This window comes from Drosophila ficusphila, unplaced genomic scaffold, assembly GCF_018152265.1.
Source record: "Drosophila ficusphila isolate 14025-0441.05 unplaced genomic scaffold, ASM1815226v1 contig_636, whole genome shotgun sequence".
Classification (NCBI taxonomy): domain Eukaryota; kingdom Metazoa; phylum Arthropoda; class Insecta; order Diptera; family Drosophilidae; genus Drosophila; species Drosophila ficusphila.
In genome coordinates this window covers 588094-660182 of record NW_025064569.1, presented here as the reverse complement: position 1 = coordinate 660182, position 72089 = coordinate 588094, and the positions used below count along the sequence as shown (strand labels likewise).

The following is a 72089-nucleotide window of genomic DNA, read 5'->3' as shown; positions in this document are numbered from 1 at the left end:
TCCTGATAAAAGCGGAAATTGTCTTTTATTCCAAGATCCTCGGCACTTTGGACCAAATTGTCCTTTAATATTTGAAGGTATGCTTTTTTATCCATTGTCGATTCAATAAAAGTCAGTTTTCCAGGGCCAGCAGCTGAAATACAGGCCCAAACTATCACGCTGCCACCGCCGTGCTTTACCGTTGCCTTCAGGTTCTTTGGTTCAAGCTCTGTATTGGGCTTCCGCCATACATAAGCATTACCGTCTGATCCAAATATATTAAATTTGGATTCGTCTGCAAATATCACACTTTTCCAGAACGCTTATGTATGGCGGAAGCCCAATACAGAGCTTTAACCAAAGAACCTGAAGGCAACGGTAAAGCACGGCGGTGGCAGCGTGATAGTTTGGGCCTGTATTTCAGCTGCTGGCCCTGGAAAACTGACTTTTATTGAATCGACAATGGATAAAAAAGCATACCTTCAAATATTAAAGGACAATTTGGTCCAAAGTGCCGAGGATCTTGGAATAAAAGACAATTTCCGCTTTTATCAGGATAATGATCCAAAGCACAAGGCTGGAATTGTGCGGATGTGGTTGCTGTACAATTGCCCTCACGTTGTGGATACGCCGGCTCAGTCACCGGACCTCAACGTTATTGAAAATTTATGGGCCATTTTGGATAATAATATTAGAAATTACCATATTTCTAACAAAAAATGATTTAAAAGATGCCCTAATGAAGGAGTGGGGAAAGATCTCGTCAGAAGTCACCCAAAAATTGGTTGAATCAATGCCGAAAAGGCTGAAAGATGTCGTTGACAACAATGGTTACCATACCAAATATTAAAAACGTTATATTTTTGAGTTTTTTCCTTATTTTTTGAACATTTTTGAGACTGCATAAAATAAGCTGTGAGCTGAATATAAGCTGTATTTTTCATTTTTAAAGTTTTTTTTGTGTTTAAGCCGTTTTTAAAAATAAATGATTTTGTTACGTTATTCTAAATAAGTTAATCTTTCATTTGGCACCTTGTTTATTCCAATATTCCTTATAGTTTCACCGCTATGGGCGTTTAAAGTTAAAAGTATGCACTGCATACTTTAAGCTGTGAGCCACTGTATATAACCAGAAGTTTTTAAAATACAGTAGAATCCGCTTATAGCGACTTTCAAGGGACCGGCGATTTTTCGTCGTTATACCCGGAAGACGCACTAAGCAGAAGGATTTAAGTGTATAAGTCTGTCTGGGGAACAATCAAGCCATCGAGTTTTCGTCGCAATACCCGGACGGACACTATAAGCGGAGTCGTTATAACAGGATTCTACTGTATTTATCTTTTTATTTCCATCCAAATTAAGTTAAAGTACAATAGATAGTAAAATTAGCTATAGAAAATATATTTTAACAAAAATATAATATTTCCAATGATATTTACTTTTTCGTTAAATATTTGGGTTTTATTCGTTCCCTGAATAAAAAAAAGTAATAATAAACAAAAATCAAAATCAAATAAGTACTATTCATTAGAACCATATGGCGTTTTAAACAATAGTCTGAGGAGTGAATGTTTCAAATTTTAACTTACAATAAGAGAATAACTATTTATAACAATCACTTATTCATGATATTTCTGTGAAAATTTTACTTCTTTTAAAGTTCACGAACAAAAACACGTGAAAAACTTACTTTTGTTTGCTTAATAAAATCAAACTAAATTACGCACGCAATGCAACTCACTAAAAGATCACTGCTTCACTGCACTAAAACAAACGGTAATCGTTATTCTTTCGTTGATAACACTGTGCGACAAAATTTAACAAAGTCTTTGTTTAACTTACTTTTTTGATTGTTTTCGGTTAAGGTGCATAAGTTATGCACAAAAATATTTATGCCACCTTCTAAGTGATAGGATTTCTTTTTTTATGATAAATTTTATGAAATTATTATTATGAAAATATTTAACACAATATATTATTTTTTTTTTTACTTCCAATAAACTATTATTTTTTTTAAAAGTGAATTTTTTTTTGATTTTTTTGGCTTTTTCAGAGGTATCCTCGCGTAACAAGTTCCATACGTAGTCGCCCAGAGTATAGAGCTGGGAGAAAAAAATTTTAAAGCATTGTTATAAAAGCCTAACGGTATATTTGCTTAATACATTTTAATTAATAGATATTGAACTTGCATAAAACGCTTATAACGGTGAAAAAATATTTTCCCAATATGTGATTATAAGGCTGTGAAATATGCAAAAACACGCGTTTTTGGGACATTTGAGTGTGCGTAGAAGCTGATTGGCTATTGATATTAACAAATCCAAAAACTTATATTCTTATTTTGACTAGTAGAAGTGAAAAATAAGAAAAAATCAACTTAAACATTTTTTTGTCGCACAGTGTAATCGTACGTTTTCGTGAAACAGAAAATTAAAGGCAAATGAAAATAAGGAAAGAGCGAAGAGAAAGAGAGGAAGTCGCAGTCGCACGCGCCTCTCTCACTCCTGAGCGCTTCATCAGCCCGCACGTTCGAATTATCGTTAAAAAGCGGGACTGAACCTGTCCTGCGCGGGACATTTAATTTTAATTTAAAAATCGGGACGTCCCGCCAAAATCGGGACGTCTGGCAACGCTGGCAGTTACGCTCTCACCCTAATCGACGTATTTCTACAGTAGATGCCACCGGCCAACCGGCCACCTACCACATACGCCGCATAAGCTAGTATTACTAGCTGCAACTACGGTCTGCCGACCCCCCGCCACGGACGTGCAGCCAGCCGGCTTCATTCCCGCTGCAGACGGACAGCCAGCCGGCACCCGGATTACATAATTTATACTCATTGCATGCTGTTTTTATTTTTATTATTTTAGTTCCTAGAAAAAAAACGCATTGACAAGCTTGTATTAAATATGGTCGCGTCCGATTTCTTGGTTAATATGTAGGGTTAACAAGGCTTATTCATGAACTTGATCCACGTTACAAAATGCCTAGTAAGCCTTACTTGCGAAATGTACTTTTAAAAAATGAATACAACAATTTAAAAGATACTATAAAAGCAGATCTAGAGCATATAGAAAGCGTCGCATTGACAACAGATGGCTGGACATCAAGAGCAAATGAATCATACTTAACAATTACCTGTCATTATGTAACCACATCTTTTGCGCTTGCATAAAAAATTTGGCAACGAATCAACTAGCTTCCCCTACCATTCAGCTATTAACATTGCTGAAAATATCAGTTATGTTGTAGCTGAATGGGGCTTACTAGGGAAAGTCTTTTGCATAGTAACTGACAATGACGCAACAATGAAAAAAGCATGTGAGCATCTCAAAATCATGCATATTCCTTGTTTTGCGCATACCATAAATTTATTGGTACAAGATTTGTTAAAGCTACCATACGTATCTGGTATTCTTTTAAAGTGCAAGCGCAGTCTAATTTTTTAAATCGAGCAATATAGCTTATGCAAAATTTCAGGAGGAGCAAGGGGTTAGTAAGCCGTACAGTTTGGTCCAGGAGGTACCTATGCTTAAAGTAAAAAAAATCGAGCTTAGTCTTAAAAATCACCATTTTTTTGTATTATTTGGTTATTTAAATACATATTTAATGAGTTTTCAAGCTTGGTCATACTAATATAAAGAGATTCAGGGGAATTACCAAAATGGCACCACGCACGACCATTGAGCAGTGCGAACTTGTGCTTAAACACTTTAAAAGTGGAAAAAGTCAGCGGGTCATTGCAGAAATGGTATCCCTAAGCCCAAGTACAGTGCAGTACATCATCCAACGCTTTGTCCGAGAGAACCGCATTGAGGATAAAGGCCGAAAAGCTCCAAACAAAATTTTCAACGATCATGAAAAGCGCCGAATTGTCCGGAAAATTAAAGAAAACCCTAAGTTATCTTCAAAAATAGCAGCAGAGGTCGAGGACGAGATGGGCAAGAAGTGCAGTCCTGATGCGGTGCGTCGTGTGCTGCACGATAATAACTTTAATGGTCGAGTAGCACGGAAGAAGCCATTTATAAGCAAGAAAAATATAAAAAATAGCACATATGCACATACTTTTACCGAATTCGTTCTGGGATGATGTTATTTTTGCTGACGAGTCAAAATTTAATATTTTTGGCTCCGATGGACGACAATTTGTGTGGCGGCGACCAAACACAGAGTTGCAAAACAAACACCTCAAGCGTACAGTCAAACATGGCGGGGGACACGTCATGGTTTGGGCCTGTATGGCAGCCTCTGGCGTGGGCAACCTAATTTTTATTGATGGTATCATGGATGCCAAAATGCACCTAAGCATTTTAAAGGATAATCTTGTGCAAACTGCAGAAAAACTGGACATACGAGATCGTTTCCGATTTTACCAAGACAACGATCCCAAACATTCAGCAGGGATAGTAAAGTCTTGGCTGATCTGGAACTGCCCTCATGTGGTTATCACGCCAGCACAGTCTCCAGACTTGAACGTAATGGAAAATTTATGGGAAATTTTGGACATTGCCATAAGGAAGAGACAAATTTCTAATAAAAATGATCTCAAAACTGCTCTTCTGGAAGAATGGCAGAAAATTCCAGTAGAAACAACCAAAAAGTTAGTTTCATCCATGGGAAATCGTCTTAAAGCTGTCCTGAACCAAAAAGGAGGACACACAAAGTATTAGTTATTAAATTGTAAATAATAAGTTAGGAAAAATCAGCTGCACGAAAAAAGCTGCGGCATGGAAAAAGGCTGTATATTTTGTTTTTGTTAAATAATTTTTTTTTTTTTTTATGATTAAGAAAATCACTTTGCTTTAAAAAACATGTTAATATTCCCCATTAAAAAACTGCATTTAAATTTTTCTATTGTTAGAAGTATATTGGAAGCTGTATAGATCAAGTGGATATAAGATGTGTCTATTTAATAATTTAATAATAACTTTTATGTTCCAATAATGTAGAATAAGTAGTAAGGACTATGTGAAGATCAGAATAGGGTCACACTTGATAAAAAGACAGAAGATTGAAACTACACGTGAAACCGCTGAGCGGAAGAAAACTGAATTAAAATAAAACTTAAGCATAAAATAAAATACAAATAAACTGCGTCAACAACTTCAGAAGTGGAATAGTCCCATTTATACATTCGCCTACATAGCCATACCTGAGAGCACACATTTTTTTTCTCCTTTATAACTACGACGCCATTCTGAAATGGACAAGACACAAATTGGTGAGTGGCTACAAGCCAATGAAATCGAGTTCCCTGAAAGTGCAACTGTAAGGCAATTGCGCAAGCTTGCTTTGGATGCCGGTTACCAAGAGGTGGCTGAAATTCCAGAAAGCATATTGGAGGAGGAGAACTCCAAAATGGAAGTATTAAGCCAAGGGGCCGCTACCGAAGGCATCCAGACATTGGAAGGAGAAGAAGCACTGCTTGACGCCGCCATAAGGGTTGCTGAGAAGAAGAAAATATTGACCGGATAGATGAAAAACGACGACAAAACGACAGATGACCTCCAAATGGTGAAGCATCTCGTGAGCCCGTTTTCTGCCACTGAAAACGAGGAAGCCCTTAAGTGGATTTTGAATTTTGAGAGAGTCTGCAGAGATATCAACACATGTAAATTATAATTTAGGACGGGTCACCACTCTCTGTCCCTCGCCGCTGTCCGTGAGGGTAAGGGGCTGCTGTCCTACTGCAACCGTAGCTGATTCCGGGGGTGGGGGTGAAGGCGCACTTGTCCCCGTGGCTGGTTGTTTTCCTGGGTGAGCCGGGCGGTTGCCACTGGCTCTCTTTTCTCTTCTATTAGGAAGATTATGTTGGGAGTAACTGACTCCGTTGCTAACGGCCCTTAAGGCACGATAACCAATTTCAATCAATAAGATAAGTGTTAACGGCCAATGCCGGAGTTTTACATTCAAATGTTCAAAAAAAAAAAATTATTCAAAATCAAAACTAAAACTGAACTTATAAGCTGTACGTGGCCGGCGAGCCGACCGCTTTGTCATACCAAAATGCTGACACTAGCAGAAAATGCATAACTCACCACGCCGGGAACCAGGCACGGCCCCTAAAGGCGACTTATGCTTAGTCTGCACATAAAGGCAATAGGGTGATCCGAGAACCACCAAATATTTGTACCGACTTATAAGTTACTCCTTAACTGTGTTAACTACTCCCCCTTAGAAGTATGACCGTCCTCGGTCATCTGGAACTTATCGACGACCTGCTGTATTTCCTGCGCCGCTCGTTTCCTCCTCAACACTCGGAGGAGTAGGATAGAGCAGCTGATAAGGATGCTGATTCCCACGCCAACGGCGAACCAGATGTTAGTAGCTCCAGCCGATTTTACTTCCTCCTTAAGCCCTTGGATAACCTCCAAATTTTGGTTGTTCATTCTTTGGACGAGGGGCATGCTTAGCGCTGGATTGTGCCCAACGATGTTTAGCAACGGGGACGCTGCCATGCCAGGTGTTTTCTTGATAGCTTCTCGTTGATTCGATTACTTAGTGCCATTAATAACAGCTACTCGCTCAAACGTAATGAGGTGAGTGCCGTTGGTAGTTATTTCAGGGCCATAGTCAGTGCTGACCCGAGCTGGACACTCGTTGCTAATTAGTATTCCGTCGTCTACCAATGTGATGGGACTTAAATGGCTGGCCTGCGTTTCGCATTGTGCTATGTCCCCCGCATGTAGGCCTCGAGCGCAAGTATCGTGTGTTGCTAGCTTGCAGAAGGATGCGTAAGTTGTTAATGCGCATTCAGTGACTGCTAGGACATCATTGTTGCATTCGGCTACTACGTTGTCCTGTAGTTGCAGAACAATGTGTTGGTGTGATACGAGAAAGATTGTGACCTTTTTTACATGTAATTTTAATTTTAGGATATGCGATCAGCACATGGATGATATTATCGGACTGAAGGACTTTAATATTAGATGCCTCTAGTAGGCTTATGATAGGTACCTCTGTGGGGTGATCTACTAATACAGACTTCAAATCATCGTGGTTAAAAATTACAGGGTTTATAATATTGGCCTTAGCAAGTGTGATTGTTAGCATTAAATTTTGAATCTCGGTTATTAATATTCTATTCCTGGCCAAAAGAAGATCGTACAAGTGTGAAGTGTCAACTATATTGTTTTGTTTTGCCTTAATAATTTTATTAACAGTATCTGTGAGCTTATTGATTTTATCCTGCGTTTGTGTGTTGATGATTATCTGCCTGTTATTTGACTCTATCAGTCGGTACTCGGACATTTTAAGCATTTCAAGGTCAGATGCGTCAGGAGTGCCCGCTACCACCTTAAGTGCGGTACCTAAGAAGTCTAGACTCCTGGCCATTCTATGGTGTACTTTTAATACGGACAATAAGCTTCTAATATGGTCAGTGTCGACCTCTAGCAATTTTCGCATGTGCGACTGTGGAAATAAATCGGACAACTTGGCAGTTTCATCTATCATTGCTGAGAATTCCGTTAAATTGCTTGAGTGCCGCAAAATATGTCTCTGTTCCCACACCAGTGCGATCCCGTCCGTTATAGGTATGTATTGGGAGTGGGAGTAGTCTGTCACTCTAGCGTTGACTACAGCTAACGTTATTATTACAATCCCCGCGATCCTGTAAAGAAGCGAAAGGTTAAACTACTGTGCGTGTTAACCGATAGAAAAATTAAAAAGGGTTTTATTTGAGGTTGTCCTTATGGATCACCCTCCCTCTAATGAGAACAGACGTTCCCATGTCTGCTTGTACGCGCTCTTCTGTGTACAGTGGGGTTAGTTTATTCCCTAACCTTTTGTTATTTCTAAGATATACTTTTTCTCCTACTTCAAAAATACGATTTTGTCTGGTTGGGTTGCATCTGTCTAGATTAGATGGTTGCAAATTTATGACTGAGTGTAGCGTTTTGTTGTACTCTACCGTGGCTCTCATGACGAGCTCGACGGTGTCACTAATTTGTTTGTCAATTTTCATGCACCTTGCTATCTCCGTTAGGGTGCTGTGAAATCGTTCCACTTGCCCATTGGAGCTTTTGTGCAAAGGAGGAGCGTTAACGATGTCTAGCCATACTGATTTTTCAACAATGAATTTATGGTCTCCGAGTTAAATGATGCTTCGTTGTCGCAGTATATGGTTTTGGTTTTTGGAAAAAAGTTCACCAGTTGAATGATGGGTCCACGCACGTCTACTATGGCCCTAGAGGGCAATGGTTGCACTACGGCGAATTTAGAAAATTTGTCCACACAGGTTAAAAATGATTTTTTATCTGTGGAGTAAATGTCGATATGCAGCATTTCGCCCGCATAAGATGGGATTGGTGTGACCCCCAACTCCTGCTTCTTGGGGTGTCTGTTGTACTTCGCCTTGGTGCATCTTTTGCAGTTAATGACCACCTCATTAGCGAGCTTAGTCATTTTTGGAAAATAATAATCCTGAAGGACTTGTTTCACATTTTCTTGGGCAGCCCTGTGTGCGCGGTTGTGTTCACAAGTTATAATTTCTGTCTGCTCATTTGTATCTGTGATATCACTCACGAATTTCTTGCAATGCCAGAATTTAGTGGCCGGGAATTCCAGCACCAAGGCATGCTGGATGCAAGCTAATGTATGGAGGTCACAGTGAATGGCGTTCACAACATTTACGTTAACAACTTCTTTTACCAACTCGAGCAGTGAGTCTTTATCATTAAAATTTATTATGTGGCGAGTTTTGCTTCCAAAAATTATAAAATTTCGCCGTGAAGGCTGTCATGCTTCTTCAAGAATTATTTGATTCCTGAAGCAGTTCAAAGGTTTATCGGTGGATTCGACCGTGTAGGTCAAGGTAACATTTTGTCGGGACAAGGCATCAGCCACAAAATTTTCCTTTCCTGGCTTATAGAACACTTTTGCGTTGTGTTCCTCGATGAATGCCTTCCATCGCTTAATTTTAGCATTAGTGTTTCGCTCAGAGACGGCGAAAGTGAGCGGTTGATGGTCTGTGAAAATTCGAATTTCTTTGGAGCCATACAGGTAATTTTGTAATTTCCCTATAGCCCACACAATAGCCAACAATTCCCTTTCGTTTGTAGCGTAATTGAGCTCGCAGTCTTTTAACGTGCGAGATATCATCGTGATTGGCCGTCCATTTTGGGATAAGACGGCACCGATACCACTTGCTGAAGCGTCGGTAGTCAACTCGAAAGGCTGTTTAAAGTCTGGATACCTTATTCTCATTCTCTCCCTTGAGTATAGACGTAAGTGGTCTTGCTATAGAAGCGAAGTCATTGACAAAGCTTCTGTAATAACTGGCCAATCCTAAAAAGGATCTAAGGCTGAACAAGTTTTTCGGTTCAGTGTATTCCTGTATGATCTTTACCTTTTCAGGGTCCGTTTTGGCTCCGTCTGCTGTGACTATAAAGCCTAAAAATTCCAGACTTTCTTTAAAGAATTTGGTTTTTCTTGCGCCACTCTCATGTTGGCTTCATATAGGCATTTAAGAACTGTGTCGATGTATCTTACATGGTCGGCAGCGTTTTCGGAAAAAATTATCACGTCATCTACATAAACATAACAAATTTTCCCGATCTGCTTGCGTAACACATCGTCAATCGCTCTTTGGAAAATGCTTCCTGCATTTTTAAGCCCAAAGGGTAGACGGCAGAACTCGTATTTTCCTCCATTTATGGAGAAAGAGGTTTTTTCTCGGTCACATTCGGCCAAGTAAATCTGGTGGTATCCCGATTTTAGGTCGAGTGTAGTGAAAAATCTTGCCTTTCCTAAGTTCGCTAGAATCATAGGAATACTTGGCATCGGGTAACGATCAGCAATGGTCCGTTCATTCAGTTTCCTAAAATCAATAACCAATCTTTTTTTCTTGCTGCCGTCGGCATCAGAGCCTTTTTTGTCAACAACCCATGTTGGGCTGTTGAATGGCGACCTAGAAGGGCGAATGATACCGTCCTTTAGCAGCTGTTTGATTTCTTTATTAACAAACTCAGCCGCTCCCATGGGATATGGGTATAGTTTGGAGTAAACGGGTTCGTCACTTTCCGTACGAATCCTAGCAACGACCGAGGTGTTAAATGGAAGCGCCTCGTTAGAGCTCGAAAACACTTTACTCCTCTTAATGATCATTTTCCTAAATTCAGCTTTTACTGATTTCGGGACTACTATTTCATCGACATTTGTGAAATTCACATTAGGGCAGTCGAAGAATTTAAGCTGTTCGGTCACGTTTCCGTACCTAATTTCGCCGATACGTAAGTCTAATGCCGCTCCCGACTGCGTTAGCAAATCGAAACCTATAATAGCATCAAACGTACTTAGGCTATCTAGCAAAAAGAATGGGGCCTTTAGGCCAAATATGTGCATCAAGCATTTATTTTTTATTTTACTGGAGCCATGTATGGTACTCGCAGTGAATGGGGAGTCGACAGGCATTATGTGTTTTAGCTCCTTTACGGGCTTAACATAATTTTTAGTCGCCCCGGTGTCTATTAGAATTATTATAGTTCTCCCCGCCAACCTTCGCTCGATAAACGGTAAGCGGGACCTTCCTCTAAAAAATTGAGAAGATCGTTTGAGTCAAGTGAGTCGCTGTCCTGCTCTATTACATTCAGTGCGGCTGCAGCCGCGTCTTCGTAGTCCTGGTCTTTTTCAGCAGCTTGCTCAACGTTGTTTATCCGTTGGCGCCTCTGACCAGTCATTCTTTCAAAAGAGTTTGGTCTTTTTGGGTTTTGAGGAGTGGGGAACTGTGTATTATTATTATTATTATTATTCCCCTTAGATTGTTTAAAACTCGTTGGGTATCTAAGCTTAGAAAGTGATGGGTCTAAATCCATGGGCTCTGGAGCCTGATCTGGTCCAGTTGTCCTGTCTGCGCCAATAATCATTATTCTGGCTTTTATTTTGTTTTTTGAAATAATGGGGATTTCTATCCTGTTTCTCACGCTGTTGGCCTTTGTGGAAGTCAGTATTCTGATTTCTCTGCTCGACAGCTTTGGCATGGCCGCGAACATACTTCGTTCGATACTGGCCTCTGCCTCCCTAGCTAAAGCCAGTACTGCTGGCAAATCTTTGGGCTGTGCCGGAAATACGACCGCCCTTAAGGACTTCTTTAGGCCCGAAATAAATACATGCAGGGCGTCACCCTTTACTTCAGTATTGAGCAGTGTGGCTCTTTCTGAGTCGTGAGTCATGACTATTTTGTTTGTCACGAGGGTTAACTTTCGTTCAACCTCATCGTAGTACTCCATTAGAGTTTGGTCCCCTTGACGGACAGATTCAAGCCCTTGCCGTTAGAGGCGCAAGGACGTTTTATCTGCGTAAGAGCAGTCTAACCTAGCCAAAATAGCATCAAAATTAAGCACTGTATTGTGCGATACCAGCAGCGCTCGTGCTGGTCCCCTAATCTTATTCCTTATAATTGTTACGGCTTGGTAATGCGCGCTACTGCCACCGTATGGTTTAAATAACTCATAGGCGTCTGTGGCGGACTGTCTCCACGCCACGTATTCATCCTGTACCCCGGTAAAATCTGGAATCGGCTTTACTATGTGTAACGGTATGTCACACGGCACTGGTACTGAACTCACAGCAATTCTCTGGTATGTTTCGACTTCTGGCGCCTCTACGCGCAGATTTTGTAGTTGTTGATTAACTGCACTAATTTGGTTTTGGAACTCTGCTCTAAGTCTTTGTTTCTGTTGAGCCAATGCGGCCTGAATCAAAGCTTCTATGTTGGCCGCGTTCATAATGTCTATGTTTTCTTCCGGTATTTGTGGTGGTTGATACCCTTGGGGCTCTCGGTCCCACTCTTCTTCGCTTTCACTTTCAATTTCTCGTTTAATCTCCCTATATGGGCCCTGAAAGCTCATAAGGCTACTCTATTGTGAACATTAAACACTTATGTTATATGGCCGAATATTTGATTCGGCTGATATTAATTTTGGCTTGGGATTTTATATATTTATTATTTTTTGTATTATTAATGTATGTATTTATGGCCGAGTACTTGATTCGGCAGAAACTGGGCTTTGAATTTTTGAAATATATATAATAACCGGGCTTTTGGCGTTAGAACACTACAAAAAAAAAATTTTGTTGTTTGCCGTTTTGGCTCCGTCTGCTGTGACTATAAAGCCTAAAAATTCCACACTTTCTTTAAAGAATTTGGTTTTTTCTTGCGCCACTCTCATGTTGGCTTCATATAGGCATTTAAGAACTGTGTCGATGGCGATAGTTTTATGTAAAATTTCGTTTGGTGTTTAAAAGATAAAAAATTTTTTTTTTTGTTTTATATATGAAAAGGAAAAATTTTATTTCGATACCATTAAAACTTTGGCCATTGCTGAGTGTTTTGCAATATTACACGTTGGTGCTTCAATAATTTAAAGATTTAACGGTAATTTTAATGCTGAATGAGCCGTTTGGCATCCTTCTAACAATATGGCTGCTATTCCCGAAGAAGCAACTGCAACAGCTATGTTGGATCTCGCCCGAACAGTTGCTAAAGCTAATGACATGAGAAATGTCTTGCCAGTTCCACCAGGGGCATTTAGGAAATATAAACCACCATTTTCTTCATCGATTGCCTTCATTAAAATATCATAAACTTTCTTCTGTTGAACTAATAAATTTAATTCCTGGTGATTATATTCACGTTCCCGTTCTAATTCTCGATTAAATGCCTCATTCATTTCACGATTTGGCGCTGGCATTTTAACCTGATTAATAAATTACCGCACATGAGGTAACACATATCTTCGATCAAGAGTAAAACGCGATTATATACCTCATTCATCTCAATGTCGTGATTTCTGCCCAGTATCGCGACTTTTGAGCATAATATCTCGGTTTCCAAATTGTTCACAATCAGGATGGCGACTTCGTCTATTGTTGGAGCATTAACTGTCCTTTCATGTGTTCCAGATGGTCGTTTATCTGCTTTTATGACAACTTTATAGTCATCATTTGGCATGCGCTCTAAAGCACTCTTAAACAACCTGACCATCGCATGATGTTCATGAAGCAGACACTGCAAGTCTTGAAGAATTGCTCGCTTCATCCCTTCATTGATCGCTAGACGTCGATCAAGTTGTTCTTCCATGTTGCCCATGAAATATATTTGTAAAAAATTTTTTTGTGTATCTTCGAAAGGTAGTAATGATCCAATTCGATGGTGAATCTGCCCTTGCATTTAAGATAAAGTAAGTTATTCTTTAACTAAATTCTATGTAATACCAAAAAAAAAACCTTAAATGTCGGATTAAACCTCGTTCTTCGATAAAATCTGCCCCAAATAACGTCATTTGGAAACAACCATTGTATTTTCGAGTATTTGCAGGAAAGTGGCGTGATTCTTGTGTTTCACCACAAAGCAGTGAATACAATGGCTCAGGTGGCGGAGTCAACAATGGCAATTTCACTTTACCGTTAAAGCAGCATAATCCAGGCGTTTCTCCGTAAAACTTTAACGCACCGCAATACTTGCAAACAACGTCCTTTTGCCCAATGCAAACGCTGGGATGCAAGCTGTAATCAGTGATGCAATCGTATTGAAACACTGCTCGATTCAAATCAGCAATTGATAAATATCTTTTGCGTCGCAAATTATCTATTTCTTGACCTCTGTTGTAAGCTCGACGATTCTGCATTGTCAACCGAGCCGTGTTACGGGTTGCCTCACTTTGTTCTTCTTATTGAGAAGCACGAAGTCGACCCATACAAACGCGGCGCTGTTCACGTGCAATGTTTTGATCCCCTTCAGTCCTTTCATTTACAGTATTTTGTAGTCTTCTTGAATTACGGTTTTGTCGGGAAAGATTCGATCGTCTTGGTTGCGGCATTATTAATTAAACTTCACTTCACTTCAATTCACTAAAACCACGAAAAACTTCACTTCACTTCAATTCACCAAAATCACAAATAACTTCAATTCACTTCAAAAAAATTGAGTTAAAATGCTATGGTAGTGTGTGCTTGTCAGTGTGATGAGGTAATAACTCAGTTTATATGCGATTTTTGGTATGTCGAACGGAATAAAAAGTACCCTTAGTCCTATTTCGGGCTCTAAGCTACCTTCCTACCAATTTTCAGCCAAATCTGTTCAGCCGTTCTTAAGGTATAAGTGGTGTAACTAACACAACTTGCTTTTATATATGTATATAGATTATGTTGGGAGTAACTGACTCCGTTGCTAACGGCCCTTAAGGCACGATAACCAATTTCAATCAATAAGATAAGTGTTAACGGCCAATGCCGGAGTTTTACATTCAAATGTTCTTTATTCAAAATCTAAACTGAACTAAAACTAAAACTGAACTTATAAGCTGTACGTGGCCGGCGAGCCGACCGCTTTGTCATACCAAAATGCTGACACTAGCAGAAAATGCATATCTCACCACGCCGGGAACCAGGCACGGCCCCTAAAGGCGACTTATGCTTAGTCTGCACATAAAGGCAATAGGGTGATCCGAGAACCACCAAATATTTGTACCGACTTATAAGTTACTCCTTAACTGTGTTAACTTGTACAAATTTTCAACTGCGCTGCGTACGAATGTTGATGAAATCGGGTACAGATGCCGACTTGTTTGTGCGTGTTGATCGATCGAACACTTACGAAGAATTTAAGACAAATTTCATAAAAACATTCGGTCGTGGAAGCTCAACATCTTGCTTCCGTTGTGGATCCCTCCAACATATGCTAAAGGATTGTCAACAGAAGCCTGCAAGTCATCTGAGAGTGGTGGGAGCAGCCAACAACCAGCCGATACGAGATGATGAAGAGGAGCATAATATGTTTATTCCGATTTTTAACCAGGTAGGAGTATATTTTTACACTGATTGTCAACATAAGCCTAACGTAACTCTTTTGTCTGCCATGTTCGATACGGGAAGCGCCATTAATTTAATTCAACACTCTGCGATTCCTTATAGAAACTTTAGCGATATATTGGTCCCGACGAATTACTGTGGATTAAATGGATTTAAAATTAAAACATTCGGGAAAATATTTGTCAAACTCGTTTTTCAAAACATAGAAGAAGAAATCTCATTTTTTGTTGTACCCAATAATTATGTATCAACTAATGTTCTTTTAGCCCGTAAGTTTTTGGAGAAATTTGGAATAAAATTGATTTTTATGGATAAGGTAAAAGAAATTGTAGAGCTGAATTTATTTAAGGATAGTGAACCGTTGAAAATAGTCAATATTGAACCAATAAATATACTTCAGAATAGTAAAACATATCGAGACAGTGACCAGTTAGAAAGCAGTAGAGGCTTTGAAGAGTTGTGTATAGAAAATGAAATAGTAAGTGATGACAGCATTCCGTATACATATATATAGTATTGATGTATGTCAGGCTGATGAAAGTTTTGACATTGACCCGAAATTAAGTGATGAAGATCGAAGCAAACTCAGTGAAATAATAAGATTGAATCTATATATATAAAAATGGAGACAAAATATGTGCGCAATCGCATCACATGAAAACGGCTTGACCGATTTGGCTGAAAATTGGTAGGGAGATAGCTTAGAACCAGAAGAAGGTTTAAGCATAAGAAAATTTTGGGAAAACCTTCTGGAAAAGTCGCTAGCGGCTCAACAGATGTACACAATGTTGTATGTAAAAAAAAAGATCATAGCTGCGTTGATTTTGTGTATCGATGAAGTCGGTAAAAAAATATTTAAACAAAAAATAGAGCGAGCTTAAACAATTTGAAATAATGCCTGCTGTTAGACGAATAGGAATTGGACGTGCAACATTGACTATTATGTTGTTAAATTGTGTTGACCAGCGAAGCGGGCACAGGACCTCTAGTTACTTATGTTTATCTAACATTCCGGCGATCCAACATAGTTATGAAATGAGGCTAAGACTGAAATCTGAAGAACCGGTACGCACGGAACCAAGAAGACTTTCGTATCAGGAGAAGAAAGAAGTAGATTTAAAAATTGATGAGTTATTGAAAAAAGGATTCATTAGAGAAAGCAATTCACCCTATAGTTCCGCTATTGTTCTTGTTAAGAAAAATCTGGGGAAAAGCGCATGTGTGTGGATTATAGACAACTTAATAAGATAACCGTTCGAGACGGATACCCCCTTCCCCTCATAGATGACTGCTTAGAGAGATTAGAAGGAAATAAGTATTTTACATTGTTAGATTTGAAAAATGGATACCATCAAGTAAAAGTAGCAGAAAGTTCCGTGCAGTATACAGCATTTGTAACACCTTCCGGTCAATATGAATATACAAGAATGCCTTTCGGACTCATGAATGCACCCGCAGTATTCATGAGATTTATTAACTTCATTCTGCAACCTCTGGTTCGCGAAGGAAATGTAGTAGTTTATATAGACGATATTGCTATAGGTTCGAAAACATTGAACGAACATTTTAAGACTGTAGGAAGAGTTTTACGAATTTTAGCAGAGTACCGATTGGAAATCAAAATAAGTAAGTGCCAATTTTGTTACAAAAGCATTGAATTTTTAGGGTATACACTTAGTGAGAAAGGAATAAGTCCGAATTATGAGCACACATCAACTATTAAATCTCTTCCGATACCAAAAGATCGCCATGGAATGCAGAAATGTTTAGGACTATTTTCTTACTTTAGGAGGTTTATTCCGGCATACTCAAAAATAGCAAAGCCATTGCAAGAGCTCACAAAAGCAGGTGTTAAGTATGAACTTAGTGAGGATTGTAAAAAAACTTTTGAATATCTTCGTGACAAATTAATTTCATCTCGCATATTATCATTGTACAACCCAAATCGAGAAACTGAATTACATTGCGACGCAAGTAGCGAGGGATTTGGAGGAATTTTGTTGCAAAAGCAGGACGATAATAAATTTCACCCAATAGCCTATTTTTCACAAAGAGCAACAAAACTAGAAGCTAGATATGAAAGCTTTAAATTGGAAACATTAGCTGTAGTTTATTCATTACGAAAATTCAGATTATATTTAGAAGGAATTCCGTTTAACATAGTAACAGATTGTAATGCAGTAGTTTTGTGCCTAGGAAAAGGACGCCTTAACTCGAGCATTGCCAGATGGGCTTTAGAATTGGCTAATTACAATTATACCCTTAAGTATCGTAGTGGAAAATATATGACTCATGTTGATTCATTAAGTAGATACCCTTCAGCCTTAAATGAGAGTTTTGAATATGAACCAGTAGTGAATATCCAAAATAGTGACAACAAAGATCAAATAGTTTCAGTAATTGACAGTGACGACATCAACCTTCAGCTTCAGATAACGCAAAAAAGAGATAGTATTATAGTGAAATTGAAAGAACAATTAGAACAAGGAAGTATGAAGAACTTTATATTAAGCGATGGAATTGTTTATAGATTAGGTGAGAATGATATTGAATTGCTATATGTACCAGCTGAAATGGAATCCCATATAATTAGGAGAGTTTATGAAAATTTATCTCATTTAGGTTCCGAGAAGTGCTTGAAAGAAATAATGAGACACTATTGGTTTCCGAACATGAAAGCTAAAATAGATGCATTTATTGGAAATTGCTTAAAGTGTATCATGTTTACGGTACCCACACATGCGAATAATCGAACACTTCATAATATACCTAAGCGACCAATTCCGTTTGATACATTACACATAGACCATTTTGGACCTTTACCTTCAGTTATATCGAAAAAGAAACATTTGCTAGTAATTATTGATGGATTTACCAAATTTGTTAAGTTGTATCCAGTGAATTCAACGAGTACAAAAGAAGTCAACATGTGTTTTTCGAAATATTTTCAATACTATAGTCGACCACGTAGAGTTGTAAGTGATAGAGGTACATGTTTTACGTCATTAGAACTTGCCAAATTTTTATTAGAAAATAATATCGAACACGTTAAGGTAGCAACTGCGTCACCTCAAGCGAACGGTCAGGTGGAAAGAGTAAATAGGACAATAAAAGCGATGCTAGCCAAGATAACTGAACCAATTAAGCATGAAGACTGGAGCAAACTTTTAGATAGGGCCGAATATGCCACTAATAATTCAATGCATTCAACTACAAAGGAATTACCCTCAGTATTGTTATTTGGAGTTCAGCAGAGAGGTTGCAATATTGACGCATTAACAGAATACTTAGATGATAGAAATGATATACCACAGAGTGATTTAGAAAATGTTCGTAAGAATTCTTCAGATAAAATAGAACAGTGCCAGAAAAGGAGCAAAGAATATTTTCAGAAAAATCATAAAGACCATATAGAATTTGAGGAAGGCGATTTTGTTGTAATGCGAAACATTGACACCACAATTGGTACAAATAAAAAGTTTGTACCAAAGTACAAAGGACCATATATCGTTAAAAAGATATTGCCAAACGATAGATATGTCATAAGTGATATTGAAAATTGTCAAATTAGTCAAATTCCCTATGAAGGAATTGTAGAAGCATGTCGGATACGAAAATGGGCAGATTGGCGTAATCAGTGTGAAATTAACTCCTAATATATGCTAAATTAATTTAATTATATATCATAACCAGGGCTAACAGAGTTATGTTCTTAAAAACGTAAAAATATGTATGGATTTATGGACGAAAAAATAGAGAAATATGGACGAAAAAGTTGACAAATATGGAATAAAATGGATAAATATGGATAAATATAGGTAGTATAGACGAAAAAAGGGATAAATATAGGTAAAAAAAATGGATAAACGTAGACGATTATATCGATCATATTAACTTTTTATGACAATGAACAATTAGAAATCGCTACAAACAAACGTGCGCCGTTTGTCTCAAAGATCATTGCAGAACAATATGACATGTTGTGTCAGATTAGTAAAAACAAAACTACGGCGTTTGTCACTCAATATGTGTTTATATGATGAAAATGAAATGAGACATAAGAACTGAAAGCATGAAATATGGTATAAATACTGAATCTTGTTTTGTTTTGTTTCCATTATTTATTATCGCGTATAAGGCAAACGACAGAAATTTCATAATATTTGAGCCAAACATATCTTTCTATAGGTTTTCAGACACTTTAATGCTCAAAATATGGATTTATTTATTTATTTATTTATTAATAAAGATAGAGAAGTTTACAAAACTAGACTAACTTAGATGGTAAAGCGCTGGCAGCAAGGCCTTCGGCTCTTAAGGTTAATGTTATTAAGTCTATTAGTTTATTTACATTTTTATTGTACATTGTTTATTGTAGTTTTGCTACTTAGTTGGTAATATTAGTAATTTCTGTACATTTTTGTTTGTGTTTTATATTTTGTGGTATAGGTTTGAGGTTTTTAAGAAAGTTAAGATTTTTTCTAAATTGTTTGGGTTGAGGTCGTTAAGGAGGTTTATTGGGTTTGTGTTTTTGAAAATGGATAGTTTAGTGGGTAGGAGTGATGGGCATGAGTTAAGTAGGTGGGGTATGGTATTGTCGCCTTGGCAGAAGGGACAAGGTGAAGTTTGATTTTGATTGAAGTAGTGTTCATGTGTAAGTTTAGTGTGGCCTAACCTAAGGCGTATTATTTTTATTTGATCTAGTCTGTTCGATTTGGGATGGAAGGATCTAAAGTAATTGTCTATGTTTGAAAAGTCTTTGTTCATAGTTTTGTACCATTGATTGCAGTGTTCTATATTTTGTCTATTTCTTGTTCGGAATTCTTGCTTTAGATGTCTGTTGATGTCTGTTTGATTTATGTTTGGGGTGTAGATGAGGGGCATATTGCTAGTCGATTTTGCAGTATGGTCAGCTAACTCGTTGCCTGCTATGCCTACATGACCAGGGATCCAAAGTAATTTTATTTTTGGAGCTAGTTTTGTAAGAAATGATCTGATTTTGTTGGAATAAAAGTTGTTGTTGTTGGTGTTTGTTATGGTGTCAATTGCTGAGAGAGAGTCAGAGCAGATCATGAATTTTCCCCTTGTGTTTTTGATTTGGTCGATCGCTGTTAGGATGGCTATTATTTCAGCAGAAAGTACTGATGAGTATGGGGGTAGTATACCATATTTAATAACGTTAGTATCTGTTGTGACTGCGTAAGAAACAGTGGAGTTCATTTTTGATCCGTCCGTGAATATGAATTTGTGTGTTTTATGGTTGTTTTTGGTGTGTTCAAATAGTTTCCTGTATGTATCTGGTGTTGTGTTTTGTTTCTTATGTGCTCTAAATGTTGTATCTATGAGGTTGGGGAGATCCCATGGTGGATTGTATTTGTATAGCTTTATTGGTTCGTACGGTAGATTTAATGATTGGCAGAGATTTATTGTGCGGTCTATAGTTGATGGGTGTTTTTTGGGTTTTCTGAGTTTGATGAGTTTGTGTATTGGTGTATCTTTGGAAAGTATAAGGTTTTTTGTGAGTTTTGCTGTTTGGAAGTCTCGTTTTTGTTCTAGTGGGAGGATATTGGCTTCATATAGCAGGTTATTTATGGGTGTGGTTCTGTAGGCGCCAAGGGCTAGACGGATTGCAGTGTTAAACGGTGTTTTTAACTTGTTTAGTACGCTTTTCGGAGCCTGTCCGTATAGAAACAAGCCATACTCTATTTTTGCTATGACTGTTGCTTTCGCAATGTGAAGTAGTGTTTGTGTATTGCAGTTGTATTTAGTGCTAGAAAGACATTTAATGATATTTAATTTTTGGTGCAGTGATGGAAGTAGTGATTTTATGTGTGTGTCCCATTTGTATTTATTGTTTAAGGTTATCCCTAGGATTCTGAGTGAGGTGACTTGTTGTATTTGTATACTGCTGCAGCTTATTGTGCTATTGCAGCCGTGTTTTTGGCAGATATGTAGGTGTTGGCATTTGGCTAGGGATAGCGATGCCCCTGAGTAAGAACACCAGCTGTTTATGTTGTGTAGTAATTGGTCCAGGTTAAAGTTTAGGTTTTTGTTTTTGTTAAAATTTATTATGAGGAAAAAGTCATCGGCGTATGCATTAAATTTAATTTCTTTGTGTAAAGATATAATATTTGAGAGCTTATTGTATGCTATGAGGAACAGAATTACTGATATGGGTGATCCTTGGGGGATACCATTAGATAATGGAAGTGAGTTGGACGTGTGTGGTCCGACACGCACAATTATCTTCCTATTGAGCATAAAATTCTTTACGTAATTTATTATTTTCGGGCCTGTTTTCCATTCTTGGAGTTGATCGATTATAGTGTGCACACCTACTCGGTCAAAGGCTTTTGAGAAGTCAAGAGTGATGAGGGAAGTGTGTCTCTTTGACTTTGTTATAAGATGGTCTACGTAGAGTAGACAATCTGAAGTCGATTTGCCTTTTTTAAAGCCAAATTGGTTTACGTTAAGTAGTTTGTTGTGGGTCACAAACCACCACAGTCTTTTTGCTATGATTTTGTCTAGGGTCTTTGCTAGGCAGCAGTTAAGTGAGATCGGTCTGTATGAGGTGACATTTGTTTTGTCAGTTTTTGGTTTGAGGATCGGTATGACTAGGCTTATTTTGTAGGCTTGAGGTATGTGGCTGTCGAAGATTTGGTTAAATAGATTTTTTATTCTGTTTTTTGTGGTAAGGGAACTTTTGCGTATCATTTCGTAAGAGATTCTGTTTAATCCAGGAGTAGATCCTTTGAGTGTTTGTAGAGCTGAGGTCAATTCAAGGAAAGTAATGTTTTTTTCTATTTTATTGGCTGTTGGGGTGGGTGTGTAGTTGACTATGTTGATTTTGTATTTGTTAGTTCGAAATTCGTCTGAGAAGTTAAGGTCACTTGAGAGTTCTGAGAAGTGTTGGGAGAAGGAGTTAGCTATTTCTATAGTGTTTGTTGTAGTTGTGTTGGTTATGGGATTAAATAAGGTATGGATTTGTTTGACTGGGTTAAGTCCGCAGAAGCGTCTTATATTGTTCCATATTTTAGATGAGGGCGTTGTAGGTTCTATGGAGGAAGTAAGAATTTTGGAAGCTTCGCTTTTACTTCTTTTTATTTCAAACCTGAACTTGGCGTTTAGGCGTCTGAAGTTTAGTACATTTGTTAGGTTGATATTGCGGTTTAATGTTTTCCAAGCTAATTGTTTTTCTTTTTTAACCGAGCTAGTTCTTTGTTCCACCATGGGACTTTGTGGGGTTTTGTGTTGACTGAGGTTTGGGGGATGGAAATATTTGCGCTGTGTAATATAATTTTGTTGATTAGTGCTGCTTCTTTGTTGACATTAACTGAAGTGGGAAATGTTACGTTATTTTTGTCTGTGAGAGTCTCATATTGTTCCCAATTGGCTAATTTTAGTTTAAAAGAGGGTTTTCTAAATTTGTTTATTTTGTTTTGAGGGAATAGAGAAATAACTATTGGAAAGTGGTCACTGCCGTGGAGATCGTTAAGTATTTCCCACTTGGAGTGTGGTGCTAATGATGGTGAGCAAAGTGAAAGGTCGAGATGTGTAAATGTGTTGTGTGTTGAAAAGTGTGTGGGGGACTTGTCGTTTAGTAAGATTAGTTGTGTATTGTCGATGAATTTTTGAATTATATTCCCTCGAGAATTTGTTTTCGGGGAGCCCCAGGCTGGATGCCAGCCGTTAAAGTCTCCCACAATTAGTGAGGGTGTTTGGTTCATGTATAAGGTGTCTTCAAGTATTTGATTTGTGATGGTTCTGTTTGGGGCAATGTATGCTGATTTAATGTATATGTTTTGCTTGGATTTAATGTGGATTGCTAGGGCTTCGATGTCGTTTGGAATGATTACTATAGAATATTGAATTGATTTGTGTACTAATAGTGCTACGCCGCCAAATCTGTTGGTGGCTATGTTTGTTAGTAGTGTGTAATTTATTGGAGTTGGTATGTTGTTAGTGTATTGTATGTGAGTTTCTTGAAGTGCGACGATATGTGGAGAGAATTTTTTTATTAGGATTAGGAGTTGGTTATAGTTATTTGTATAACCTTGGATGTTCCATTGAATTAAAATTAATGACATTTTGTAAATGGAAAGGGTTTTAAGGGTATTCCTTAGAGTAAGGGAAATCTGTGGTTTTTTTTAAAATGATTCGTTGTCGCTGCTGTTGATAGGTTTGTTTTTGATGAAAGATTTGCTTTTTGGTTTAGTTGGTTTGAAGTTGATGCAGAGAGGGTTTGACTTATCTTTAGGAGACATTTTACGTTTAAGGTCCTTTGTGAGTTGTGATCCGTATGCTGATGTTATCTTGGTGTGGATGGCGTTGTCCGTTTCCATGGTTTCGATGTCGTCTTGATTGTGATGGTTGTGGTTTTGAAGAATTTCTTTTGGTGGCGGTGTTTTTTTGGTTGATGTGGATGGGGTTGTAGGCGTGATTGACTGATTGTGATTACAGGATGAGGTTGTTGTTTGTACATTTGAGGATGGAGATTGAGATTGAGATTGAGGTTGAGCTTGAGATTGAGTGTGAGATTGAGCTTGAGATTGAGATTGAGCTTGAGGTTGAGTTGTTGATTTTTCCTGTGTAGTGGTGTTTGTGAGTGTGTTTGCGTATGAGTTTCTTGTTTTGGATCCGTGTCGTTCAAAGTAAATACTTAGAGCTGTTTTATGGTCGACTTTTTCGGTGATTTTAATGGCAGTGAGTTCCTGTTGTTTGCTGAAAGTGGGGCATTTTCGGTCTAGAGGACTGTGTTGAGAGTCAATTTCGGGATTGTTTTCGCAGTTTAGGCATTTCTTAACGTTTTCGCAGCGTTCTCCTTCGTTGGTGTGTTTATCTTCTGAACAGTTTACACATTTCTCTGTGCTCTTGCATATGGGTGCAGGATGTCCGTAGCGAAGGCATTTTCTACAGCGTAGTGGTCGAGGAATGTAGTTTCGTACTCGAATAATTTCGTAGCCGACTCGTAGTTTTTCTGGGAGTTGAAGTGATTCGAAAGTAATTATTATGAGTCCAGTTTCTGTTAGAGAGTCGTTGTTGGTGTTTTGCCTCTTCATGATTTTCTTGACTTCAATTACTTTTTGTGGTTTTAGTTCTCTTAGGATTATTTCTTCGTCTATGTTTCTAAGGTCATTACAATAGATAACACCTTTTGAAAAATTCAGCGTTTTGTGTTCGGTGGCTGTTATTTCGATATCTGCGATTTTGGTAAGCTTGAGAAGTTTTGTGGCTTGTATGTTGTTTTTCGTTTTAATCAAAAGTGCGCCGTCTCTGGTTTTTTTCACTGAGTCAACTCTTCCTCCGCAGGCAAAGTCTACAGATTTTTCGATGATGAAGGGGGAGACAGTTCTAAGGGAAATTCCATTGTTGCTTTTATTACGATGAATTTGGGTTCTCCTGGTTGGCATAATCTCGTGTTAATTTTTGATATATCCGGTGGCTCGTGCATGGTTGCTTGTAAAGGGCTTGCGCCCGAGTTGCAAGAATTGGAGTGTTTTTGTTGTTGTTTTGTGGTTGATAATTTTTAGCCAAGATTTTGCCGAAAAGTTTATTGGGTTTTTCGCAAATGCGAGGTCCCTGTAGTTGTAGTCCTTCTGGACTCTTTGGGGGTTGAAGTGGTGTTAAGATGCACTGTTTTAAATCGGTATTTGCTTTGTTTTAAAATATGATTTAATGACTTGCAAATTTCACTTGTAAGCTCCAGTGTGACCAGAGCCGAACTGTCAAAATATGGATTTATTCAAGTAATTGTGTAAAATATGGATTTATAGGAAAAAAGGCGAAAATATGGAAATAAATATTTTTTCATTTAAAAACATAACTCTGTTAGCCCTGATCATAACTAGTCAAAATTGTTACTAACTTAAACATATAATATTAAGAATAACTTTTATAATATTAGAAACCCACGATCGAGGACGATCTAATTGTCAGGATGGCCGAGCTGTTAGAAGTAAATTGGAAGCTGTATAGATCAAGTGGATATAAGATGTGTCAATTAAAAGGGGTGCAGGAGATGAAATATCAGAATTCCCTCGCTGCTGTCTCCAATGGATGTTAGCTGGTTACTCCGTGTGCGGCCGGTTGGCCTGGTACCTTAAATGCTGAGATAGGAAGGTTAGGTTGGAAGGTTGACTTCCCTTCAACACTGCTGGCCTAGGGACTCAGTCAGTGTAATAATTAATAAGTGATTTAACGACTAAGTGTCGGAGATTCATTTGTATGAGCTTGTGCTCTTGCTTTATTGAATGTCAATCATGAACTGAACTTAAGAATGAAACTTAGAGCTAACAAAAGACTCACAGCGGCCACGCAAATATGCAGTGTTTGCCGTCTGTGCACGAGCGTCCGGCCCAAATGCAACATCAGCAATTTCGGCCGGAGTTGGATAAGGGACAGAAATCAATGCTTATGTCATTGACTTCTGTCAGCTTATGTTAACTTGTTAACTACTCCCCCCTCTGGATTAAGGCCGCCCTCGGTCGGCGCTATCTCGGCAATGACTTCCTTCAGTTGGGCTGCCGATCTTCTGGCCTTGAAGAAATGCAGATAGACCATACCGACACAGATCATCGCACAACAGAATACGCCCACGATCAGTGATATGCGGTACGTCTGGTTGGTGTCGATGTTTTTGTCGAACTCCTTAATAAGCTCCACGTTACGTTCGTTTAATCGTTGAAGGTAAGGGAGGCTGAGCACATCTTGATTGAATGTGATGTTGAGCAATGATGATCTTGCTACCCCTGGAGTTCTCGTGTGGGCCTTATCGTGGTTGACGTAGAGGGTTTCGTTGATGGAGACACGACTCTCGAAGGTAACGAGGTGCGTACCGTGTACCCAGACTTCAGTACCGTTGTCTACTCTGACCTTAGCTGTTTTGTCATTGATGATGAGGATTCCTTCATCAACTCGAGTGACGGGATGTAGGTCACTTGGCTGGGTTGCGCAGTGTGCCAGTACGCCTGCATGGAGTTCTCTAGCGCATGAACTGTCTGATGACGTTTGACAGAACGCGGCTCCCGGCGATATGGCACAGTTCCTAATCGTATGGACTTCTCCACCACACATGGCCACAACGTTGTCCATTATTCGCAGCATAACATTACGGTGAGTGACAGGGAATATAGTGACCTTTTTGCAAACGTTTTTAATCTTTGGAAATTTAATTATAAAGTGTAGGGCATTGGTAGATTGTAAAATCTTTACGGACGCTACGGACATAAGGTCCCTTATGGGGGTGTTAGTGGGTTCCTCAAGCCAAACTGACTTCAGGTCTGTGTAATCGAGTATATTGGGGCTGACAATATTAGCTTTAGCAAGTGTAATGGCAAGCATCAAGTTTTGTAATTCCATCATCAACATTCTATTTCTGGCCAGGAGTGTCTCATATAGATGGCCAGTGTCGACTTGTGAGTCTTTAGAAGTTTTAAGAATTAGATTTACTGTAGTGGTTAATTCATTAATTTTATCTTGAACTTTAGTGTTGATTGCTACCTGTCTATTATTTGCGTTAGTCAGCTGCATCTCTATGAATCTCGTCTTCTCCAAATCACAGGCGTCCGGTGTTCCTGCTACTACCTTAAGAATTGACCCCAGAAAGTCTAAACTTCTAGCAATCCTATGGTGCACGCCCAACGATTCCAGTAGGTCTCGTATGTGCGCGGTGTCTACTTCCAGCAATTTGTTCATATGCGACTGTGGGAACATGTCACTCATGCTTGCTGTTTCGTCAAGTATTCGCATGTATTCCGAAAGATTTGACGTGTGTGTTACATACGCAAATTCCTCCCATACCAGCACTTCGCCATCAATGATGGGAATGTATTTTGCTTGCGAATAGTCAGCAATGTGCGCCGACGCCAATGACAGGGCTAGTAAAATTGCAGTGGCTAGTAAAATCAATTCTATGGTATCGGTTATACCTTTGTCAATCTTAATGCATCTAGCGAGTTCTAGCAGGGTGCTGTGAAAGCGTTCAACCTGTCCGTTAGATACACTGTGTAAGGGTGGTGCATTTGCGATACCAACCCCAAAGTGGTTAGTCAGCATGGCCGAGATCGTATGCGAATTCAACGAAGGTTCGTTGTCGCAATAGATCGTTTTGGTTTTTGGAAAATAGTTCATTAGCTGCAACAGCGCTGGTTTCAGGTCCTCAATTGTTCTAGAGGGAATGGGCTGCACGACTGCGAACTTTGAAAATTTGTCGATGCACGTCAGGAAGTATTTCCTGTCCGTTGAGAAGATATCAATGTGTAACATCTCCCTGCATGGGATGGGATCGGTGACTCGCCGATTTCCTGTTTTCTGGGATGCCTATCATATTTGGCCCTCGCGCAGGTCTTGCAGTTTTGGACAACTTCGTTGGCTAATTTAGTCATTTTGGGAAAATAATATTCGGAGAGCACATGCTTGACATTCTCCTGTGCCGATCTGTGTGCCCTATTATGCTCGGCAGTAATGATTTCCCGTCTCTCCCCGATTGCAAAAATGTCCGTCAATCGGTTTTTGCAATACCAGAATTTGGTGGCCGGGAATTGCCGGACCAATTCGTCCTGTATCATTGCCAGCGTGTGCAGGTCACAATGGATGGCGTTTACGCCTTTAGGAACGATTATGTCTGCGAGCTCATCAAGTAATGACTCTTTGCAGGAGAAGTTAATCGCATGCCGCCTCTTGTTACCAAAGAGGACGAAGCTGCGTTTTAACGGAAAGCGTGCCTCCTCCAGAGTTATCTGGTTCTGGAAACAATTCAAGGGCTTATCCGTCGTTTCAATTGTGTGTGTCAAGGAGAGCTCGCTGTGAATGGTGGCTGCGCACGATTCAGCTTCTTGTCCCTCCATGACGTTAAGTTGTTGCCGTGACAGTGCATCGGCAACAAGATTTTCCTTGCCGGGTTTTTTAGAAAATCCGCGCTCCTGACTCATCAATGCGCGAGTTATCAATATTAATTAGTAGGTTCCTTGATATTGATCGTAGACCAATCTCCGAGCCAAATAAAAGAGCTGTGTTTCTTGATTAAAAGTCAAATCCAGAATGAATATCTTTATTTTATATCTCTTGGCTCGAACCTTCTTGCCTAAGTACAAACTGCTGATCAAGCGGAGTGGGACTGTAATTAGACCGGATGCATATCTGGGGCTTGGACTCAGCAGTAGCCGCTATGTTTGTTTGTTTGGCAACTTAGTTGCCAATTCAAGTGTACGGTCTTTAGTTGCTTAGCGACCGAAGGGGTTTAGGTGGGGGACCGCCGATGGAATGTGCTGAGGCGGTAACTCCTCCCCCCTCAGTCTGAACGACCGACCATAACGGAGCGATGGTTGGTGTGAAGGGAGACAGGTGAAGCAATAGTTGGTGTGAGGGTCGCAAGTGTTGTATCTGGTGTGAAGGTGGTCGTCCTTTTTGAACAGGCGGCCACGGCCAACACCACTATCAGCAACATGGTTAGCATTGTATACGTCGCTGTTGTGTGTATTGCTGTTCCAGTTTGTATTCTGCTGATTTGCAGTTTTGTTTCGATATCCTCCATCTCCAGCTCGTGTATTCCCAGCTCTTGGGTTGTTCTATTCTTCTTAATGGCTTCGATTTGGGGTATTTCCAATTTTAGTTTTGTTGTGTCAAGTCTTTCCACCGCCTCATACTGGACGTTGTTGACCATTGTTCTGCATCCCTTAAACGCAATTAATGCCGATCCATTCACCGTTCTCTCTTCTCCGCAGTCCGTTTGCAACTTCACATTCTCTCCATTGAAGATTGCGATATATCCCTCTTCCGGTTCAAAGATCCTGGTCCTGAGCCCAGCATCCCTGGTTTCACAGTTCGCTCTTTTTCCGCTGATCAGGTTTTTTAGACAACTCTCATTTATCTGATTTACAATTTTGTTGTTCTTACATGTATATAAACTTCTAATTTTTTGACATTTGTTTTTGTAGTAATACATATCTTCGTTATTCATCACCACGTATTCTGGCGTTATTATAAATTCTGTCTTATTCATCGGTAGAGATATAATCCTATGTAAAGAATACATTTCCTTTTTAAAAATAGGTAATTTTATCGCAAATATTAAATCTGTCTTATTCATAATCGCTTTGAATTCTAGAAATTCGTACATACAATGGTGGCCATAAGTATTTTGTCAAAATAAAAGTGAAATATACTCGAAACCTGAACTTGCTTCTTTTAACTTTTTGGTATCAATGGAAAGGTAATTCAAATGCCTTTTGAATGATACCATACTTTTCTCAACTCATTCGATATTTATTGAACAGGGCAATTTAAAAAAAGTCAAAAAAAACTTTTTCCCTCGGCTTCAAAACTAAAATTTTTGGATGCAAAAGTTTCTTTAATCAAAAATAATAGGAACTGCAAAAATAATTTTTCAAAAATAATTTTTCTTCTATTTTTTATGATTTTTTGAAAATGACTAGAAACACGCTTTTTAGCCATATTTTTCTCTTTTCCATACAAACTTTTTCGGACATTGTCACCTTCAAACTTTTTGCATCCAAAAATTTTAGTTTTGAAGCCGAGGGAAAAAGTTTTTTTTGACTTTTTTTTTTAAATTGCCCTGTTCAATAAATATCGAATGAGTTGAGAAAAGTATGGTATCATTCAAAAGGCATTTGAATTACCTTTCCATTGATACCAAAAGTTAAAAGAAGCAAGTTCAGGTTTCGAGTATATTTCACTTTTATTTTGACAAAATACTTATGGCCACCACTGTATGTTCTTCCGATATTATGTGTATGCCCTGCTCTTCTAGTTCTTGTACGCATTTAGCTGTTTCCTGTTTATCAAATATGAATTTTGAAATTAATCCGATTTTTGTTTTATATTTAGTCCGAGCATGTCTATTGTTACTGAAATTCTATCGATGTATTCTAACCTATAGATTCTCTTATCTTCTTCTAAAAATGTTTTGCTTATTCCATTTTTATAATTATTTATAAATGTCGTTACTCGACTTTGCTCCTCGTTAATATATTTCGTCAAATTATTAAACATTATTGTGAATTTAGCTCCTGTCCTCTCTTGTAAATTCAAACTCTCCTTCAATCTTCTTTCCTCTTCCTGCATCTTCCTTATCTCCTCTTCTAATCTTTCTGCGTCCTCAGCGTCTAAGTTTCCTGTTATGGATTTAACAACGGATCCTAATCCATTGATTAGTCCCCTTGCTTTCCTCTTCCTGGGGCATATTGCCTCTAATCTGTTCTTGATCATCTGTAATTTTTTCTGTAAAACTTTAACAAGGTCTCTGGTTTCCGAGTCTTCAACTACCTCAGTAAGTGTTCGTTCCAATTGTTCTATTGCCTCTTGATATTCTTGTAATTGTACTATGTGTACCAATGTTTTATGAGTTTGTATTATCTTTGCATCGCCTAGATTTATTTGTGCTAGTGGTTCTTCCCCTAGTAATGGTCGGATCTCGAGTTTCCTTTCTTCGGCCATGATTCTTGCCCACCTGTAATTATTGTTCATTTGGTTTGGTTAGTCTTCTGATTTTTTCTTTATGGATCTTCTGTGGTTTAGTAGAGGTTAGTGTAAGGCCGTTGTCTTCCATCACCTTGTGTTTTGAAAAACGAGGAGTTAATTTATCTCTCCTGTTTTCCTTCCTAAATATTATGTCTCCTGGTTGTACTGTGTCCGGGCTTTGCCTGCCGACATTCGCCGCCTCAATTCTTTTGTCCTTTTCCTGTTGAACCTTTTCCTTAATTTTTGGATAAAGCTCTGCTTGAAACGCATTAATCTTCTGTAAATAATCGTGTTCGTTGTTAAAGGACACGTTATTAAGGAAGTTATGCGTTCTCCCTGTGAACAACTCCTGCGGTGTTAGCTTCGTCGCTGAATGAATGGCATTATTATAAGTTATAAATGCCTCATCCAGGACTTCTTCATGTCTGCTCTCAAGTTTATTTTTCTTCCTAGTTTCATTTATTAATCTATATATTTCTGTAATCGTCGAGTGCAGTCTTTCGACCGTAGAATTGCTCGACGATTGCTGAAATGATGTAGTGTGTAGTTCTAATTCGTACTGCCTACAAAAATCCTTGAACAAGTTGGAAGTGAATTCCACTCCTTGATCGCAGACTATCTTCTTAGGCACTCCGAATAAGGCCATGAAACTCTTTACTGCTTTCACGATATTTACGCTTTCTTTTGCTGGGATTGTTAGCCCCCATGCGTATCTCGAGAACTTGTCGATTATGGTCAGTACACTTTTCTTGTTTGCAAAGTACAAGTCAATGTGCACTATTTCCATAGGCCTCTCCGGTGTCTCTGTAAAGCTGTATTTGATCTTGTTTGGTTTCCTGTCGTATTTTTGTATTTGGCAACTGTCGCAATTATTAATTGTTTGGGTAATTGCCTGTTTCATATGGACGAAAAACACCTTCCTTTTCAGGTGTGCCAAGGTTTCGTCTATTCCCCTGTGATTTGACCTTTCATGGTAATCTTTGATGACCTGTTCCTGTTCGCTCCTATCTGTTATATCTGGCAATAAAACAGTACATCTTATTGCCCTATACAAGTTAGTGTAGGCGAAATACTTGCTATATGTCTCCTGGATTGTTATCACCAAGTTATCTGGAATCAGGAGTGCTACAGTTCTTTTAGGTTTCAGGATTTCTTTTAACCTACGGGCAACTGTTTCCTCATCGAAGTTGTTGCCCGTCCAGATTATTCTCAACTTATTCCTGAACGGAATTTGTTTCTGTATTCTCCCTACTCTACCTTCTTGTATGACCACCTGGATGTTGTACTCGTTTAGTGGTTTTTCCGATATTGGGAATCCCAACTGGAGATCTTCTCCAGCAGAGTGGATTGTCTCTCCGTTGGTTGCCCTCTCTGAGGCATCTTCCAGCACATTGAGCTCTGGTTGAATTCTGCTCAGTGCGTCGGCCACTACATTCAGAGACCCTTTCTTGTACACAATCTCGTAATCGTACTCCAACATTTGGAGTCTCCATCTTACAAGTTTGGAATCGGGTTCTTTGACGCTCATTAGCCATGTTAATGGCCTATGGTCCGTGACTATCTTGAACTTCGTGCCAAATACATAATGCCTGAAATGCTTGATCGCCCAAATTATGGCGAGCATTTCCTTTTCTATTGTGGCATAGTTTACTTCTGCTCCTGACAGGGTTCTGCTAGCGTATGCTATAGGTCTATCCGTTCCCAAATTTCCTTGGGACAGGACGGCGCCAATAGCATAATTACTTGCGTCTGTGGTGAGTATAAAAGGTTTCTCAAAGTCAGGGAACTGCAAGATTGGATCATTGCACAGTAAGGTTTTGCACACCTCAAATGCATCTTTGTATTCCTGATCCATCTGCACGGCCTTTTTCCCTTTCAACTGTCTTGTCAATGGCTTTGTTATAGCCGCGAAATCCTTGATGAACTTTCTGTAGTACCCCAACAGGCCCAGAAACGATTTTATCTGTTTCCTAGTCTTAGGTATCTCGAATCTTTTTATCGCTTCGATCTTCCCTGGATTCGGTCTGATTCCTTGCTGGGTTACTACGTGTCCTAAATATTCGACCTCTGTCCTTAAAAATTCTGTTTTGTCTAGCTGCAACTTGAAATTTGCCTCCGCAAGCTGTTTGAAGACTTTTTCCAAGTCTGTTATGTGTTCTTGCAGTGATGTCGAGTACACCATAATGTCATCCATATATATAAGACAACACTTCCCTAGCAACTCTCCGAAGATATTGTTCATCAACCTTTGAAAGGTTGCTGGGGCGTTATTTAGACCGAACGGCATTCTGACATACTCGAAGTGACCTCCTTCTGCCGAGAAAGCAGTTTTCGGGATGTCTTCTTCCTTCACCTCGATCTGGTGGTATCCACTCGCCAGATCTAAGGTTGAGAAATATTTAGCCCTGCCCAGACTATCTAGCACGTCATTAATCAATGGCAGAGGGTATCTGTCTTTAATTACCTTCTCGTTAAGCTTCCTGTAATCTACTACCATTCGCCATTTCCTCTCCCCAGAGGCATCCTTCTTCTTGGGCACTAGCCAAACAGGCGCACTCCAAGGAGAATGGCTATGCCTAATAATCTTTTGATCCAGTAGCTTTCCTAGTTGTCTTCTCACCTCCTGTCTTTCCTTGAATGCATACCTATACGGCCTGGCGTACACTGGTATGTCATCATTCGTTCTGATTTGGTGCTTGACCGCATTCGTGAACGACAAATGATCCCCTTCTTTATGGAATACCTTCGGATATTTTTTACAAATGCGTTGAAGTTCTTTAAGCTCTTCGCTATTTAAGTGTTCTGTTCTGATCTTATCAAATGGTATCTTCGTGTTCCCATTATACATTTCTTCTATATTGTTGAGTTCGAAATGCTTGTCTATTTCGAATTCACAACTTTCTAACGGCTCCTCCAAAAATAGTTCCTGATCCTTTTCCGCGTAATTCGTTACCTCGACCAGGCTCTTTCCAGCCACTGCCCTATAGATTCCTTCTGATATAATTAAATCCTCCTTGACTATCGTTTTGTTTAATAGAAAATCCCCATCGGGTACTCGTACCGGTAAAGGAATAATTGTTCTTGTTCCTGCTTCTATTGAGTGGACCTCGCTGGGCCTATAGTTAGCGAAATGTATATGCAATTCTGTGTCCACCGTTCGGAACCGACCTTTCTCAATATCGATCACGGCTTTCACTTGTTGTAGTAAATCTATACCAATTAACCCTTCAAAAAATTGGTGGAATTTGAAGAGTAATAATCTCATTTCTCCTATTCCTCCGAATTCTTCGAACATTGGTATATATGCTTCTTTCGAAATCTTGTGGGATTGTGTAATTGTTTTAATGGCTATGGGGTCTTTCAACTCCTTTACATACTGTGGCTAATTCGGGACGAATAAAAGAGAAAGTGGATCCTGTATCAATTAGTACTTTTATTGTTTTTTTGTGGAGTGTTTTTTATCATTACAAATGGTAGGGTGGAGTGGCCCCTCCTAGTTCCTAAATATCCTGTTGGCTGTTCGAGGCTGATTGCGAAAAATTTGCCTAGTCCTCTTGAATATTATGTAACTGACCACTTGTCGACGGTCGATTTCCGCCCCTCTCCGAGTTGTTAGTCAAATGATATGACCGTTTTGAATTGGTCGAGTTATTTGACTGCCTCGAATTGTTGGAATTATATGACTGTCCAGAGAAGTTAGAATTCCTAGACATTCTGGTCTGGCCACTACCCTCTACGTCTCCAGCCGCTTGGATGGCTAGCTGGCCCTCTCTAGGCTTGCTGTTGTTATAGTTGTTGTTCCCATACCACTGTCTGCCCCGGTTATTCTGACCATAATTCCACTTATTATTCCTGTTCTGATAACTTCGGTATGGTCTCTGATAGTTGGAGTTTTCTCCTTGATTGTCATTGTCTGTCCTGAATGGGTTACCCATCATTGGATACGGAAATCCAAATCCTGGCCAACCATTCATATTCGGTACCGGAAATGGCATTGGGAACTGCGGTTGGGCATTCGCTGCCCATCGGTATTGAGACCACATGCCAGTCTGGGACTCCGGCACCGGATTGTCCTGTTTGTCAAGATCCTGTTTCGGGGCTTCTTTACCCTCTTTGGTCTGGGTTTCATTCAATGCCTGATCCTTCGTCTCTTCCTGAGTCTCCTGTAGGGTGCCCAAGTTCTTTTCTCTACAAGCAATCTCATATGCCTTAGCTATATTGGGCACCTCCATGTTCCTGATAGTAACCCCTATTGGCCCTTTCAATACTGAAACGAAGGCGTTTAAGGCCATTTCCTCGTACCACTTGATCTTCTCGCTCCTCAACAAAATACCTTGCTCGTTGGATTTAGTTAAACTCACTAGGGCTTTCCTGAGGGTCATCACCTTCGTGTAAAGGGCTTCTAAATCCAATTTCTTTTCTTTAATATGCGTTAACTCCATAATCAACTCCTGCTCTGATCTCTTATCTTTGAAATGGGTAATCAATATTTTCTTAATTTGATCCCAATTTAATTCGGACTCGTCCAAGTCAAGAACTTTATCTGCTGGTCCCAAAATCTTACTCCTTATCGCTCTAAGAGCGATTATTCCTATATTCGACCTTTCTTCTCCTTTTATGAGGCCCAGTACCTGTTCTACTGCTGCTATAAAACCATCTAACTTCCCTGGCTCTCCCTCATATTTGGGAATAATTCCTACCAGGTCTATTACCTTGCTAGCTTCTAACACGCTTGTTGTTGCCATCGCTGCAGGCCTTCTTTCTTCTGTCATTACTTGTGGGTTCGGTTTCTTGGGTTTTATCTCTATTTTTAGCTTGTTTCTGTGTGTATTTACGCTTATGTGTGTATTTCTTAATTAATAGTGTTTAAATGTTAACTATATTAATAGTGTTTAAATGTATGTATGTGTGCTTGTGTACTTAAGTTATTGTTTTAATTGTATTCTTTATCTTCTCTTGGTATTGTGTTGTGGTTCAGGGAGTTTCCGTGTGGTGTAATGGAGTTCTGGAATTAATTTAAAATGAGTACTTTTGCTAAATTGATTTCTTAAAATATCAACAATGGGTCAAAATTTTATTATTTATTTTGTTCTTGTTATCGTTCCCTGTCTTCTACCATCCAAACTCATTGCAACTTGCTGTATTTAATTTCGTTTATTTAGTTATTTCTTTATATGTTTCTTTATTCATTATTCTTTATTTATTTCGCGTATTCTGTTTTGTTACCCGGCATGCTGAAGCTAGCCGATCGGCTGTGCGATACAGCATCACGACCAAATGCGGACAGACATTGCCATCAGGGTATTTGTTGTTTTGGCCGCCCCCATGCTAAACGACTACCCTGTTTTCTACAGTGTATCGCTTAATACATGTGGATAGCCTCTTATGTTGCTTGTCTACCAATGTACCTCCTCATCCACATGCTAAGCGGCCGCCTTGTGCATTACAATGCGCCGCCCAATACATGTTAATGGGTGTACACAAAATTATTCTTACTGTCTATCGAATCAATACCTTCCATTTGCTAGGCGGCCACTCTGTTTCCACAGTTCGTCGCCTAATACAAATGAAAAACATCATCCGATATCACTTATTTTCACTGAAATCGTCATTTCTTCGCATTCCTTTACCCTTTTCTCATGCTAAACGGCCGCCCTGTGTAACACAGTGCGCCGCCTAATACATGTTAAAGGGGACAATTAGTTTCTTTGATTATTTCTTTAACTTTGGTTTATTTCTTTCTTTCTTCAACTTTATTTAATTATTTTATTTTATTTATTTTATTTAAATAATTTTATTCCATTATTTTTTTATTATTTCTTTATTTAAATTTATTTATTACTTGTTTAATCTACTCTTGCCCTCAATTCCTAGTCTGCCACTCTACATACCACTGTGCCTGCACCGATCGAACCGTTCGATCGTCATCTGTATTGTCTTGAACTTGCCGACAACCGTTGCCAACTCGACCCGAGCTGTCTGCAACCTCCCGGCTGCCGTCGTTTTAACACGAATACCCTCATACCGCAACACTAACTATCTGCAACCTGCTCCATCCGTCATTCGTCGACGATCGAACGTTTGCCCGAGTTGTTCGGTTCGCATCGAACCATCGACAACCACGACCACCTGCCGACGCTTGTCGACGGCCGCCCGTTCGATCGAACCGTTCGACGCAACCTCGAACCGTCGGTGCTCTCGACCGTTCGCCGACGTTTGACCACGAGTCATTGTTACAATCGAACTTTTCATTTAATTCGCGAATATGAACACTATTTAATTTAATAAAAATTTGTCTAGTTCTTGTTATTAAATTCTTCTACTATATTTGTTCATTATTTATTCATTTTCCTGCTGTCCTTGCCTTGGCCTACGCTCTTTTTACGTTTGTCTGCGGTTCGAATTACTGCTTTCATTATCACCGTTTATAACTTGTTGCTTGCATGTTTATTAATTAATTCCTTTCTATTTGTCTGGTCGTTGTATTTAGATTTATTTTATTAATTTCCACTTTATTTTCTTTACACTCCATTGCACCCACTTCACTCTACTCACTCTCTTACATAATAATGCTAAACGTAATCCAGAACATCTGTCCTTCTTTTCTGCTTCCTTTCGCCGTCTCAGATCCTTCCTGTCCTTGGTCGAATCCGTCCGTTGACGAAAGCTGCCGACTGCGCCAGTTATCAATATTAATTAGTAGGTTCCTTGATATTGATCGTAGACCAATCTCCGAGCCAAATAAAAGAGCTGTGTTTCTTGATTAAAAGTCAAATCCAGAATGAATATCTTTATTTTATATCTCTTGGCTCGAACCTTCTTGCCTAAGTACAAACTGCTGATCAAGCGGAGTGGGACTGTAATTAGACCGGATGCATATCTGGGGCTTGGACTCAGCAGCAGTGCCGGATTAGCCATGTAGCAGGAGTAGCAAATGCTACGGGCCCCGCGCATTGGGGGGCCCCGCGCGGCCGCGCTCCAACTCCTACCTATCTGATCGTAAAAAAAACAAAAATTTAGATAGGAACCTAAAAATAATTTGCATGACTTAAGCGTGAAGCGCTTAGGCTATGCTTTACTCCCATCTGAAAATATAAAACTCGATTTCGTCACGTTATATTTTATCTGAAATTAAACCACATTTCTACCCTTCAAGCGGCCAGATTTTCATTTTTTTATATAGGTATACATTTATTATTTTTTTTTTTTTTCGAGGGCATCCGCCAGTTAGATAGAGGCACCTTCCCAATTAAGGGTTCGGACATTCCAGGTGCATATCCTTAAATCATAGTCCATTTTCGTTTTGCGGTGGTCGTCAACATAAGGGGGTATCCTATCCGAGGCTTTCGCTTTGGTCTTCACTGGGCTTCTTTTTTTTGCGAGGCGGGTTCCAAACCCTGCGCTCAACCGTTTAACGTCCGGGTGACATCGCTGCACACATTAGCTCACTATCTAGCGGATGCTAAGATAGCTACCCAGGAGGTTTCCACGAGGAGGCTGTGTGTCAACTTGCAATCATTCGAAAACAGAGATCGCACTGGCGGCCACCAAGTTGACCGCGATCAGAAAACATTACTCTGTACGACTGAAAGTCATCCCATCCCATCATCTTGTGTTAGTCATGTTTAAATGTCCTACACCGTTTTTGATTAATTCAAAAAAAAAGGCTACCCAGCTAAAGAATAATTCTACATTTCTGAAGAAAGCTTGCAGCTTTAATACGTTTTCGAGAATATACACAAATTTTGCGATGACATTTCCTAAAAAGGTTTTAAGTTAGTTAAATATCATTTTATAAAATTCAATTTTGTGTACGATATATTGTACAGAGGAAGGGGGTTTTGTAATTACCTGCCTTTTCCCAATAGTTGCAATTTCCTTGGTCATTGCGTTGCACAATAGTTTCGCTCACAATAGTCTCTTCATCTTCATCATCGGAAACGTCGCTCAACTGAAAGGGAGGCAAAGGGAGATTATGAGGATAAGCATAGTCCTGACAACCGTTATGTTCGACCACGTACCAGTGCAGGTTCCGGATCCTGTAAAACAGGCCTCATGAAGGCCATATCCTCCAAGTACGGCCAGTGGGTGAAACTTTTCATAAGTTCACGGCGAAGGTCCTTCCACTTATGCTTGCACTTTGTCATCGGGAGTTGCATCGATGTGACTATTTCGGACCATGCCAGTTTGCGCAGATAATGCCGATCGGGAGTCTCGGGGTCCCATATCTCTGGGTAGGCGGCGACCATCCGTATAAGGCGCCGCGTGTTCTCTGGATTCCATGACCAATTCATTTTTCTTCTCTGGAAAAACAAAAAGGTTTGGGTTTGAGTGCTGCGCGAAAGTCCATACAGTTTTTTACATTTTTGAAGTGAAAACTTCTTTAGCGGCGCTGAGCACTTTTTGTATGGGTAAAAACTTTCAAACTCGCGTCAGAGTCCCGTTATGCTGATCGAAAAAGCGTAAGATCGTGGGAAAGGGAGAGGAACTAGTATCTCCCACTCTTTCTACCGCGCCTGAGTCATGGTACAATTATACAAGGCTCGTCGGCTCGTCAGTCCTTTATCGACACTACAATTAGAGCGAGAGAAAGAGTGTTTTCCTACGAAAACCCGAGCGTTCGGGTCGATAGGGGAGTAAACCCGAACAATTCTGTAACCGTCGAGACCACCTTGCAGGGGCGCTCAGAGGTAGTCTGGGGCCCGGGCTAAAAATTAAATTTTGGGAGATTGTCAACCCTTACATATCATCATATATATCATATATCATATCGCGCGGGGCCCCCATAAGCCTGGGCCCGGGGCAAATTGCCCCCGTTCCCCCCTCCGTGCGCCCCTGCTATCTTGTATAGTTGTACCATGACCGTGCCTGAGTCATGGTATAATAACTACAAGGTAGTCCCGACGCCGGCGTCAGTCCCCTATTGCGCACTACAATGAGTGCGAGTGAAAGAGTGTTTTTCTGTAAGTAAGAAACAGAACAAGAAAGGAAGCTAGCTTCGGCAAGCCGAAGCTTATATACCCTTGCAGTCATATTTGATGAATGCTCATCAAATGCATAAGGGCTAAACAACATCGAAACTATGACAATTTTTCTATTCATTTTCCATATTTTCGACTATTGTTCATATGGCAGCTATATGATATAGTTGTCCGATTTTGATGAAATTTAATACGTAATTCAAGAGTAGTTAGAAAACTCTATATTCCAAAAAATTATGCTTTTCTGATAAAAAACAACGATGTTATAATTTTATTTCCCGTATTTCGATATAGATTTTTCGATCTTTCCTGTTGATAACGTTGTCGGATTTTAATGAAATTTTTTTCTCGATTCAAGAATTATTAAAAAACTCCATGTTTTGAAAGTCATGCTCGTGGGATAAAAAACAACAACGCTATAATTTTTTTTTCATTATTTATATATTTTTTTTCGATCTTTTGTATGGCAGCTATATGATAGAGTTATCCGATTTTGATCAAATTTTATCCGAAATTCAATAGTGGTTAGGAAACGCCATCTTGAAGAAATCAAGTCGATCTGATCAAAAACAACTGCGTGAGAATTTTTCATTTCATTCCCTCGTATGGGAGCTATCCGATATAGTCGGCCGATCCGGCTCGTTCCGACTTATATACTGCGTGAGTTTAAGGAGGACTTTTATATGACAATAAGAATTAATTGTTTCGTAATTTTTGGTTTTCAATCAAAGCTGCCCTTTAGGACTCGCTCCCATATTGTCCGCCCTTTTATACATTTTTGTACAATAATCTATGTTACGCCTCGTATCTGCTTGCTGCAATTATTGCAAAAAGTATTTTGAAGTGAAAACTTCTTTAGCGGCGCTGAGCAGGGTAAAAACATTCAAACTCGCGTCAGGGTCCCGTTATGCTGATCGAAAAAGCGTAAGATCGAGGGGAAGGGAGAGGAACTAGTATCTCCCACTCTTTCTACCGTGCCTGAGTCATGGTCATGGTACAATTATACAAGGTAGTCTCGTCGGCTGCAAAATCGCTCGGGATTTCGAAGTGAGAGGTTGTCCGCGAACGATTTTTTCTCAAAACGTTATCCCTTGTGTGCTTGTGAAAAATACTTGTTGCAATTATTGCAGCAAGCACATACAAGGCGTAACATGTAATAAATATTTTGAAATGTGAACAATATGGGAGCGAGGCCTGAAGGGCAGCGCGGCCGCTCTCCAACTCCTACCTATCTGATCGTAAAAAAAAAAAAAATTTTGATAGGAACCTAAATATAATTTGCATGACTTAAGCGTGAAGCGATTAGGCTATGCTTTACTCCCATCTGAAAATATAAAACTCGATTTCGTCACGTTATATTTTATCTGAAATTAAACCACATTTCTACCCTTCAAGCGGCCAGATTTTCATTTTTTATATAGGTATACATTTATTTTGCGAGTTTACGTAGCCGAGATTGTACTTTTTTTTTATCGATTTTAATATTATATAGATTATCAGTATTTCGAGAAAAAGTAGGCAAACTATTTAAATTTTATTGACCCAGTCACGTGGTCAGTCACAATCCAATCTACTGTGGTTTGTTGATTTATTATAAAATATAGATTCATTTTATGAGTGAACATAGCTGACCTTTATTTGAATCGATTATCATATCGATCATGTTTCGAGAGTATTGAAAGCTAGTAACGGGCCAAGAACGTCTTAATAATCTCACTTTGTTGAATATAGAGCATGATTTGCTTAAAGAAGTCGTTATTGAAAGTGTTATCTCTAAATTTGCCCATATTAAATCCAGAAAAGTTTATTTGTAACAATTTTGTTTTATTTAATACCCTAAACTTGAGAACCTAAAGCAAAGCAAGGGCCCCTTGACAGAATTTGCTACAGGCCCCGCGCTAGCTTAATCCGGCACTGCTCAGCAGTAGCCGCTATGTTTGTTTGTTTGGCAACTTAGTTGCCAATTCAAGTGTACGGTCTTTAGTTGCTTGGCGACCGAAGGGGTTTAGGTGGGGGACCGCCGATGGAATGTGCTGAGGCGGTAACTCGCGCGAAACTATCGTATGTCCATACAATTTTTTTTTTCATTTGCATGGAAATACTGCAATCGCAGAAATGCGTTTGTGTGTTAGGGACATTTCTTGTGCTCTGTTTTACAATATTGTATATGCGTTGATTGTCTTTTTGTTAACTATTTCTTTAAAAAATGTCAAATTCAAATATTATCTTTCATTTAATGCAGTCACATACTAGCGAATATATATGTGGCTAACTGAAAGGTGTATGTGATGCATTTGGAATTGATCAGTCGAAGTGGCGCACATTAACAACCGATAACGCCAATAATATGAGGGCAGCTTCCAATTTGTTCTTAGGAAAAGGCAAACACGTGGGTTTTTTTGCTCATACTATACATTTGATAGTCGATGATGTGGTCAATGACATTGTTTCTTTTTGCAACGTGCTGGACAAAGGAAAAAAAAGCGTAACTCATTTTAAGCACAGCCCAGCAGCGATGGACATGTTGCGCAAGTTACAGGCAGATGAAGGCATAGCAGAAGGTCGAATTCGGACACTCGTACAAAGTGTTGACACGAGATGGAATTCCTGTCTTGATTTGCTTATTTCTTTTTTAAACCTTTCAAAGAAAGTGTCAGTAGTCCTTATAAACCGTTCAACTTCTGTGAAGGGATTGCCGGAGATGCTTACATCTGATGGAAATTACATTTACCAAGATTTTTGTGATCTTCTAACGCCGTTTAAGGATGCAACAGAAAAAATAAGCGGGGAAAATTACGTTACCGTAAGCATGGTAACTCCCCTTATATCACTCTTGCTTGATAAAATTCGCTACTTAAGAGTAGAATCGGCAGAAGGAATATTAACAAGAGCAGCTCTTGTGAAAGAATCAGAAAAGCGGTTTGAATCGTTGCAAAACAAAAAATCCTAGTCAAGGCTTCTTTGCTAGATCCAAGGTTCAAAAAACTATACCTTTCACCTCTCACAGCTCATCAAGCGGCTAAGGACATTGCCTTTGAAATTTCCGAAAACTGCACTGATGAAGAAGTACGTAACAATTACACGACTTTAAATAACTTTTAGTAACTGTTTCTTAATATAAAAAACAGTTACTAACTATACCATCTGGGGCCCGTGGCAAATTTTTTTGATGGGGCCCTGTCATTTTAATAAACCGCTTAAGGGGGGCTTCTCAAGTAATATGTCAAAAAGTTGTTGTTTTTTGGGAATTTTTTCACTTGGAAAATGAAAACTTACACGAATAATTTTTTGCATATATTTGAAGACATGTTTAAAGTATGAGAAAAACATTTTTTGAAAATTCTAAAAAACAAAATGGCGGACTTATTCAAGGTCGCGTGTGGCGCGACGCGGCTGACGGATTTATTGCGGTACAGTGTGGAGCCCAAAGTTTTCATCGGAAACATACAAAAAACATTTTTTATTATTCAGCAGGGTTCCCCCGAGTGCATGAATGTCTGCAACTTCAAACAATTCGATTTTAAAAATTTGAAATCACGTTTTGAAAAAAAATTGCAATTTTTTCGAATTTTTTTGTTGCTGAATTGGGCTGAAAAGTGTATAAAATAACTTTTTTTCCACAATTTCAGATATTCATACACTCGTTCAATGTATAATCTGCAAAACACTTTTTTAGAAATCAAAAATCGGTTCAGTAGTTTTTTCGTAATCGTGTACCGCGTTTTTAAAATCATAGTTTTGAGAAAAGATGATTTAAAGTTTTGAGTTAGTGGGTCTTGAACTTGTTTGCGCGCTCGTTCGATCACTCACATTTTCCATAATATTGAGAGTTGAGTCATATAACTTCGGGAATACACTCTCAAGACGTTATTCTATCGATCTATGAAAAAAAAAATCGATTTTTTTTACATTTTACATGAGAAGCCCCCTTAAGTAGTTAGTTGTCCGACACTGTAGGTATACATTTATATAGATCCAGAACTTAAAATATGTATATTTAACATATATTATCAATTTAAATAAAATACACAGGTTCTTATAACACATAGAACAAAAAAAAAACTGAGCTATCGGCCTCTGGAGCCGGGGCCCTCTTGGGTCGGGGGCCCGTGGCATTTGGCCACCTCTGCCACCCTATAGTTACGCCACTGCCCATAGCCCCAAAAGCTGTAGCAAATCTCTCCTTTCCTGTCTCTTAATTCATAACATAAGCAAACATTGTACAAAAAATGAAACATTAACATGAAAAATAAACTAATTCACTTTAATTATATATCTTTATTAAATTACCCTATAATTTATTTAATACAGGTTTCACGGTTCTTTGCAAATGAGAACCTATCCGATTTTGAAGATATCGATTTCAATAAGATGGGATTCCTTGACGCGCATAAAAGATTGGTGGCAGCGCGGACAATTGTGGAAGTGCAAGAAAACCAAGAATTAAAATTGTTTTTAGGCCTTCCATTTACATCGTGGGAGAGCAATGCGTTTCCTGATTATTCAAATACTTTTCACTTTATTAAATGGTCTTACCAGCACGATAACGCTCCCATCATACAGCTAGGGTGGTAAAAAAGTGGATTAAGGCTCAAAATGTGGACTTACTTGAATGGCCCCCCATATTCACCTGACCTTAATAGGTATAATCGAAAACGTATGGGGGTTGCTATCGCGCAAGATATATGAAGGAGGCAGGTAATTTTATTGCAAAACAACTTTAGTTAAGGCAATTAAAACAGCCTGGACAACAATTTCACTGCAAATACTGCACAATTTGTATAGCTCGCTTCCCGATCGTGTATTTGATGTTATATCGGACAACGGAGGGTTCACTTTTTATTAAAATTAGTAAAATGTACTTTAAAAATGTTCATAAGTATCAGCTAAGTACAAAAAATATGAAAATTATCCTTAGTTACTTAAATAATTTTAATTAATTTAGGTTGAACCTATTCAGATGACTCAAAAAAAAAAATCATGAATTTTGTTAACCTTTCAGAAGAAAAATTAAATAAGGAATAAATAATACGTTTTTGAAAAACCTTCTTCAGCATTTTATTATAAAATGATTCAAGAGTTAAAGAAAAAAAAAATTATGGAAATCGGTACACTGGTTTAGGAATTATAGACAAATTACTTCCTCTGAGATCATGAACCTATTCAGTTGAGCGGCAGTGTAAGTGTATAAGTCTGTCTGGGAACCAATCAAGCCATCGAGTTTTCGTCGCAATAACTGGACGGACACTATAAGCGGAGTCGTTATAACAGGATTCTACTGTATATTTTTTTAATTAGGGTTCTATCGAGAAAGCTTAGAATGACAGACCTTGATGAAATTCGATATTTTATAGGCGTAAAAGATTAAGTAGGCCAAGATAGAATATGCATAAGTCAGTCATTCTACATTAAATAAATTTTAAATATATATTTTTTTCAGTAAAAAAGTAAAAAGTGTATATTTATTAATAATTAACGGGTATACTGCTACCTATGTGGCAGCTTGAGCAGGTTGTAAATATAGGGGTTAACAAAGGGATGGTACAAGATTATACATTAATTCTATTCATGTGTAATTCAATTAGATCAGTCTTCGAGGGTATTAAATATATCTTAATGGAAGATCATGTGGGTGGTATCTTTTGAGTCTTCTTCTTGTTGGTCTCTTAGTTAGCCTCATCGCCAGGGAGTTAGGATGAGAGCCAAGGCGTCTGAAATAGTTTTCAGCATGCGTTCGACAAACATCGCCAATCTTTGGGATTTTGAGATCTCTTTCTATATTTCTGGTTCTCATGAACCAGGGGGCATTACAAATCTTAAAATCTTGCTTTGTGCTATTCTTATTTTGTTCAGGTTGAACTTAGACGCTATGCCATAGACTTGTAGTGCATATTTCCAGATTGGACTGAGAATGGATTTATAAATGCACACTCTTCATTTTCTTAGTGTTTGACAGCGATAGTCTCGTTTTTTTGGTTGAAGTTAATTGACAGGTCTCATTGTCATTAAGAGAGATTAAAAAATTGTGTTTGCGATGCCTAAAGCTTCTAAGTGCTCCGAAGGACAGAGGGAAGTCATCCAAACCCTGAAATCGTCTGGCAAAACGATTACAGAGATATCCAGAGTTTTGAAATGTTCCCGAAAAATGGTTTACAATGCTTTAAAATATGTAAAAGACAACGGAAGTGCTAAACCAATCAGGGCGAGACCCAAAGCCCGAAAAACTACAGAAAAGGAAGACAGACTTATCAGAAGAGTTTCTGTAAAAGACCCTTTTAAGAGCTTTAAAATTATTAAAGAGGAAATATCATCAAAATTTAATATAGATATATCCTCCAGGACTGTAAGAAGGTGTTTGAATGAACAAAATTTACGTGGGTGCAAAGCGGTGCACAAGCCGCACGTATCAAAAAAAAATTTACAAGCCAGATTAAAGTTTGCAAAGGAGCATTTAAAAAAACCTCTGATTTTTTGGAAAAATGTGCTGTGGAGTGACGAAACAAAGTTTTGTCGAATGGGATCTGACGGTAAGCGATATGTTTGGCGTCCACCAAATAAGCGGAATGACCCACGATACACTATTAAGACAATCAAACATGGTGGGGGAAATTTTATGGTGTGGGCAGCCTTTTCCTGGCATGGTGTGGGCCCTATTTATAAAATAGAAACACGAATGGACCAAAATGTGTACAAAACAATTATCAGCGATACAATGATCCCATTTGCAGATAATGACCCTAAGCACACTTCACGTCTAGTAAAAAGTTGCCTGCAGGACAATAAAATTGAAGTTTTATGGTGGCCTGCTCAATCTCCGGATCTCAATCCGATTGAGAACTTGTGGGGTGATGTTGAGAAACATGTTCTGTCCGAAAAGCCCAGGAATTTAAGTGAATTGTGGACTGCAATCCAAAGTGGGTGGAACAACATTTCCCAGAAGAGATGCGCAGCTTTAGTGGAGAGCATGGCCCGAAGATGCGATTTGATTTTGAATTTAGCTACAGGGGTCCGCCAGATCTAGCAAAGTTTTGAAAGTGGTCTATAAAAGAAAAGAGTTTGGGAACCACTGCTCTATACCAACAACAGATAACATACCGTTTCACACAAAATCTTACCGTTTTCCTTTAGTGCATATAAAGGCGAAGTTCGAAAACAAATTTCAAAAATGCTCGCACAAAACAATTAAAAACAGCCAATCCCCTTGGAGTGCACCCGTCTGGGTCGTACCAGTGGTGATTGGTAATCGATTTTCTCCGATAGATACCCTATCCCGAATACTGTAGATATACTAGACAGCATAGGAAAGACCATGTATTTCACAAGAATAGACTTAGCCAGTGGCTTTGATGAAATTCAAATAAAATTTTCAAAATGAAATTTGAAAATCCAACCGAGCAAGTGTAATTTTTTAAGAAAGGAAATCGACTTCCTTGGACAAATGGTCTTGGTCACCCAAGAAGCAGTCAAACCAAACCGACTTATGATTCAAGCCATCAAGGACTTTCCCTGCCCAAAGACACTAGGGAAATTAAATAATTTTTTGGGGTTTTAAGGTATTACAGGAAACTCATAAAGGACCTCGCGAAAATAACTAAACCCGTAACGAAACAGTAAAAAGGAAAAAAATATATAATAATAGACGATGAATTTAAACAAGCAGTCGAAACGTCATAAGATCTTTGCAATGACCCCATACTCATATACCCTGATTTTAACAAACCGTTCACGTTGACCACAGACGCAAGGAATTATGCGATAGGCTCTGTGCTGTCACAAGGCCCAGACACTTATGACAGACCCATATCTTTCGCTAGCAGGACATTATCGGACATGGAAATACGCTATTCTACGATAGAGAAAGAAATGCTAGCTGTCATTTGGTCTGTGGGACATTTCAGACCATACCTTTTCGGGCGTAGTTTCCAAATAGTCACGGACCATAAGTCATTAATATAAGAAAATATAATATAATTGTTCATAAAACATGCATAATTTCGACTCCGTTACAAACACCCTTCAAACATCCTGAAACCCAATAAAATATTTGCAATATTTGCACCAGAAGATATTTTTAAAATAATAGAAGACTCCTATAGAAACAATTTTTTCGAAAGTGACTTATACAAAATTTAACGCTGCAAAATATGGCTAACCGATATTACCAATCCCCATGACCAGGAAAACAAAAATTCATGCATTCATAGGGGGATTTATGAAACATATAACCATTAAAAAGATTAATGTGACTAGGGCAATAATAAATAAGCACTCGCTTGTAGCCCTGGGAAAATAATAAAATAAAATGAAAAAATAAAAAGAGACACCTCTTTTCCGCATTTCAAAGACATTATCATACAAATTATAAAAAATTTCGATACCTGCTTAACCCTCAAGTACGACAGATACCCCATAGAACATTGATGCAAACCGCCCCAGAGGGAAAGGTTCGCGAAAGCCAATCGAGTACTGAACGTCTACAAAGACTAACAACACAAAAAGAAACACAGCAAGTGTCAACAACTAGAGTGTGCATTCCATTTTTAGCTCATGGTAATAGGTCAGCTTTCAATTACGATCCACACATTGATTATGCTCATCAGACAACCGTCCAAGTTGGATCAATGAATAAAACATGCTCTAAGTGTTCCGCTGAAAAATGGGGCGATGAACCGATTAGAATTTGCTGTGCTTCTAGAAAAGCGGTTCTCCCTAATATACGAGATCCGCCACAACGAATAAAAAATTTTTGACCAATAATCATTCATTATCTGCTAATTTTTTACATAATTTACGTTGGTACAACAGCCTCTTTCAAATGACATCGTTTGGCACCAAAGAGATAAGAGAAGTCCTTTTTACCCACACTAGGAGTTGTGTCTTCCGGAATTGCTGCAACTCTATTAAATGATGGGAAAACTGCACACTCAACCTTTAAATTACCGTTGTCTGTATCTTTAGAACAAAAATCTGTATGTTCAATCCGCAAAAACGGACCACTGGGGCAACTGTTACAGGAATCGTCACTGATTATATGGGATGAGTGCACCATGAGCCATAGAGCACATGTAGAAGCTGTGGACCGCACATTAAAAGACATCAAAACTCTGGCAATTTGATGGGGGCCGTAACCTTTGTGTTGGCTGGAGATTTTCGCCAAACATTTCCGGTTATAACAAAAGGTACACGTGCCGACGTAATTAAAGCGTGCCTCAAATCATCTCCGTTGTGGCAATCGATTGAACCTCTGAATTTGCGCACAAATATGAGAGCACATTTTAGTAATACCTACAATGGAAATTTGTCGCAAAAAAAACTTCAACTTGGAGATGGTAAATTACCACCAACAGTGGCAAATAGCTCCCAAGTGTTGTTGACTAATGAATTGGCTCAAACTGTTAACAGTCTAGAAATTCTTATAGACACAATCTGTCCCGACATCGAATATCTCACAGAAAGAAATTTCAATTGGCTTTGCTCGAGAGCGATAGTGTCACCTAGAAACGACTCAGTAAATGAGATAAATAGAATGATTAGGGAAAAAGTTCCGGGTGATTTTAGGTGTTACAAATCTTTTGGCACCGTACAGATAAATACAGGCCATGGACAGATAAATAGCACAAATGGTTATAGAAAACTTTCCTTCAGGTTATTCCGTTATTAAGCAAGCTTTTTCTGGAATATTGGATTCCAATTGTTTCAGCATCTACACTAGTTAGCATAATTATTTTGACAAAATAAAAGTGAAATATACTCGAAACTTGAACTTGCTTCGTTTAACTTTTGGTATCAATGGAAAGGTAATTTAAATGCTGTTTGAATGTTACCATACTTTTCCTAACTCATTCGATATTTATTGAAAAGGCCGATTTTTTGTGAAAATCTACTTTTTAAACTTTTTTCCTCGTCTTGAAAACTAAAATTTTTGGATGCAAAAAGTTTCTTTAAACAAAAATAATAGTAACTGCAAACAGTCTATGAATGCAGGACAAAAAGAAATTTTTACATTAGTTACCCAGTCCATTCAAAGTGAAATGTCAGGTGATGAAGAACGTTTAAAAATATTCTTTACAGGAGGAGCTGGTGTGGGCAAGACTTTTCTACTAAAGTTTTTACGAGACCAAATTAATAGGTGGTACGCAAAGGATGCGGTTAAAGTCTGCTCACTAACAGGAGTTGCAGCTAGATTAATAAATGGAGCTACGATACACAGTACTTTAAAATTGCCTGTACAGAAAGACGGTCGCATAACAGGTATGTCACCACTGTCCTTAAACTATTTGCGAATAATGAGCCAACAATGGCATCAGACAGAATTTTTGATTGTCGACGAGATTTCTATGGTGTCTTATCAAATTTTATGCATGATGGACGCTCGATTAAGCCAAATTAAGAACTGTGAAAGTAAACGTGGTGCGAAAACGTTCCATGGTTAATCGAATTAACTGCTCTGATGGACGATTTTGTCGACGATAAAATAAACGTAGTGCGCGATACGTATTCCGCACTGAACCATTACTTTCGAAATAAAATTGCACTATTTGCATTTGCAGGCGTGAGTCTATTCATGATGAATTGCCAAACCAAACTGAGAATAAATCACTTGACAGCTGTTAAATCGGTCGCCATCTTGAACAGTGATGCCAACTTAAAGTTCTATACCTCTAAAAAAAAACACCCGATATATGTGCACTTTGTGCGGTAGAGTTTAATTTTTCGCGCGGCGCTGCTGACATCGAACTTTGCTTGGCATAGGTCGCTCAAATGATCGACTGGGGCAACTGCGCTGTGTTGAGCAACAAATAGGCAAAGCGCTGCCTCCTGCTCAACCGCAAACAAAATAAACTTTATTTTTTGGCCAAATCCCGCCATTGAACTGGTGTGCTTTTTGTAGCACTATGTGCACGCAAGTCACTTAGTTTTGCAGTTATGCTGCATTTACACTACGAACAAAACACCCTGGTTAAGTCTGTCGGACCCTTTTTAATAAACTCCTTAAATTCTGTACTCTGCAGCCAGACATCACGAACTTTTTGCTTATAGTTTTCTTTCGGCATGATCAATTTTTTTTTTACGATTCGCACACAAATTTCGGAAGTCGCCCTAAGTTAGGTGTGAACTTTTAAGCGATGTTAATCGATAATTATAATTATTCAACTAAAAATAAAAATACTGCAGTTTTCTATGTCACAGCTTATTTGACCCATTGCATTTAATGCTTAGCTTCTCTTCCAAGAAGTATAATTTAGCGGTTCTTTTTTTGGTTACTCTTTGCTCAATGTATTTGCAAATAGAATTTTCACTTTTGATTCGATTTTGTCAAGAAAGCACGTCTATTAACCATGGGAAAACGCACAACCATCGAACAACGTGAATTGGTCCTTAAACACCATAAAAACGGTGTTTCCCGGCGAGAAATCGCTAAAATTGTGAACATACCAGATGGTACTGTCAAAGCAATCATCCACAGATTTGTTTTTGAAAACCGCGTGGAAGACAAGGGCAGAAAAGCGCCAAATAAGATTTTCACCGAAACAGATGAACGCCAAATTATTAGGAAAATCAAAAAAGATCCAAGGATTTCGGCGCCAAAATTGGCCACTGAAATGCAGGACATAACCGGCAAAAAATTTAGCAACAGTCCGACGTGTTTTAAGAGAACATGACTTTAATGGCCGAGTTGCTCGCAAGAAGCCGTTCATAAATAAAAAAAATAGAGACTCCCGCTTAAAGTTCGCAAAGGAACACGTTAAAAAGGACATAGGATTCTGGAACGATGTAATTTTTGCTGATGAGTCCAAATTTAACATTTTTGGTTCCGATGGACAAACCTATGTGTGGAGAAAGCCCAATACAGAGCTTGAAGACAAACACCTGAAGGCGATGGTAAAGCATGGCGGTGGCCATGTAATGGTGTGGGCCTGTATGTCGGCTGCAGGTGTTGGGAGGTTACAGTTCATTGAATCAACAATGGACAAAATGGTTTACCTCAATATTCTGAAGGATATTTTGATCCAAAGCGCCGAGGATTTGGGTATAAAGGAATCATTTCGGTTTTACCAAGACAACGATCCGAAGCATACCTCGGGGATCGTTCAAACTTGGCTAATATACAATTGCCCCCACGTGATGAAACCACCGGCACAATCACCAGACTTAAACGTCATAGAATTATTAGATACGAATATCCGCAAAAGGCAGATATCGAACAAAAACGATCTCAAAGTTGCGTTGATGGAGGAGTGGGCCAAAATACCCCCAGAAACCACCAAAAAGCTAGTGGAGTCTATGCAAAAACGCCTTAAAATGGTATTAGACCAGAAGGGGGGCCATACAAAATATTAAAACATGTATAATCTTTCGTTATTTTTTTAATTTTTTATAATTTTAAGAAATGGGTCAAATAAGCTGTGACATAGAAAACTGCAGTATTTTTATTTTTAGTTGAATAATTATAAAACCTTTTGTTATTTTAATAAAATTTAAGTTCTTTGTTGTTCCTACAATACCCGCCGAAAAACCTGCGTTTTAATTTTTTAATATCTGCTTTAGTTAAAAAGTTATTCTCACTTAAATTTAAATATACAAGGTGGGTCAAATAAGCTGTGAGCCACTGTATGTATATTGTCATCTCTTTCAATCTCAGGACTTTAGGTAACCCGTCAACGGACTTCACTCAGCGCCAGCGTCTCTGCTGATATGCTTTACGCATAAATTCTTGTACTTCCCCGAATTTTAACCCGACAACTCGCCAGCAGAGACTGCCACCGTCTCTGCTGCTATGCCTTTCTCATGAATTTCCTCCCATTACTTACTAGCAGAGGCTGCAACCGACCCTGCTGCTATGCCTTTGCATTAATTCTGTGCTTCCTCGAATTTATTTCCGACATATATATAAATTTTTTTTATAAATATTAACTTAAAATTCCATAAAACTCAACCAGTTAAAAATAGGAGTAATAAGGAGACGTCAAAATAATTTTGGCAAATAGTGTAAGCAAATATATTCAAATAATAATGCATTTATAATTCAGGGACGAAGTATTAACTCACGCAATGGCTATTGAGAACAAGGACCTGAAAAAAAAACTTTGTGCTATGGAGAAGGAAATGCAGAACTTACGCCAGCAGCTAAAAGAATACGAGAAACTGGAAAAGTATTTAGGCAAGATCTTTACGGAAACACAAATAATATTAATTATATAGAATGAAGGACAAAGAGCTCATTTTAATACGGAAGACTTGTCGGCTGCTATATGCCTCCATACCGCCGGACCTCGAGCTTATAACCACTTACATATATAAGAAAGGCTTTCCTTATCCGAGTCGGACCACATTGTATAGATGGTTGGCCGATGTTAAAATCAATCCCGGCACCCTTGACGTGGTGATAGACTTGATGGAAGACGATCAGATTCCAGAAGTGGACAAGCTTTGCGCCTTGGCATTTGACGAAATGAAGGTGGCTGCTGCCTTTGAGTATGATAGCTCATCATATACGGTCTATGAGCCGAAAAACTATGTGCAATTGGCTATAGTCCGTGGCTTAAAAAAGTCGTGGAAGCAGCCAATCTTTTTTGACTTAACGCTCGAATGGACACAGACACAGACTATCCAGGTTGCAATTGTGTCTGATTTGGGAGCTGGAAACCAAAGGCTTTGGAGTGAGGTAGGCATTTCAGCGAGTAAGTTAAAAAAAATATAATACAAGCCGTCATATATTAATAATTTCTTATTTCAGCAAAGACCTGGTTTAGTCATCCAGCAGATGCAAATTTAAAAATTTTCGTGTTTTCGGATACCCCTCATTTGGTGAAGTTGATTAGAAATCACTACATTGATTCTGGTTTGTGTGTAAACGGAAATAAGACGACAGTCCAACAGGCCATTAATCACTGCTCTAGGTCTGATGTGTCCATACTGTTTAAAATTACACATGATCACAATAACGTTGGCTCACTTGCAAAGCAAAAAGTTAAACTAATCTAGCTCCATCCGAAGATGCTATTCGTTGGGATATGATGTAGATAACGCGTGCGAGACCGCCGATTTTTTCAAACTGGTCAATGATTGGTTCGACGTTTTTAACTCAAAGTTGTCTACCTCAAATTCCATAGAAACAACGCATCCCTGTGGCAAAAATCTCATGATCCAAAGAGACGTTTTGACCAAAATGTCTGATATTATGCGCAAAGAGATAGTTGGAAAACCATACAAGCTTCCCTTCCAAAAAGGCATTTTGGTTAATAACAAATCTCTTGATGAGTTATTTGCCTATTTGGCGGAGAGATACGAAATGGAGTATGTTTTAACTAGTCGTCTGAACCAAGACATAGTCGAAAACTGTTTTGGCGCCATGCGGTCTAGGGGTGGACTTAATGACCATCCGACTCCGCTACAATTTAGGTATAGATTAAGAAAATATATAACAGGTATGACATATCTAAAATAGTCAACTAATAGATGATGAATAATAATAACAGTACTAATTGTCAAATGTTTAGCTCTTTGTTTCAGAAAAGTGATCGTTAGTAAGCCGTGTCTGTCTACTGTATTATGTGTTTTTTGTTCATATTTTCCTTTAATTTTATTTGATTAATTATAGTTTTTATATTTAATTTAGCGAAAAACACTGAATTGTTGTCATACCATGGCAATGTGGACGAGGACAACTCCTGCAGTTGGTTAAACCTCGATTTTAAAACACAGCAAAAACAAGAGGACGAACTAAATAAAATGGACAACTTTGAAGCGGATAATGATAATGCAATAGGGGACTGACGCCGGCGACGCGACTACCTTGTAGTTATTATACCATGATTACCCTGCAAGCCTTTGGAAGATAAATTTATCCCCTATCGTCTAGAAGACACTTCTTAGTTACTTCTGGAAGATAGAAAGACGATAGAACACATTTTACAAAAACAAAATACATACACATCTATCGCCTAGAAGTCACTTCTTAGACACTTCTGGAAGATAGAAAAACGATAGAAATTTTTGGAAAAAAAAGAAAAAGTTTTTTATCGCCTAGAAGTCACTTATAAGTCACTTCTGGAAGATAGAAAGACGATAGCACACATTTTACAACCACAAATATACAAAAAAAAACTATCTCCCAATTCACTTCTGGAAGTTGATAGGAAGATAGTAAAGCAAAGGTCCCAAAAATTTACCGATATTCTGGTTTTACTGAACATTTTTTTGTATTTTCCTTTGACCCGCGTACTGATTTTGCTGCAAAGCGTCAGTTAGTTTCTACTGTGCCAGTTCAAGTCTGAAAATTGTTAAGTGTTTAAAGATATTATTGCGTCTAACAACGCGTACAATGCCGGAAAAAAGGCAGCACATGTTAAGATCTACTATTTTTTTATATAAAGGTAATGTACATCAGTTTCTAAATATGCTTTTCATTATACCCTTGCAGAGCAAAAGGGTATTATAATTTCAGTCAGATGTTTGCAACGCAGTGAAGGAGACACCTCAGACCCCATAAAGTATATATATTCTTGATCAGCATCACGAGTAGAATCAGAATACGTCTGTACGTCTGTCCGTCTGTCCGTCTGTCCGTCTGTCCGTCTGGCCGTCTGTCCGTCTGTCCGTCTGTCCGTCTGTCCGTCTGTCTGTTTCTCTTCAAACTAGTCTCTCAGTTTTAAAGCTATCTTGCTGAAACTTTCCCAAAAGGTGTGTAGTTATTGCACGCAGTATATAAGTTGGAACGGGCCGGATCGGCCGACTATATCGGATAGCTCCCATACGAGGGAATGAAATGAAAAATTCTCCCGCCGTTGTTTTTCATCAGATCGACTTGAATTCTTCAAGATGGCGTTTTCCAACTGTTATTGAATTTCAGATTAAATTTGATCAAAATCGGACAACTCAATCATATAGCTGCCATAGGAGAGATCGAAAAATATATATAGAATTAATGGAAATAAATTGATAGCATCGCTGTTTTTTATCCCACGAGCATGATTTTTTGAGTATCAAGTTTTTTAACTAGCCTTGATTTATAAAAAAAAATTCATAAAAATCGGACAACTATATCATATAGCTGCCATAAGAAAGATCGAAAAATCTATATAGAATTAACGGAAATAAAATGATAACATTGTTATTTCTTATCAGAAAATCATGATTTTTGGAATATAGAGTTTTCTAACGACTCTTGAATAGCAAATAAAATTTTCGAAATATTTGATGACTGCAAGGGTATATAAGCTTCGGCTTGCCGAAGCTAGCTTCCTTTCTTGTTTTAATAATGTTATTTGTTTGTTTTCTTTTAGAGTTCACGTTTGTTAAATTTCCAGATGATTCAGAGCTGAAAAATCAAAAAATCTTCCATCAGCAGTTCATCGGGTGTACAAGCGTCGAAAATATACAAAATTATATAAAAAAATATATATTAACATATAAGTTATTATATTTAAAAAAAATTAAATTTTTAATAAATATAGTAAAAATATTTTCTATTATTTTTTCTAATTGGGAATATTCTTCTGGGTAACTTCTGGAAGTGTCGCAGAAGTCTCTTCTGGGGGTGACGCAGAAGTCACTTCTGGAAGTGTCGCGGAAGTCTCTTCTGGGGGGTGACGCAGAAGTGTCACAGTTCTTCCCGACGGACGTCACTTCCGCGATCCGAAAGCGATAGTCGCGGAAGATAGTTTTATCTTCCAGAAGTCACTCAGAAGTGTCTTCCGCGATAGAAAAGGCTTTCATTAAGTTTGCGAAAGTCGATTACTAGTCGCATGTTCTTGTTACCTTTTTCATCAGTGCCTTTCTTGTCTACTATCCATATTGGATTGTTGTACGGAGACACTGATTTTTGAATTATGCCATTGTTTAAAAGATTTTGAATTTCTTTATTAACCAAATCAGCCGCCCCCATGGGGTACGGGTACAGTTTGGCATAAATGGGCTCTTCATTCTCTGTTCTTATGGTGGCTACAACTATATAACACGGCAGAGCCTGGTTAGGGTCCGCAAAAGCCTTTTTTCTGCTCTTTAACATTTTCATGAAGGCGTCTCTAATGAAAGGGGGTGCACTAAAGCAATCTACGTTAGTAAAGTTGACATCAGCGCAGGTGTGGAAGGAAAGTTTTTCGACTTCCGTACCCCATTTGGGAATCCCAGTTTCTAAGCAAAGCGATGCTCCGGCCTGTTTTAACAGGTCGAAACCGATTATCCCATCGAACGATGCTAAGTCCGGTAGAACAAAGAATGTGGCCGTAATGTTAAAAATTGAGACGAGGCATTTCTCCGCTATGTGAGATGTGCCATGGATTGATTGGATGCTGAAAGGGGATTCTACTGGACGGACGCCTTTTAGCCCCTTGAAAGGCTTAATAAAGCTTTTAGAGGCGCCCGTGTCTACGAGGAATTTTTTAACGTTCCCCGCTACTCTCCGTTTGAGGTAGGGTAGCAGGGAGTTTGATCTAAAAAATTTATTACATCTGAATCGTATTCCTCACTGGCATCTTCGATTTTCGATGCTGCACTGGAGGCTACGCTGGCATAATTTTTCCTGCCTGTTCTCCACCCTGTGAGATGTGGTTAACCCTTTGCTTCTTTTGTATGTTCGTTCGGTCAGACGTAGCTGGCCTCCTACTCTGGTAAGCTGGGGCTGGGGGATGCTGTAACATCTTAGAAAGGGATGGGTCAACATCCATAGGTTCCTGTTGGGGCCTATTATTGCGTGGTTCGGTATGAACCTGCGCCTTGTGTTGCTTACTAAAGTGCGGGTTTTTGTTGGTGCCAAATTGTTGGCCTGGCTGAGACGGGATCTTGTCCTGCTGACGTTCTGGCGTCTTGTGAGCTGGCCTACGATCCTTTTCCTCTTGGCTTCTTGCAAACGTTGTTGCGAAGATGTACCTCTCGTGATTGGATTCAACTTCTTGTGCCAAGGCGAGAGCCGTCGGCATGTCTTTGGGCTTCGCTGAGAAGAGCACATCTGTAAGGCTGCGTTTGAGCCCGGAGATGAACACTTGCAAAGCATCCTCGCGGAATTTGTCGCACAATACTTTGGCCATAGCTGCTTCGTAAGACATGTTGACCTTGTTTGTTAATAGGGTGAGCTTCTTCTCGACCTCATCATAATATTGTAACAAGGTTAGGCCACCCTGTCTTAGGGTGCCCAACTCTTGCTCGATGACATGCATCGGTCGCTTGTCACTGCACGTGAAGTCCAAGCGACTTATAATCGCGTCGAAGTTCAGCACAGTGCCAAACGAAGATAGCACGGCATCAGCGGGACCCCTAATCTTACTCCTAATGATTATGACCGCTTGGTAGTGTCGGGAGCTGCCATCAAAACGCCTGAAAATGTGATAGGCGGCTACAGCTGCTTGTCGCCAAGATACGTAAGACTCTTGCGTCCCCGCAAATTCTGGCAGACATTTAACGGCATCTAAAGGCTCGTTGCATTGTATTGTATCGTGTATCTCTATAGCTGCATATGTATGTTTTTATTTGAGTGGTCGGGGCTGGTTCTGACGCAGTGCTTACTGCCGCTACTCCCCCGGCCAACTCCTCAATTTTCTGCCTAAGTGCTTGCTCTGTGAGCTGAGTTTTGGACGGCCTGTTCTGCAAGGGCATTGCTGAAGGCGGCCTGAATAACGGTTCGGAGTTGTTCGGGATCCATGTTTGTAGGGGGGGGCTGGGGGGCTGCAACTTACGGGTGAAATTTGACCTTGTTCTTCACTCTCAGACCCCGAGTCACTTGAGTATTGCTTATTCTCCCTATATTGAAGGAACGGGGAGCTCATATGAAGCTATAAAGAATTTTACCAATAAAGAATCCCAAATCGCTGAAAGAAAGATTCATGTCTTTGCCTTATTTATTATGTCTTTTATATTGAAGGCATAGATCGCCCACGGGCAGCTGAATTTAACTGCACGGAATTTTGCGCGCGTATGCAAAAGCGCTGCACAAACAAAACAAAGTCGGAGGGCCCTGGGATCGTATTTCCTTCGAATAAGCGGAGCAATAAAAACAAAACAGTTTCTGCAGGGCGGCAAAGTATGCGCCACTGCATGAATTTTTACATTAACTACACAGTGAGAAAAAAGAGTCACTGAAGTATTATGCGAAATATCGATGCGCCGTTACACAGAAAAAAATTATAGGGCAAGAATAAATTTCACCACTCACCCTAACTAACGTGTTTATTATTTATTTCTTTGTCAATTAAATCTTGTTAATTAAAAAAAGATCTTGCAGGGAAAATTATGTGCAATATTGTTGTATTTTTAAGTTTTTAATATTGGGGATGTTGGGTAAATTTCCTCCACCGGACACAATAAAAAATAAACCAACTGTGGCCATCAATTTAAATAATGAGATTTTTCGAAAGCTCACTACACACTTTATTTATTTGTATCTTTTAATCTTGGTCCACTTTATTGTTAGAGGGACAGAATTTAATGCTTGTGTTTTTTTTTTGCACTAATCCGAATTAATAATATTTTTTTGAAGACCTAAAAGGTTTGGCCGAAGGGCCCACTTACATTTTTTGTAAATTGTGTGTGTTGATTTTTCTTTGGCTGCGTTTCTCCCACGCCGCCGTCACTTTTATTTAATATTTCCACGTCCGGTAGGGTAACTAAATACCACTAGTTGAGCGCCAATTAATGTATTTCTCCCGCGAAGTCCACCCGGCAGGTATTAAACTTCTTCGAGGTTCCCGCGCAGCCGTCACTGTGTGGGTAGCCGGCTGGCTGTTATCATCTATTGATGATATAGGATGATTATGATGGAAGGGTGACTGCCCTTCTTTACCTGCTGGCCTAGAGACTCAGTCAAGTTTGGAATAATAAAGTGTCTAACGGCGGTTGCCGGAGTTATTCAATGAATGAGCTTGTGCTCTTTATTCAGCTTTTAGAATGGAACTGAATAGAGGGAATATTCTTAAGGCTAACATAAGCTCACAGCGGCCACGCAAATATGCTGTGTTTGCCGTCTGTGCACGAGCGTCCGGCCCATTGCTTGGTCGGCAGTTTGGCCGGCGCGACAATGTTAACGTAACTATGGTCAACGACTCTGGTCTTGCTGACCACAGTTAACTTGTATACTGCGAAAAACACCTGTAAATTTTATGGCAAGCTATTATTTTTGGCCCGCAGATTTAGATGCATTACGATGTTTTTGCACTTGCTTGTATTGTTATGGCTGATTGGCGAAATCCAAATTTCGATTAAAGTCAGTGTATTTGTGTTAAATGCAAATTATTTGAAAATGCTTGCGCAAAATATACCTAAGGAAAGAAGCACAACTGCCTTCGTGGAATAACTGCAAGCTGTGTATTAGGGATGTGAAAAATATATCAAAATATCAATATATCGATATTTTTTGAGTAAAAATAAATATTTATATCTGATATTTTATTCTACAGAAATATGCAGTGACTGTACTAAATAAGTAAAATGAAACATGAAATTTATAATTGGTTTGTTTTTCATTGTTTAATTTAATAAAAAACTCTCTGCAATTGGCTTTGGGATGGTGCCTCCAGCTTTGTTTTTGGGCCCGACTGCTGCTGCTGTGGCAAGTAGTTATGATTGCCAATATCCTCCACTGCAATGCACTCCATTTCAGAATCGCTGCCGTTGAAGCTGATCACCGTTGTTGTTGTCGTGGAAGTCACAGTCATTATGCGTCGCTTTTCTTTAGGACTTTCTTGAAATCGTCTTCCATTTGACTGCAGCTGTGGCGAGAGCGGAGCAGGTGTGGTATTGGCGCTTATCTTTCGTGGCGGCAGCTCTGGCGGCTGTTTTTTTGGGTCCACCTCGCTGTTTTTGAGCATTTCCCCCAGGGGCGGACGCAGAAAAAAATGTTGGGTGGGTCCGATCAAAAATTTTTTTTGTTTGGGGGGGGGGGTCCGATCAAAAATTTTTTTAGTTTACATGGTTGAAAGACCGTGTGCTGTAAGGGAATTTGAAAAAGTCTGGGTTTTTGGAGGGGTCCGGACACCCCCCTGCGTCCGCCCCTGGCAAAAGGAAAAAAATAGTTGACTCCTTGGTCTATTGATGTTTATTTCACACCATCAGTAGATCAATCTAATTCGTATTTTCTTTTTAAATAATTCTTTTCTGACCCCATCTTGATTTCATAAATAAAATATTTGCCGTCGGCAACAACAACTTTTGTTTTGCTAAGGGGTCGATAAATCTATTGCCAAAAGTTATCGTCAATGCTGCCGTACTTGTAGTGGAACCAAACAACCACTTAAAAATACTGATAAAATGAAAACGAAGAAAAGAATATTTTTAAAGAAAAGTTAAATAAGCTTTTTAGAAATAAATATGATTAATTTCGTTTCTTAAATGGCTTCAAAACAGGCAATTGAAAATATAAAAGGCATTTTTTCGCGTTGTTTACTTTTGACCAAAAAACAAGTCAGCTGTTTGAACAGTGAGAAACGATGAAAAAATGAAACATTCCGATAACGAAACGATGACAAAAAGTTTGTGAAAACCGGAGCACCTAAAACGTACGTTTTTTTTACAGACTGCAGAGATAGCCACCGAATCTCAAACACTTTTTGTATACATATGTCGCTCTGGGGTTCCCAGTAATTTCTGGCACTCACCAAAAGCTATTTTTATTGCTGCTATGCTTTAAATAGGAATATGTGTCAGAAAGCAGCTTTTCGTACTCTGTTGGAATTTCCTGCAGAGCGTAGGATACAGCTCTGGCGAGGGAATGGCAGATGCAATTCGTCGTGAACAAGGTTGGGATGTCCAACAACACACTAGCTCCATCGCTCCCAAATTCGACCATATTCGATTTATAAGGGATGTCGTGCTCTTTCTAAAAGTCGACTATTAGTTGATAAAACGAATCGGAGTCCGATTTTAGGACCTGCCCAAAAATTTTAAAGAGAAAGTTCGAGAAGTACAAGTAGTTCTATAATTACAAACCTTTAAAAGATCCAAAAATTCATCTCTAATGCCTTCTTCTGTGTCCATCCTGATGCACATGACGATATGTTTGCAAGCCGAAATATCAGTTGACTCGTCAATAATTAAGGAGAATATCCTGGCCTTCATAAACCAAACAGTTGACTCGTATTCTCCAATCACATTTCGGATCAACATGGTTCATTTCGTTCGGTCACATGTGGCCTTTTGTCGGACCTCTTTGCCAAACTCCATGTTTTTGATCCATTCGATCAAATCGCCAGAAATACTTATGGGAAGATTTTTGCTTGCAATGAACATTGCAACTTTTAGCTCCAACTCTTTCACCTGCTGGCTCAAATTGACAGCCTCCTTACAAGAAGCAAATATGTTTCTGGTGCTCCTCACCGTTTTCGCCGACATCTTATGCTTTAATGTCCTTTCGTGTTTCTTGACAGCAGTTATCCCATCCTGAGTGCATGACTTGCAATCGAAAAAGTGTGTCCTTTGTTGATACAAATTAAAAAAAAATATTTTTTAACATGTAAATTTCAACACTTAGCTGCATTGCTCTCCTGAATCTACTTATACTTATTTTCCCATGTCTTCACATATTTTTGTTCAACTCTGAAAAAGAATAAATTTTGAGCAATATCAACAAGAGAATTTGTTTTCGTCTGCGAAATAAAATTAAAGTCAGTTGCAGGTTTTGTACTCGTGAGGCACATCAAAAAAATTTTGATTCGAAATATATGTATTTATGTATTTGGAAAAAAAATTATTGAAAATTGACTTTCGTGGATCTGTAGAAGTTTTGGGCGATTCTGAATCGGATTTTGATCGGTCGGAATCCATTGCTTATATATATATATAGATTTATAATAATTTTTTTTAATTTTTGGGGAAAATTTTATAACAATATAACAACTAAAAGTATTTATGGCCGCGGCTCCATACAAGCCGAACCTCTGTGCATTGTGAATACTTTGGCATTGCAATTTCCCCAGATCGAAGTTTGTAACAGTTTCGAAACTTATATTTGTCTAGTATGATCATTTCTTTGACTTTTTCACTGTACATATCACTTATCACGTCGAATTTTCTCGTAGTCTTCAGCAAAGTCAATGACCCCGACATGAGTCGATGTGTTTATCGATTCTTGATCGATGACGCTGACATTAATCGCTGTGCATATCGGTTCTTGATCGATGACGCTGACATGAGTCGCCGTGCACCTCGTTATGCAGTTTCGAGTGGACCATACCACACATTTTATGGCGGAGGCCAACCTCTCTGATGGTACGGAGCTACCTGGTGTGATAAGGTAGACCAATGCCAGCTTTGAAAGTCCTGGCAATGTTTCCGACTGTGAAGTCCAAAACGCGATCGGGTCGCTATCCCAAGAAGTAAATGGGAGACCCAAAAACAATTTGATTTCCTCGTTTCCCGTGGCTTCCAAGGGTTGGCGCGTTGCAATGGAACTCATATGCGCCTCCAGGAATCCTTCGTTTTTATAATCGGTTGCTTCTTCTACCGTGTTTGCAAGGAACCGTGAATCCTAAAAATACATGGAATTATAAGTTAGTTTCAATATTTTTAGTTGAAAATAAAGATATGGTTTAAGATATAAATATTAAAATATTAAACTATTTTATATTTCGTATTATTTTATAAAAGAATTAAAAATAGAAAGAGTTACTAAGAGGTATTTTATAATGGTGTTAATGCCGGTGACAACTTAATTTTACGTACTTTTTCAAAAGTTTTATTTTCAGTTATTTCAAATGTAATGTCCTTGACAGCTTCAAGGGCTGTAAGAGGTGCAAGGTAAACTTTCTTGAACCTTGGGTCCAAGAAAGTCGATTTTACAAGAATCTTCTTGTTTTGTAAAATGTTGAATCTTTTCTCTGCTTCCTTTAATAGCGCATCTTTTGTCAAAATTCCGTCGGCCGACGGAACTTTGTCCAGTAATAACGATATTAGTAGGATTACCAAGCTCACGGTGACGTAATTTTCGCCACTTATTTTCTCATATTTGCATCTTTTGCATCTTTGAATGGAGTTAACAGGTCACAAAAATCTTTACATATTTCTCTGGCAATCCTTTAACAGAAGTTGCCCTACTTATTAGGACCATCGCCACTTTATTTGAAACGCTTAGGAACGAAATCAGCATATCCAGACATGAATTCCATCTTGTGTCCACATTTTGCACCAGAGTTTTTATGCGACCTTTTGGTACTCCTTCGTCGGCTTGCAATTTGCGCAACATGTCCATCGCTGCTGAGCTGTGCTTAAAATGCATTACAATTTTTTTGACCTTCTTGTATTTTTTATGTTTTACGATGCCACACTTTAACAACTTGCAGTATTTTTGCATTGGAATGGTAAAGAAACATCGATATGTCAAAAGATCTTTACATTTTTATCGGTTTTTGACAAGCTTTATACCATCACCATCTGGGTATTTCACAGCTTTCGCATCGACCGCGTGTGAGCTTTAAAATGCCGAAAATTTATAAGCAAAAACCGCGTCACGCCTGGATGCAAGACCCTGCGTTTAAGGATTGGTTGACTTTAGATCCATCCGATGATCTCAAATGTTTTTGCAAATATTGAAAATCGAGCATTAATGCAAAGCTTTGCGATTTGCAGGCACATGCCAAGACTACAAAACACAAGTCTTCGGCATCTTCTTTTTCACAGACAAACAAAATAACAATTGTTTCATCTGTCTCTATGAAAACCTCCCAGAAAGAGGCGGCACTGTGTTTGTATATTGCCACGCACTCATCCGTCAGCCCCATTGACCATTTGGGATTGCTGTGCGGAAATAATTTTCAGGATGGCGGTGCTATGAAGCTGCATAGATCAAAGTGCACAAGTGTTATAAAAATATTTTGGCTCCAAGCTTTATAACCCTACTAAAGCCGGACATCGGTGATGCCAAGTACAGCTTGTTGCTTGATGAGAGTACAGATATTAGTGTATGCAAGACACTTGGTGAGTTAAAAAGCTAATCATCATAGAACCCAATTAAATATATTCTATATATGTACATAGGTGTTGTCATAAACTACTTTAGTTTAACACGGAGCACATTTTTATCCATAGTTCCGCTCGAGGAGGGCGACGCGAAAACAATTGCGAACAGCCTCTGCCAGGAACTAAGCAATTTCAAATTAAACCTGGAGAATTTGATTGGGATCGGCACGGACAACGCAAGTGTAAAGGTTGGTTGTAAGCAAAGTGTTTGCACGGAATTAAGAAAACAAGTTCCTTCCCTTATTTTAATTAAATGTTTAAATTAAAAGTATAGGGGGTGCAGGAGATGAACTATCAGAATTCCCTCGCTGCTGTCTCCAATGGATGTTAGCTGGTTACTCCGTGTGCGGCCGGTTGGCCTGGTACCTCCAATGCTGAGATAGGAAGGTTATGTTGGAAGGTTGACTTCCCTTCAACACTGCTGGCCTAGGGACTCAGTCAGTGTAATAATTAATAAGTGATTTAACGACTAAGTGTCGGAGATTCATTTGTATGAGCTTGTGCTCTTACTTTATTGAATGTCAATAATGAACTGAACTTAAGAATGAAACTTAGAGCTAACAAAAGACTCACAGCGGCCACGCAAATATGCAGTGTTTGCCGTCTGTGCACGAGCGTCCGGCCCAAATGCAACATCAGCAATTTCGGCCGGAGTTGGATAAGGGACAGAAACCAATGCTTATGTCATTGACTTCTGTCAGCTTGTGTTAACTTGTTAACTACTCCCCCCTTTGGATTAAGGCCGCCCTCGGCCGGCGCTATCTCGGCAATGACTTCCTTCAGTTGGGCTGCCGATCTTCTGGCCTTGAAGAAATGCAGATAGACCATACCGACACAGATCATCGCACAACAGAATACGCCCACGATCAGTGATATGCGGTACGTCTGGTTGGTGTCGATGTTTTTGTCGAACTCCTTAATAAGCTCCACGTTACGTTCGTTTAATCGTTGAAGGTAAGGGAGGCTGAGCACATCTTGATTGAATGTGATGTTGAGCAATGATGATCTTGCTACCCCTGGAGTTCTCGTGTGGGCCTTATCGTGGTTGACGTAGAGGGTTTCGTTGATGGAGACACGACTTTCGAAGGTAACGAGGTGCGTACCGGGTACCCAGACTTCAGTACCGTTGTCTACTCTGACCTTAGCTGTTTGGTCATTGATGATGAGGATTCCTTCATCAACTCGAGTGACGGGATGTAGGTCACTTGGCTGGGTTGCGCAGTGTGCCAGTACGCCTGCATGGAGTTCTCTAGCGCATGAACTGTCTGATGACGTTTGACAGAACGTGGCTCCCGGCGATACGGCACAGTTCTTAATCGTATGGACTTTTCCACCACACATGGCCACAACGTTGTCCATTATTCGCAGCATAACATTACGGTGACTGACAGGGAATATAGTGACCTTTTTGCAAACGTTTTTAATCTTTGGAAATTTAATTATAAAGTGAAGGGCATTGGTAGATTGTAAAATCTTTACGGACGCTACGGACATAAGGTCCCTTATGGGGGTGTTAGTGGGTTCCTCAAGCCAAACTGACTTCAGGTCTGTGTGATCGAGTATATTGGGGCTGACAATATTAGCTTTAGCAAGTGTAATGGCAAGCATCAAGTTTTGTAATTCCATCATCAACATTCTATTTCTGGCCAGGAGTGTTTCATATAGATGGCCAGTGTCGACTTGTGAGTCTTTAGAAGTTTTAAGAATTTGATTTTCTGTAGTTGGTTAATTCATTAATTTTATCTTGAACTTTAGTGTTGATTGCTACCTGTCTATTATTTGCGTTAGTCAGCTGCATCTCTATGAATCTCGTCTTCTCCAAATCACCGGCGTCCGGTGTTCCTGCTACTACCTTAAGAATTGACCCCAGAAAGTCTAAACTTCTAGCAATCCTATGGTGCACGCCCAACGATTCCAGTAGGTCTCGTATGTGCGCGGTGTCTACTTCCAGCAATTTTTTCATATGCGACTGTGGGAACATGTCACTCATGCTTGCTGTTTCGTCAAGTATTCGCATGTATTCCGAAAGATTTGACGTGTGTGTTACATACGCAAATTCCTCCCATACCAGCACTTCGCCATCAATGATGGGAATGTATTTTGCTTGCGAATAGTCAGCAATGTGCGCCGACGCCAATGACAGGGACAGTAGGATGATATAACCGCACCTGTGGAATGAACCTTGATTATGTATAGTTCCGAAGATGTTTAAATTTTCCTCCACCAAAATTAATCTAACTTAAACCAGGTATGGCACTAAGGCCTATGTAAGTAAATAACTTGCCAAGTGGCTAAGAGAAGAAAAAGTATAAAAATAATAAAAGGTAAATAAAAAACTTAAAGGACATCGTTGGTTGTATCATTTAAGATTGTCCTTGTGGACCACCCTCCCTTAATGAGGACCGTGGTCCCCAGGTCCGCTTCTACGGCTCTCTCCTCACATAAGGGTGTGAGTTTATTTCCTAGCCTTCTGTTGGATTTTACCAATACCTTTTCCCCAACCTCGAAGACCCTATTCTGCCGGGATGCGTTTTCTCGGCTTCTTAACGCGTCCTGGGCGTTTTTTATTTTCTCTCGGATTTTAATTTGTATAACATCAGCTGGCCTTTTGTTAATGACCGAGTGAATTGATTTGTTGTACTTTGCAGTGGCTAGTAAAATCAATTCTATGGTATCGGTTATACCTTTGACAATCTTAATGCATCTAGCGAGTTCTAGCAGGGTGCTGTGAAAGCGTTCAACCTGTCCGTTAGATACACTGTGTAAGGGTGGTGCATTTGCGATACCAACCCCAAAGTGGTTAGTCAGCATGGCCGAGATCGTATGCGAATTCAACGAAGGTTCGTTGTCGCAATAGATCGTTTTGGTTTTTGGAAAATAGTTCATTAGCTGCAACAGCGCTGGTTTCAGGTCCTCAATTGTTCTAGAGGGAATGGGCTGCACGACTGCGAACTTTGAAAATTTGTCGATGCACGTCAGGAAGTATTTCCTGTCCGTTGAGAAGATATCAATGTGTAACATCTCCCCTGCATGGGATGGGATCGGTGACTCGCCGATTTCCTGTTTTCTGGGATGCCTATCATATTTGGCCCTCGCGCAGGTCTTGCAGTTTTGGACAACTTCGTTGGCTAATTTAATCATTTTAGGAAAATAATATTCGAAGAGCACCTGCTTGACATTCTCCTGTGCCGATCTGTGTGCCCTATTATGCTCGGCAGTAATGATTTCCCGTCTCTCCCCGATTGCAAAAATGTCCGTCACTCGGTTTTTGCAATACCAGAATTTGGTGGCCGGGAATTGCCGGACCAATTCGTCCTGTATCATTGCCAGCGTGTGCAGGTCACAATGGATGGCGTTTACGCCTTTAGGAACGATTATGTCTGCGAGCTCATCAAGTAATGACTCTTTGCAGGAGAAGTTAATCGCATGCCGTCTCTTGTTACCAAAGAGGACGAAGCTGCGTTTTAACGGAAAGCGTGCCTCCTCCAGAGTTATCTGGTTCTGGAAACAATTCAAGGGCTTATCCGTCGTTTCAATTGTGTGTGTCAAGGAGAGCTCGCTGTGAATGGTGGCTGCGCACGATTCAGCTTCTTGTCCCTCCATGACGTTAAGTTGTTGCCGTGACAGTGCATCGGCAACAAGATTTTCCTTGCCGGGTTTTTAGAAAATCCGCGCTCCTGACTCATCAATGCGCGCTTTCCACCTTTTAATCTTTGCATTCGGATTGGATTCCGACACTGCAAAGGTTAACGGCTGGTGGTCGGTAAAGATGTTGATATCTTTCACCGCGTACAAATAATGTCGTAACTTGGCCAGTGCCCAGATTATGGCTAAGAGTTCCCTCTCATTGGTGGCATAGTTAACCTCCCTGTCTTTCAATGTCCTTGAGATCATTGTTATTGGTCGTCCCTCTTGGGACAATACTGCGCCAATGCCATAGGCCGAGGCATCTGTCGTTAGATCAAATGCCTTTTTATAGTCGGGGTACCTTAGCATTACGTCGTCGGACGCTAAGATATTTCGTAGTTTCTGGAACGCTTGTTGCTGCGCCTCAGAGAACTGAACCGGAATGTTTCGTGACCTGTGTCTACTAACTGTTCCGTTTTCCCCTTTCAGGATGTCCGATATAGGCCTCGCTATTGCTGCGAAGTCCTTAATGAAACATCGATAGTAGCTGGCTAGGCCTAGAAATGATCGTACCCCAAAAACATTTTTGGGTTCTGGAAATTCTTTTATGGCCTTTACCTTGTCTGGGTCTGTTGTAGCACCGTTACAAGTGACTACAAACCCAAGGAAGCTCACACTTTTCTTAAAAAAGCTGGATTTTTCTATTGATACTCTCATGTTTGCATCGTACAGGCTCTTAAGAACCCAATCTACGTGCTTGATGTGAGAGTCTTCGTCTTCCGAAAAAATGATTACGTCGTCAACGTAAACATAGCAGAACTTGCCGATTTGTTCCCGTAGGATGTCGTCGATGGTCCTCTGAAAAATGCTGCCTGCATTTTTGAGGCCAAACGGTAGTCTGCGGAATTCGTATTTCCCCCATTTACTGAGAAGGAAGTTTTTTCTCTGTCGCGTTCTGCGAGTATGATTTGGTGATAGCCAGACTTGAGGTCTAGCGTAGAGAAATATTTAGCATTACCTAGGTTGCCTAATATCATGTTTATATTTGGCATAGGATATTTGTCGGACGCAGTTCTTTCGTTTAATTTGCGAAAGTCAATAACTAGTCGCATTTTTCGGTTCCCAAGCTCGTCGGTCCCTTTTTTATCCACAACCCATATCGGGTTGTTGTAAGGGGATACCGACTTCTGAATTATCCCGTTTTTTAAGCAGATCTTCAATCTCTTTGTTGACGAAATCCGCTGCCCCCATGGGGTACGGTTATAACTTCGCGTATATGGGCTCCTCACTAACTGTTCTGATGGTAGCTACCACCGATGTGTTGTAAGGTAACGCCTCATTAGGGTTTGCAAAGGCCTTTTTCCTGGTCTTTAGCATTTCTAGGAACGTGTTTTTTGCCAATGGCGGTGCATCTGAGCAATTCACGTTGGTGAAGTATACATCAGCGCACGTATGGAAATCGATTTGCTCTACCTCGGTGCCCCAATTTAGGCTACCGGAAGCTAGGCATAGTGTTGCCCCTGCCTGTTTTAATAGGTCAAGGCCGATTATTCCATCAAAGGAGGATAAGTCCGGTAATAGGAAGAACGTGCTCTTCAAATTAAATAATGACACAAAGCATTTCTTGGTGATTGTTGTAACGCCATGGAGTGAATGAATTGAAAGGGGAATCGACGGGGCGAACGCCTTTTAAGCCTTTGTGAGGTCGGATAAAATTTTTCGACGCGCCCGTGTCGATGAGGAATCTCATTTCTTTCCCCGCTACTCTTCGTCTGATGACGGGCAGCAGGGATTTTCCCCTAAAAAATTAATCATGTCTGAATCGTATTCGGAGATGGCGTCATCGTCGACTTTGGCTGCCGCGCTGGAAGATGCGGCTGCGTATGTATCCTCGACCTGATCTACGCTCTGAGCGATATGATTAACCCTTTGTCTTTTGTGAGGGCCTGAACGACCGGATGTGGCCGGCTTCCCATTTTGGTAAGCCTGTGCCTGGGTAGGTTGTTTCATCCTGGAAAGGGATGGGTCAATATCCATCGGTTCCTGGGTATTACCCTGTGCCCTGTGCTGTTTGCTAAAGTGCGGGTTTTTACCGGCACCGAACTGCTGATTTGCCTGGGAAGAGGATTTGTCTTGTTGACGATCTTGTGGCTTTGGAGTTTGCCTACGATCTTTTTCCTCTTGGCTTTTAGCAAACGTAGTTGCGAAAATGTACCTTTCGTGGTTTGATTCCACTTCTTGTGCCAGGGCCAGAGCCGATGGCATGTCTCTCGGCTTTGCCGCGAATAGCACATCCGTAAGGCTGCGCTTGAGACCGGAAATGAATACGCGCAAGGCGTCTTCACGGAATTTATCGCACAAGGTTTTAGCCTCTGACGGCTCGTGTGACATATTGACTTTGTTTGTCAACAGGGTGAGTTTTTTCTCGACCTCATCGTAATACTGCAGCAGGGAGAGATTTCCCTGTCTGAGGGTGCCCATCTCCTGCTCTATGACATGCATTGGGCGTTTATCGCTATATGTAAAATCGAGGCGACTTATGATCGCATCGAAGTTGAGTACTGTTCCGAATGACGACAGTACCGCGTCGGCGGGTCCCCTAACCTTGCTTCTGATGATTATTACAGAGGGGACCTGCACTGTCGTTAAGTAGAATAAAGGCACAACACTATGTATGTAATGGCCAGTGGTTGGTGGGTGGTCGAATCGCCGCTGAGTGAAACACAAATATGAACACTACAAGCAGAATGGTCGGGGAATTGCGGGTAGACTTGCCTCCGCTGGTTCAAATACAGATGCAAGTAATATAACGCTGCATCGCAAATGTATGTGCCGCCGCAACAACTTTTTTTAGCGGAGTGGTGGGTTGAACAGCAGTCATAAAGATGCGAAGCTAACACACGAAAAATATTCTCACAAAACGTATTCGTTGTTAATATTCATATGTAATATTTATTTATTTTGTACCACTTTTATTTGAAACCAAATTCCTAAAATTCAAATTCTCAAGGAATATTCAAACTTAACACTTGATTCAGTTTTTGCTGGTAGCAATTTTTATTTTTAAATTAACAGACCCGACAAAAAGTTTGACCATCAGTGTCCACTTACATGTTTTTCACTGTCATTTAATTATTTCCAGTTCGGGTCAAGAGGGCCTGTCGAGTGGGTATCTTAAAGTTGAGCGCCAATTAAAAGTATAGGGGGTGCAGGAGATGAACTATCAGAATTCCTTCGCTGCTGTCAAAAACTACTTTAGATTAACACGGAGCACATTTTTATCCATAGTTCCGCTCGAGGAGGGCGACGCGAAAACAATTGCGAACAGCCTCTGCCAGGAACTAAGCAATTTCAAATTAAACCTGGAGAATTTGATTGGGATCGGCACGGACAACGCAAGTGTAAAGGTTGGTTGTAAGCAAAGTGTTTGCACGGAATTAAGAAAACAAGTTCCTTCCCTTATTTTAATTAAATGTTTAAATTAAAAGTATAGGGGGTGCAGGAGATGAACTATCAGAATTCCCTCGCTGCTGTCTCCAATGGATGTTAGCTGGTTACTCTGTGTGCGGCCGGTTGGCCTGGTACCTCCAATGCTGAGATAGGAAGGTTATGTTGGAAGGTTGACTTCCCTTCAACACTGCTGGCCTAGGGACTCAGTCAGTGTAATAATTAATAAGTGATTTAACGACTAAGTGTCGGAGATTCATTTGTATGAGCTTGTGCTCTTACTTTATTGAATGTCAATAATGAACTGAACTTAAGAATGAAACTTAGAGCTAACAAAAGACTCACAGCGGCCACGCAAATATGCAGTGTTTGCCGTCTGTGCACGAGCGTCCGGCCCAAATGCAACATCAGCAATTTCGGCCGGAGTTGGATAAGGGACAGAAATCAATGCTTATGTCATTGACTTCTGTCAGCTTATGTTAACTTGTTAACTTGTCTATTTAATAATTTAATAATAACATTTATGTTCCAATTCCGATGTTCCAATAATGTAGAATAAGTAGTAAGGACTATGTGAAGATCAGAATAGGGTCACACTTGATAAAAAGACAGAAGATTGAAACTACACGTGAAACCGCTGAGCGGAAGAAAACTGAATTAAAATAAAACTTAAGCATAAAATAAAATACAAATAAACTGCGTCAACACTATTATCTTTTTTAGTTTACCAGCAATAACGACTTATTCAAAGTTTCCTTTCGGATAGGACATTCAGTGTTGTTGTCGAAGGCGAAAAGTCGTCAAAACGCCCAATCTCAGCTGGT

The 72089-nt window shown here is 39.4% G+C and overlaps 2 protein-coding genes across 3 annotated transcripts; one reads left to right on the top strand and one right to left on the bottom strand.

Moving 5' to 3' along the window:
- Nucleotides 1–37738: 37738 nt before the first annotated feature.
- Nucleotides 37739–59064, bottom strand: LOC122320564. 2 transcript variants are annotated; one of them, XM_043208736.1, is made up of 4 exons: nt 58756–59064; nt 38290–38571; nt 38120–38219; nt 37739–38028 (listed from the first exon to the last, which is right to left on the bottom strand). In XM_043208736.1, the coding sequence occupies exons 2-4, from the start codon at nt 38560–38562 to the stop codon at nt 37874–37876; spliced, it is 528 nt and encodes a 175-aa protein (XP_043064671.1). In that variant the 5' UTR covers nt 38563–38571; nt 58756–59064; the 3' UTR covers nt 37739–37873. The 2 variants fall into 2 exon arrangements, with proteins under 2 accessions (XP_043064671.1, XP_043064672.1); XM_043208737.1 differs by lacking the exon at nt 58756–59064 and adding an exon at nt 49766–49799.
- Nucleotides 59065–62935: 3871 nt separating this feature from the next.
- Nucleotides 62936–64522, top strand: LOC122320567. The gene is made up of 5 exons (XM_043208757.1): nt 62936–62973; nt 63070–63148; nt 64017–64149; nt 64210–64379; nt 64466–64522. The coding sequence occupies exons 1-5, from the start codon at nt 62936–62938 to the stop codon at nt 64520–64522; spliced, it is 477 nt and encodes a 158-aa protein (XP_043064692.1).
- The last annotated feature ends 7567 nt before the right edge of the window (nt 64523–72089 follow it).

What these genes read in the sequence shown, in the direction of transcription:
- LOC122320564 (XM_043208736.1), bottom strand. Translation starts at nt 38,562, where the DNA reads ATGAATTGGTCATGGAATCCAGAGAACACGCGGCGCCTTATACGGATG. An exon ending in AGGATCCGGAACCTGCACTG is followed by an intron (nt 38,220 to 38,289) that starts GTACGTGGTCGA and finishes CCTCCCTTTCAG; the next exon opens with TTGAGCGACGTTTCCGATGA. An exon ending in CAACTATTGGGAAAAGGCAG is followed by an intron (nt 38,029 to 38,119) that starts GTAATTACAAAA and finishes AAACCTTTTTAG; the next exon opens with GAAATGTCATCGCAAAATTT.
- LOC122320567 (XM_043208757.1), top strand. Translation starts at nt 62,936, where the DNA reads ATGTCCTTGACAGCTTCAAGGGCTGTAAGAGGTGCAAG. An exon ending in GTAGGATTACCAAGCTCACG is followed by an intron (nt 63,149 to 64,016) that starts GTGACGTAATTT and finishes GAAGCTGCATAG; the next exon opens with ATCAAAGTGCACAAGTGTTA. An exon ending in TAGTGTATGCAAGACACTTG is followed by an intron (nt 64,150 to 64,209) that starts GTGAGTTAAAAA and finishes ATATGTACATAG; the next exon opens with GTGTTGTCATAAACTACTTT.